The 62260-nt window shown below is 33.8% G+C and overlaps 5 protein-coding genes across 5 annotated transcripts; 4 read left to right on the top strand and 1 right to left on the bottom strand.

Annotated features, from left to right (window-relative positions):
* Positions 1–7211: 7211 nt before the first annotated feature.
* Positions 7212–10993, top strand: LOC126714693 (cytosolic Fe-S cluster assembly factor NBP35-like). The gene is made up of 3 exons (XM_050414956.1): positions 7212–7377; positions 7519–7620; positions 9839–10993. Exons 1-3 carry the CDS (start codon positions 7341–7343, stop codon positions 10765–10767), a joined length of 1068 nt encoding a protein of 355 aa, XP_050270913.1. The 5' UTR covers positions 7212–7340; the 3' UTR covers positions 10768–10993.
* A 1927-nt stretch (positions 10994–12920) lies between these two features.
* On the top strand, positions 12921–17610 carry LOC126714692 (glyceraldehyde-3-phosphate dehydrogenase 2, cytosolic-like). Its single transcript, XM_050414955.1, has 11 exons — positions 12921–13039; positions 13175–13275; positions 14756–14871; positions 14973–15072; positions 15304–15450; positions 15568–15628; positions 15707–15804; positions 16085–16227; positions 16403–16486; positions 16612–16701; positions 17337–17610. Exons 1-11 carry the CDS (start codon positions 13012–13014, stop codon positions 17380–17382), a joined length of 1014 nt encoding a protein of 337 aa, XP_050270912.1. The 5' UTR covers positions 12921–13011; the 3' UTR covers positions 17383–17610.
* Positions 17611–20274: 2664 nt separating this feature from the next.
* Positions 20275–24210, bottom strand: LOC126714691 (prohibitin-3, mitochondrial). The gene is made up of 2 exons (XM_050414954.1): positions 23187–24210; positions 20275–20612 (listed from the first exon to the last, which is right to left on the bottom strand). Exon 1 carries the CDS (start codon positions 24029–24031, stop codon positions 23195–23197), a length of 837 nt encoding a protein of 278 aa, XP_050270911.1. The 5' UTR covers positions 24032–24210; the 3' UTR covers positions 20275–20612; positions 23187–23194.
* Positions 24211–28456: 4246 nt separating this feature from the next.
* LOC126714690 (54S ribosomal protein L37, mitochondrial) lies at positions 28457–31147 on the top strand. The gene is made up of 2 exons (XM_050414953.1): positions 28457–28624; positions 30383–31147. Exon 2 carries the CDS (start codon positions 30392–30394, stop codon positions 30785–30787), a length of 396 nt encoding a protein of 131 aa, XP_050270910.1. The 5' UTR covers positions 28457–28624; positions 30383–30391; the 3' UTR covers positions 30788–31147.
* Positions 31148–35065: 3918 nt separating this feature from the next.
* Positions 35066–38932, top strand: LOC126714689 (uncharacterized). The gene is made up of 2 exons (XM_050414951.1): positions 35066–36313; positions 37298–38932. Exons 1-2 carry the CDS (start codon positions 35606–35608, stop codon positions 38618–38620), a joined length of 2031 nt encoding a protein of 676 aa, XP_050270908.1. The 5' UTR covers positions 35066–35605; the 3' UTR covers positions 38621–38932.
* The last annotated feature ends 23328 nt before the right edge of the window (positions 38933–62260 follow it).

Genomic DNA, 62260 nt, shown 5'->3' with positions numbered 1-62260 from the left:
GAAGTCAAAGATAACAAAAAAAGATACTTTGATCGACAAAAATCGGTTTTCCGAGATACAAATGGTTGTTCTAGGGGAAAATACAAGTTCTTGCTCTCACTATTTCTCTCTCTTGTTCTTCCTTCTCAAATTTTCTGGATCCCCTTTTTTGTTGGTGGTTTACTTCTTTTTATACTCCCCCTCCCTCCTATCTAGTTGTTCCTTTCTTAGTTGGATTTGTGAAGATATTTGTTCCATTAGACTTTCTTGATCATGAAGGCAAACTTTTGGGGCATTCTTACTATTTAAGCCAGTCATCCAGCATTTAATGGGGCTGACATTAGGTAGGGAGAGATTATTAATGCAGAGGTGATTGTTACATTGGGCTTTGCATCTTCTTCTTCACGTTCCTCGAGAAGATAACCAAAGCGATATCCTCAGTGAGTGTTAAGGTACTTTTTTTTTACACCTAATTTTATTTGAGTACCACCTATTTATTTTCAAATACCACTAATAAGTTATTGGGTTTTTCCAAATATTTTTTGCTCTATTATTATGTTAATCACAAATATTTCATATCTCATTATCTAAATTGGGTTATGATATGAACTATCACAAAAAGCCCAAAAACTCATATTTTATCCAATTTTAAGTAAGCACAAAACCGGCCCTATGAACCCAATACACACATTTTATTCTATTTAAAGCCCAAAAGTACTTACGTTTGGAAATATTTGCAAAGCCCATGATTCAAGTCCATGGCAAAACAATTTTATCAATGAAATTCAAATCCATAATCAAAACCCATAATTTAAACACATGGCAATTTATTTATCTAAAACCCAATTCACATTGGCAATATTTAAAGCCTAATTTTTATTGGTAACATCAAAACCCAATTCTCATTGGTAATATCAAAATCCGGTTCTCACTAGCAATATTTAAAGCCCAATTTTCATTGGCAACATCAAAACCCAATTCTTATTGGCAATATCAAAGCCCAGTTTTCATTGGTAATATTTAAAACCCAATTCTTATTGGCAATATCAAAAGCCCAATTTACGTTGACACTATTAAAAACCCAAGCTAACTACTTGGCATTATTTTATCAAAAACTCAAAGCTATTAACACTTGGCAAAATACTATATCATAATTATTTCACTTAAAAGTCTAATAATGAACAATATTTTAAATTCTTAAACCCATTACTATAATATTACAAGCTCATGAAATTTATGAATTATCTACTCTTAAAACCCATGGCAATCATCTTATAAAAACCCATGAAAAGTTATGATTATTAGACCCATGACATTTATTTATTTCATATTATAAACTCATGTTCACTATCTATCTTACACCACAACATTCATAATATTTATTACCAAAACTCATGGTAATTACTCATCCTACATGTCCATTATGATTATCTATAGAGAAACTCATGAGAACATCACATTATTCCATTATAGTGGTTGTTACCATTTTTATTTAAAATATATGGTAAATATTATTCTCAAGAAAAATATTGGAGGTCATTATCATTTACAAGTAATCCATAGCAAAAAATATGAGAAACTATACAAGTTATTATTTAAAGCCCATGGAAATTAATACCCAAAATTTATCACAAATATTTATTAAAGCTCATAGATTCATTTTATTTCCACTAACAACTAAAGCCCACGAGGAGTAAAAAAACCATGGCAAAGCATGTCTTTAATGCCCATTTTGTAGGCCCAAGAATCTCATGGAGTAGGGAACAAGCCCAAGCAAAGAAAGGGCCATGTGGCCCAACTAAAAGTGGTGAAATGGAGCAAAGTTCCAGCCCAAAAAGGTCCCCAACAAGAGGCTTGAAAGTGGGCAACCAGCCCCTATTCATCCCTAACCAAAGTACAACTAGAGACCCCTACAAGAGAACCAAGCCTTTGAGGATAAACTAGGGGTTGTCTCATCAGTTTTCTACCACCCTCTACCTGACATGAACAGTGCCAGAGGGCTGTCATATCAGCTGAAGTCTAAAGGATGATGGAACTCCATTACCTTCCTCAAGACTGTACCTCCAACGGAAGGGGAGCTGAAACCAAATTGTCCAAACCTCAACAAATTGATGCTATAAATGCTAAAAACGTTTAAGACGTGATTCATGTTCCAAGCCCATGAATCGTAAAGGGGAAAAATTGGAAACATGTGGTTTGGAGGACATAAAGGAATCTCCAGCGAAACCCCCTAAAGTGGACTTAGAGCTTGACACCTGGCTTGGGGTGTTAAATCTTACTTCTTGGGGGTCCAAATCTCAGTCGTAGCATTAGGATTCATTCTTGATACACGCTTTAATCACATTGATTAAGCTTAGCCCCAGAAATCCTGGCATTTAATGCAAAGCACTTTAAAATCTCATCATTACCCAAAGAAGCAAGGCAGCCCCTAAAGTAAATCTCCTACTTCTGACCAAAAATCCCAGGAAGATTAACCTTGATTCACTACCTCTGATTAGTCCTACGTTTTTTTGGATTCTTGTAATTAGTACTTCTCTAAAGCTCCATTATAAAAACATAAACACCTCAACCCACTAGGGGACAGCTGCCCTCTCTGAAACTCTTGGTTTGTTTACTACTTTGCTCATGGTTTAGCTTTTCTTAAGCTCACCACTCATCATCTTTAGCTCACATTCATCTAATCTCAAATACTCTTTTCCCCCTTTCACACAACCACAGCTCATAAATGTCTCTCAACTAGTCACAAACAACTCACCACTCACAAAAAGCCTTAATCTCAGTATTAATCCTATCCCACTCACTCAAAACAGCCCACATTACCTCATTCATGCCTTATGCACATATACTCACCAAAATCTGCATTGAGCTGAGATCTCTCTCTCCCTTCATACCATGCCAAAATAACTCCTGTTTCATCACTATGCAGCCACTAATATTTACTTACTATTTTACTATGGGAGGCTATAATGTATTTGAGACTTTTTGGAATTTTTTTCTTCATAGTGTAGCCTCTATCTCTTGCTTGGGCGGGCTTACATGACACCGAAAGCCTTTGGGTTTTATTTCAAGGGCCCATCGTCAAGTTTCGGCTTGGCTACCCCACATCCTATTTGGGAACATCAAAATTTTCCTCTCAACAGTGAGCCAGCTGATTGCTTCTTGGTTGGATCACTTTACCTCAAGACGACTATGTTCCTCGGATTACCTCAGTAACAGGCTTAGAGGGTCTCTCTTCTTCTAGGCTTTGGTTATCCCATGTTTACATATGAGCAAGGCCATTGCCATGGAAAGGGATCTTTAGAATCTTCTTCTTGGCCCAAAATCCACAAGGCAGCCACACCTCGACACCCCCCCCCCCCCCCCAACAATACTCTTTAAAGTTTGGGGTAATTTTAATTTTGCCCCACAAATTTTCAAATTTTGGATCTATAAAATTACATCGTTTTGAGTTGAGGTGGCATTTAATGAATATCACAGTAAATGGATAGAAGGACTTAAATTTGAACAATGTATATGTAACTGTGTAATGTTTGGAGTATGTGTCCAAAACTTGAAATTTTAAGGGGGCAAAATCAAACTTAACCCAAATTTAAAGGGCATAAGTTGTAATTTAGTAATAATAATAAACAAAAGAAACTTTGACAAATACACATCAAAATAACACAACACCAAATAAACTTTCATATATATATGGCAACAACCCTGGCGGCCAATGTATGCAACAAGCCATGGCTGCTCATGCATGTTGCAAGCCAAAGTTGTCTGTTGTTGGCAGAGCCTGTTAACAGTAGCCCTTGATGCTCATACATGTTAGCAGTAATCCATAGCTGCCCATGCATGTAGCAAGCTTTGATTGCTTGATCATGGCATAAGAATAAGTTTGACTTACGCAAATATAAAATATATTATATTTTATATAGACTTGATATTAGATTTTGTAAATTACTAAATAAGTTTTTAATATATCGAATCAGTATTTGCAATGTATTGATAACATAAACAATCTATTTCATAATAAGAATTATATATAATTATTTTGTTTAGAATTGAATTATATATAATTTTTTTTTGAAAAAGAATTATATATAATTTTAACAATACAAGATTGAAAAATATAATTTTTATAAGTTTATAAAAGAAAATCATTCTATAAGTAACCCAAAAACATAATTTCAACAATAATTTATAATCTAATCTAATATATATATAATCAAAGACATATGATTTGTGATTGATCTTATAATATCATGTCACATAAGCTTTTGAAGCCTCATAATTTTACACATCACTATTCTAATATGAATCTTAATTAAATTTAAATTTTATTCTATATTTAAACATTCCATTCCATTAGAATCTTGGTACAATATATTTTCTTTAAATAGTAAAATATATAATTCTATATACATACACAATCATAATAAATGCTTGATGTTAGAACTTAGAATATATACTATATTGTTCCATATATAGTATTGTTTCTAAAAAAAAAAAAAAAATACTATATAGTTCCATAGAAAATTATTGTGTACTCTTGGAGTACCATAATAAATATTTATTTGTGGGGCCAAAGAACTTAGCGACCTCAGCCCACTTTGTATTGGGCCCAAGGCCCGCGCCGAAGAGAGGAAAATGTCTGAGGATGTACAATGAAAGGTCAAATGGCCTAGAGATGTTGTCGAGGACGATCCTGTCCTCGGCATTCCAGAATCTAGAAGGAAAGAACGGTACGCCATCAAAGGCAGCTTCCTAGAGCGCTCCCCGAAAAAAGGATGAGTACAGTAGGACACACACAGGGGTATAGTGTAGGAGCAGTTCAAGGAAAAGCTGTCACCTCCACATTGAATGCGTCCAACTAACGTTCTGGCTGCATTAATAAGGAAAGGACCCCTGAACAATGCGGCCTTGGTTGCCGCAACTCACAGAGGGTTTGGAAAAGTGGCTGATGAGACGAGCACTCGAGTAATGACATGCACAATCAACAGGTGGAGGGTCAAGATCGACTGGAAAGAAGTATATAATGTGAGAGACCCTCCAAGAATGAGGGATGGCGGAAAAAGAGCAGGAGGAGAAAAAAAAAAGAAAACTGTAGCAGTCTGCATGGTCTTGAAAACCACTGTAACCTAGTACTGAAAGTAGAAGAAGAAGAAGAATACTAAGTTTCTCGGACGAAACGCCCGGGGAGAACATTCCATACTTGAACCCATTTCCTTATTGGTCAGTCCGCACCTAACCGTGTCTAGTGATTGTGGTTCAGACTAAGACCTAGTTTTTAAACCTATTCTCTAAAAATTCATTGTATTGAGCCAGTTGGGCTTGAGACCTTTCGTCCAATAGAAAGAGCGCTCAAACCCACTCCCTACACTATTAATTATCATAAAATTTCATATATAGACAAAAAAATAAAAGAGAAAAAAAATCATATTATTTTATAATTTTCCCACTGTTATCAACTAGTTTATTTATTATTTAGCAAAAAAATACTATAATTTATTTATTAATTACTAGCATGGATTAGTAAAGTAATAAAAAAAAAAAAAAAAAACTTTAGTCGATGATGTTTATACGAGAGAATATCAAGTTAATCAAGTTGTTGTGACAAGTTTGAATTATTGGTTCTTCTAACATTTTGCTTTTTTGAATTATTGGACAATAAAATGATATAGATTTTAGATAAGTGTGTATATATATATATATATATATATATATATATATATATATATATATATATATGGGTTGGATTCAAGTTACATCTAATATAACTCTAAACAGTGTTATACCACCTAATAACTTATTATTGAATTCATATTTTGGAAATTTTACTGTTGGATTACATGTTCTATATGTTTTTAACATGCATGCCAATTTTCATACTAATCGGATGTTATTTACCATTTCATCCATAAACACATTTTTTATGTATTATTTTAAATTACAAACACTTGAATTTAAACAATTGATTGATGGCATGACTATTGATATTCGATTATTTTGAAATTTTGCAAATATAGAGAATATACGAAGATAATGTAATCCAATGGTGTATTTGTCAAAATTGGCATCCTATTAAAAAATAATCAGTGGTGTAACATTACTTTTTTTTTTTTTTGAGAAACGTGGTGTAACATTACTTAGAATTACACCATGTGTAATTTGAACCCAATCCTATATATATATCATATGCACTAGCCTATATGTCTCATCACACCCCCTAAGTATTTTTTTTTTTATTGAAAAATATAGCAACTACAAATATGATGACTGAAAATTATTTATTTTTAAAAACAAAATAAGAAAGACTCCCGCACTCATTCCATAATTATCATCCGATTTTGGTAATTCTTTTAATGTGATGATTATTATCAATGTTTTAGTGACTGAAAGATGATAATATAAACGAAGATGATAATATATATTAATATGTGCTAGTTTTTAAGAGAAAAATGTATTAAACGTGGGTGAGATATATAAGATTTGTTGTGAAAATATTGTGGACATATTATTTCTCATATTTAAATAGGAATAATGTTAGAGATACAAACTATTTTACAAAAAATTCTACAAACTGCTGATGTGGCAAGTAATTATTGGTAAATAAAAAAGTGATATTAATGATGGGCATAAATAAAAACTAATAAGAGCTAGCCACATTAACATTTTGTAAAAATGTTGTAAAATAGTTTGTATCTGTAGCATTACTCAATTAAATAGAGGGTGTGCTAATTTTTAGGAAAAAAACTTCTTTTATTATTATTATTTTTTTAATTTTGTTGAATTATAATTTTAACCCTTTTTTTTATATTTTTTAAGAATAAAGATTATTTAATTAGATTAGAGGTATTTTTGACATTTTTTAAATTCATAATTAAAATTTTGAACCCTCTTAATATATATAGAGATATATGTTGGATTTTTTTTTGGATGAAATAATAATTAGTTTTTAGGATTTGGTTTACCTTCAATACTTTTTTAACTGGACATATTTTTTTGTTTTAAATATACAATGATAAGTAATAGTGAATTTTAATCATCACATTTTATTTAATTAGTGAATAATATAACAATCTCTTGTTGAAACAAAATAAGATCTATTTTTAAAAAGTATTAGAGGTAATCCAAAACCCTAATTTTTTGGATAAGCTTCGAAGATATTATTGGGTTTGCTTGGAAAATGGAATACCGTAATTTTGGGGTCAAAAGGTGCGTCAATCCAACGGTGGAAATTGATCCGATTCGACCGCCATAGAGAGTCACAACTCGTATATAAATAAACGCGCTTCTTGTTTAATCTCTCCTTTCTCATATAAAAGGCCATAGCGAAGTAAAAAAGAAAGAGTACAGCAAAAGCAGAAAAGTCGACCATGGCGGACGGTGATATTCCTGAAGATGCCAATGAGCGTAAGATTTTCCCTCTTGAGATTTTTTTTTTTTTTTCATCTCCTTAAACTTTCCAAAGTCACTGGGTTTTGTCAAATGGGGTAGCCTCAAAATTCCATTCTTAATTTTGTTTGTTTTTGTTTTTGTTTTTGTTTGATTCAGATTGCCCTGGTACTCAATCAGAGTCCGCAGGAAAATCTGACGCTTGCGAAGGTTGTCCTAATCAAGAAGCTTGTGCTACTGCCCCAAAAGGCCCTGACCCAGGTTTTCTACCTCTTTCATTTTTTTTTTCCAGCTCTATAAAATTCTTAATTTTGTTTTTGTTTATGTTGTTGTGGTGGTTATTTTATGTTCTACCAGTTGTTCGTGGAGTAATTCTGATTTTTATATGTCATATTGTCTGAAATTTGAGGTTTTGAAAATTTTTAATTTGTTATCTTTATGTGCTGTACAAGATTGGTTTTAGCGTTATTGAGAGTATGGTAACCCACAAACCTATGGTGTGAATTTAGGACAATGTTAAGCTTGTTACTTGTTAGTGTGCGATTGTGTAAGTTGTTGCAAAATGGCATTTTGGGTTTAAAATGAGCAATTGTAAAAAAAGCTATGAGGAGTTGCTGTTGCGAAATGGTGTTTTCGTTTTTAAAAACGGACTCTTGTTGTCTCATGCTAAACTTTGAGTTCTAGAGTAGCAGTGTATACGTGTTATAGCTATAAAACTGGCGAGTTTGTTGTTGCTTGTTAACTTAGAGCACATAGCTAGGAAAGAGCCCTACTTTGGAACAAGTTGTGTAAAAGATTACATGTGAATGGATGAAAGGAGAAAGAGGAAGTTATGGTTTAGAACATCTATTGTTGTGCTTATTTATTATGATTGGTTTCCATTTTTTACAAAACTAGGTGAGCTTATTCCAATAGAGGCTAAAACTGCCATGTTTGGTAGCCTAGAACTATTGAATCAGAATGCTGATTCATTATCATCAACTGTATTGCACTGCAGGGTATATGATTATAGCTTGATAAAAAAAAGGTATAGAGTTTACCCTCCACAATCAAATAAAGATTAGCTCAAAGCAATCCTGTCACCCATCAAATCACAGAAAGCTCATTGTAGCACACAACTTTAACCAGCATTAATCCTTTTTTTGATAGATAATGATAACTTTATTGACAGACTACTTCATGTACAATGATCAGAAAGAAGCCTAAAAAATTACAGCAAAAAAATTATGTACAAAAAGGCAATGATTCACATTAATTCTGGTATCCTCATTCCATGTTTTCCTTCAACAACCACAACAACTCTTATTGGTTTGAAATATTAGAGAGGGAAACTGTCTCTTTCTTAATTAAGAGAATCATTATAGAAACCTTCCTCCATAAAGATTTCAATGAGTGGGTATGGTGAGTGAAACCACCAAATCAGCAAGAACCCACTTCTAAATGACCTTCAAAAAAATGCAAATATATTATATACCCATCAACAACCCCCTATAAAAGTCCCAATAGCACAATCTGTAATGACATTTTCCATTAATTACTAACCCATTTTGTCCCGCCAATGTATCAACTACCATCACTAACTTTTAGTACCTATACATCAAACAACCATGTAAACCAACTACTGATGTCATTTTTATTTAACAATCTTTAAAAGGTATCTTCTTACATTGGTTAAGTTTCACTGCCTATATACCAAACAAGCATATAATTAAACAAGACTATATATTGAGTTGTCTGTTTACTAAGAAGAAGGAGAGGAAATTACTATGATGAATTTGACAACTTCGGACAAAATATTTAGAGGTGTGACAATGACAAGTAACAGTTAAAAGAATCTTGAACTTTTCTGTTAAACACAAAGGAGAAAGATTTATCTTACTTTTTGAAAAGAAAAGGAGGGAGTTGATTAACAGTGAGGATTGTTGTACATATACTCTGTGATGTGCAACTAATCTGAGATAAGTTCTCCTATGTCAAAAAAAAGAAAAAAGAAAAGGAGGAGTTGAGAAGGTACACAGAGTGAGCTCTAATAAAAAAGGTGACTTATTTAAGTTCCTGCATTGTTGGTTTCCTTATCCTGGCAGCTAGGCATGGTTTCAGTTAGCCCTTGATATTACAAGCAATTCATCAACTGTCAGTCAAATTAATATCTTTTTCTTTTTCCTCCTTTTTTCCTGATAAGGTGTTTGCTGATGATGAGCATTAATTTATTTCATTTACTTGTTTGCCTGAACATACCCTTAGACCAAAATTTTCAAAATTAAAACTAAGTGAAAATTCCAAGAAGAGCATCACTCTCTGGGGCTTGCAGCCTGAAATGAATGATAAACGTATGGATTAATTATTCAAGGATGGTGTTTCATTTATGTATAACATGTTTTAAGTGTCACTCTGGTTTAGTTAATATTCTGCAAACATATTTTATGACTTAGAGGTGGTATGCTTATTGTCTTAATGTTCTATACTCTTGTTTCTGCAGACTTGGTTGTTATTGCAGAAAGGATGGCTAATGTTAAGCATAAGATACTTGTTTTATCAGGGAAGGGTGGAGTTGGCAAGAGCACATTCTCTGCCCAACTTTCATTCGCCCTGGCAGCTATGAACCTCCAGATAGGTCTGCTTGACATTGACATTTGTGGCCCGAGCATCCCAAAGATGCTTGGCCTAGAAGGTCAAGAAATCCACCAGAGCAACCTCGGCTGGTCTCCTGTCTATGTTGATGATAATCTTGGGGTCATGTCAATTGGATTCATGCTTCCTGATCCTGATGAAGCTGTTATATGGAGGGGCCCTCGCAAGAATGGGCTCATCAAGAATTTCCTGAAGGAAGTGTACTGGAATGAACTTGATTTTTTGGTTGTTGATGCTCCTCCTGGGACCTCAGATGAGCATATCTCAATTGTTCAATGCCTTGGGGCTACTGGAATAGATGGTGCAATTATTGTCACAACTCCACAGCAAGTCTCCTTGATTGATGTGCGAAAAGAAATCAATTTCTGCAAAAAAGTTGGAGTTAAGGTTCTTGGGGTTGTTGAGAATATGAGCGGCTTGTGCCAGCCACTAATGGATTTCAAGTTTATGAGGACGACAGAGACCGGTGAACATATAGATGTTTCAGAGCGGGTTAGGGAATATCTTAAAGAGAAAGAACCAGAACTTCAAAATTTGATTGCTTGCAGTGAAGTGTTTGATAGTAGCAGTGGTGGTGCAGAAAAAATGTGTAGGGAAATGGAAGTGCCTTTTCTTGGGAAGGTGCCATTGGATCCGCAGCTTTGTAAGGCTGCTGAAGAAGGTAGATCCTGCTTCATTGATAAGAAATGCCAGGTGAGCGCTCCTGCACTGAAGATCGTCATAGAAAAAATGATTGAAAAGAATGGATTCTCAAGTATGTTGGTAGATAGTGCATAGGCTGTTAGCTTCAGCTTGTGGTCCTTATGTGGATCAAAATTTTGTGTTTCTTTTTATGTTTAATAATAGCATGGATTCTTAAGCTTGTGGCTTTTGAATTACTCGACTTATATGTATTTATTCGTAACATAGCTGCTATTTGAATGTAATGATATTTAACCTCTGGAGTTTTGTGGCCATGCTTTGTGCATAGTCCTTTGATATATCTTAAAGTGATTAGGGATAATCTGGCTCTGATGCATACACCAAAAGCATTTGTTCTCACTTCAAAGGTTCTTCTAAAATGCCAGCAGCAATCATTGTTAATCATCCTTAATCAAAGAATTAACCCCTGTATCAGCCACGATGATAGTTCCATGCCATATTCAAATGGACATTAGCTACTAAATTTAGTGGCCCACAATGATTAAAAGAGCTGTGTTATGATGTTTGACTATTGGGAATATTACACAAAGTAATAATGGAAGACCAAGTTTAACGCAAAAGACGAACGGAAAATAAATAATTTTGAGGCACAAAATTGTTATCTTTAGACAATATTTGCCCCTACACTATTGTTGCTATAAGGTTATCACAAACTTGTCTCCAAGATATAATTAAGTTGTTGGATTCTATAGATAACAATTCCGGAGAATATTCATAGAATTTCTTATGTTTCTTAGAAACTAACTTTTAGAAGAAAAAGAAGCTATCAAGTGAACATAAACCACTATTTATACTCATAGGGTTCTATTTCACCAAAAAACACGTATGAAGAGTTAAAACGTTTCATAAAACTATTCACAAGGTTTGAAAGTTTTTCAAACCTTCAAAATGTTTATCAAAAAATTCTGCAAAAAATTCAGTTTAACAAGTCTTGACCGATTTAGAGGAATCAAGAATCGATCAAAGGCTCTTTTTGATTGATTGAATAAGAATCAAATAGTAATCGAGTTAGGCAGGAGCTCCAGGGTTATTTTTCTCATCATTTCGATCAATCAAGCAAAAGTTTTGACCGATTGAACATATTGAATTTCAAATTTTCATTTAGAAAATTCCTGGACTTGAATTTTTACTTTATCAACTTTATGAAACAATATTCTCCAAAAATCAATGTATTACCAATATCGTCTTCTCCCATAATGCCAACTGTTTTATCAGTTTATCTTGTTGTGCATTAAAATTTCATCAACTTAATTTTGATACAATTGGCCGCTGAATCACATGTATCATGACGCTAATAAGAAGCATATGATATGCAGTTGTTATATAAATTCTGTTGACTCGAGGGGTGGCACAATGGATTGAGGATCACCCCTCATGAAGCACTCTTTTGCTCCTTCGTTTATAAAAAATTAATTGAAAAAGAAAATTATTACATTCTTCGATACGACAAAGGCATTTATAGTTCGGTTACATTTATGGTTTGTTAGGATCACCCCAATCATAGTTGTCAAAACATTAATCGCATCATGAATTAAATTTGATTTTACGTGTATAATAAGAAAGAAATAATGATTTATCTTGTATCTTTCGGTCCTATCAACTAATTTCGGTGATGTTCTGGGAGGAGTTAAGTTTGTGTAAAAAATGAATTGCTTCATTGACAATTACGTCACATTCTTTACCCGATGCATGTAACAGTCCTCTCACAATATGTGGATCCCACTGACTGGTGGTACCCATCTGCTGCACGCACACACAGAGGATGTACTTTCTAGTTTCTCCTATAAAAGAGCACAGACTTGGTGTGATCTCCATATTTCAACCTTGGAGGAGAAGTTAACTTAAGCTATTAATGACAGTCAAGACTTTAATTTTATAGAAGCATCCAGAATATCACCAAAAATACACTGCTGATCTCTAAACTCTAATTAGTAATTATCATTACTGATGGAAACCAAACTAAAAATAGTAAAATTTCCATTCAGTTTTACTGATTCTAACCTGCAGATCCGTGAAAAATTCACGAGAATTATTTTATTTTTTTTAAATAAAAAAAAGAAAGAGAAATCCCATGATTCCCATGTGTTCTCTCGAAATCAACGGTGATAATGAGCAATTAGTGGTCCCCACTCTTTCCCTCCCTCGACAAATCCGCGTCTTCCTATTTTTTCACGTATATATATGAAGAGATGAACTTGCTCTCTCTACTGTAAAAGTCTCGTTTTCATTCACAAAGACTTTCTCCTTCTAACGTTATATATATATATATATATATATATATATATATTTTTTTTTTTTTTTTCACTTTCTCTGAGGAACATGGGGAAGATTAAGATTGGGATCAATGGTGTGTATTTTACTATTTTCAACTCCATTCGTGTGTGTGTGTGTTTTTGTCCATTCATGCATGCATGTGTGTCTGTGTTTTTTAGAAAATGATGATTTTTTTTTTTGTTTTGGGTTGTGTTTGAAACTGGTGAAGGATTTGGAAGAATCGGGCGTTTGGTGGCTAGGGTAGCACTAGAGAGAGATGATGTTGAACTCGTCGCTGTTAATGATCCTTTCATCACCACTGATTACATGGTAACTCTTTTTTCTAATTAATATCAACACTATATATGATAAGTGATAACACGCTTTTAAACCTTACCTTAGGCACCATTTGTCTAATCAAAATTTGTGTTGAAAAATCAACATTTGAATTTGTTTTTATGATGTTTGATATTCCAGATATAACATGAAAAGCTTTGCTTAATTATTCCAAATGATTAAAAGTGTTCAGTTCTTAATTATTACAAATGATTTTTTTTTTTTAATTTGTATTTGCAGCATCATATATCTAGTTTTGCTTTGTAGAGCTGTGCACTCAATGGTAAAACCAGGATTTTGATTTGGGGGACAAGATTAGAATAAAAAAATTGGAGACAAATTTAATTCTAAACATGTATATTAATATAAGAAAACATATATATTACTTTATTTAATCAAACAAAAATATTGGTTAAAGAAGAAAATATGATGTAAATGTAAAGGGAAGTTATTATTTATTTATTTTTGGTTCTTGGTTCCAATTTCTTTTTTAGAGCCTAGTATTAGTTAGAGTTAGTATAATCATTGTTATGTGTAAACTACTTATTCAAAATTTAAGGTGACTATAAGTCTATAATTCAAACAAGTAAAAAAAAAAAAAAAATCAGTATATAGTTATTAATATATGAAATGAAAGATTAATCAAAACATAAGATATTCAAACAAATCATTTGAATACTTAAAATTAAAATGAAAAAATAAAATAAATTAACTTAGAAGTATTAAAAATATCATCATGTACTTGAGAATTTTGTAGAAGATGTTGAATGTTGTTTTTATTTTTGAATTAACTTAAAGGTATCAATGTTTATTCTTTCTTTGTTAGATTACATTTGAACTATCAAATGGTGGGTTGATTGTAAAAGACCTTAAGAACTATATAAAATTGTAATTTTTTTTAATTTTTAAGGCAATGTATAAAATTTGGAACATTGTCTGGAGATATTGCAATAAAATGTTCTAATTTTAAGACTATGTTTAAGAAATTTTTTTTCCTCAATAATATTTGGAGAGTTAAAAGTTATTTTCATAATGAAGTTTTGATCTTTCTTTTTTTTTTGGGGGGGTGGGGGAGTTTAGAAAAAAGAAGTTTTGATTTTGAAATATTATTAAAAAAACCATTTTTTAAAAGAACGTCAAGGGGGTTCGGGTAGTGTCATGGGGCAACTGCTCCTCTGTCACCGCCCGTGTTAGCACCCATCAGTTCTTCATTATTTCATGGAGATTACTTCTTGCTGTTAATAATTTTGCAGTTTATATTAAAGAAAAAAAAAAGGTAAAAAAAAAATGGGGATTTTTTAAAATATTATTTTGATATTGCAGAATTAACATTAAAAGCTTTGCTTATTTATGCCAAATGATTGAAAGTGCTTTCGTATGCTAAACTTCCTTTGTAGCCAAATATTGGGTATTTAAAAGCTTTTTAGTTGTCTAGTTTTGCTTAGTACTATAATTTTGATATTGTGCTGCACAGACCTACATGTTTAAGTATGACACTGTTCACGGCCAATGGAAGCACCATGAACTCAAGGTTAAGGACTCTAAGACTCTTCTTTTTGGTGACAGGCCAGTTGCTACTTTTGGTATCAGGTATTTTCAACTTTTATTATTTAGTTCTTTGTTCATTTTCTAGAGGGAAATTAGATTTTATTAGTACTTGTATAATATATATAGTTGTTTCTGATATTTAGGAACCCTGAAGAGATCCCATGGGGTGAGGCTGGAGCCGAATTTGTTGTTGAGTCTACTGGAGTTTTCACTGACAAGGAAAAAGCTGCTGCCCACTTGAAGGTTTGTGATTAAGTGCTTGAATGCTGGTTTTGTGTTTGATTTGATTATGGTATATATATTGCTCCTAGTTTGTGATAGTGATATTAGTATTATGAAGAGGAACTATAGGAAAACAAGGGAAAGAAAATAAATAAAGATATTATCGTGTTTTGTGAATCAAATTTTCTGTTTACTTCCATTATGTAGGTTTCTCAATTCTTTTACCTATTCTCATGTTTGGGTGTATGTCAGGCTGGTGCAAAGAAGGTAATTATTTCTGCACCGAGTAAGGATGCTCCCATGTTCGTTGTGGGTGTCAATGAGAACGACTACAAGCCAGAACTTGACATTGTCTCTAATGCTAGCTGCACCACCAACTGTCTTGCTCCATTGGCTAAGGTAATTTTAAAACTTTTCTGGTTACTCTAGTGTTGTGCAAAACTGTGCCTTTAAGAATTGAGAAAGTATAAAGATTTAAGTGCAAATCGTATGATTTTTGAATATATCTCTTTGCAGGTAATTCATGACCGATTTGGTATTGTTGAAGGTCTTATGACTACTGTCCACTCCATTACTGGTGAGTCTATGTTGGAATACACTCTTTTCATTTACATGGGATATGACTATAGATTGACATGACTTCTATGTCATATAGCCACCCAAAAGACTGTAGATGGACCATCAATGAAGGATTGGAGAGGTGGCAGAGCTGCTTCCTTCAACATAATTCCTAGCAGTACTGGAGCTGCTAAGGTATTAAATTCTTGCATCTATGGTTTGATCTGCATAAATGTGTCATTTTTAGCAAGCTTTGCATTTATCTTGCTGGATGTATCATAGGTGAAATAAGAAAAAAAAATCCTTCTGGAATTCATGATTAACTAAGCCCCCTCATTTTCTTTCTTTTTACTCCATACCATTATTATTACAAAGTATCTTCTCTCTTTGGCATGTACTGAATTTTAGTAGTACCAAACTTCGGTCTTCATTAGCTCACTGGTTAATCTGTGTGTTTTACTCTTTAACTATGCAGGCTGTTGGTAAAGTTCTGCCTTCATTGAATGGGAAGTTGACAGGGATGGCTTTCCGTGTTCCTACGGTTAATGTTTCAGTCGTTGACCTCACGGTGAGACTTGAGAAGGCGGCCAGTTATGAGGGGATAAAAGCTGCTATCAAGTAAGGATTAGGAATGCTTTCCTTTTGAATTTTTTGTTTAGGGAATAAAATGGTTCATGGGTATAGTGTAAAGCTTCTACTATTTACTAATCACTAGGGAATTGTAAAGTAAAAGTATATAATGTTCCAATCACTACCTTTCCTTCGTCTCCTTATTTGTTTTATTGTTGTGTAGGGAGGAGTCTGAAGGTAAACTAAAAGGAATTCTTGGTTACACAGAGGAGGATGTGGTGTCATCTGATTTTGTGGGTGACAGCAGGTGCTGTGGTTTTGCTAATTTTCCCCCCTAAATGAACTTAATTGCTTTGATATTTCATTGTCTTTTTCTAGCTGTTGCTACAAGTTAATATTCAATCGAAGCTTTGTGTTTGACTCTTACTTCAGGTCAAGCATTTTCGATGCCAAGGCCGGGATTGCATTGAATGACAATTTTGTGAAGCTTGTCTCTTGGTATGACAATGAATGGGGTTACAGGTAACATATCTATGTCTTAATATTAATCTTACAATTGACAGGGAGTTAAAAAACGTTGTCATTGTGGTCTTTCTTGTTTGTAAAATGTGGATGCTTACATTAGTGGCTTTTGGCTAGTAAAATTGGTCTTGACAACACTATATTTACCTGCACTTAATGTTGTGGCGATTGTTCCAATTTTCCAATTACAACCTTGAATTGAAAGCCACGTTTCTATCTTGATGATATTGATCCTAGGCAAGCCAACTAATGTCCAACTTATGAAGAAGCTGATTTGTTTTCAAAGCCACTTTTTTTATGGCCAACTGCATTGCAGGGAAAACATACTTTTTAGGTATAGATGATTCAGAACATTCTTTACAACTAACAAATTGTATTATTAACAATGGTAGTTGTGATAATTATAATGGAATCCTTAAAAGTATGTAAATGGTTATTGGCCCCATTGTCTTTAGTAGATTTAATTTTGTAAATGGCAACATTTACTTGTCAATGCATGCTTTATTTTTCTCTCCAGTGTTAGTTCTTAGTTGTACACTATCTTGCTTGCCCCAACCAGTTCTGGCAGATAAATTTCCAGCTATCTTTGGTTTACTTTTGGGATTACTTTCTGAAGTGGTTTTGTTTTGTTGCAGCTCACGTGTTATTGATTTGATCCGACACATTGCCTCCGTTCAATGAGTAGTGTTGGAGTCTAGACGATCACCATGTTTTACCCTTTCACTTCCCTTTCCTTTGGCATAGTTTGCAGCTTAATTTTTTTAAGGTACACAAATGTTTTGGAATAATTGATATGAGGATGGTTATATACCATGTGTCTCTTTTAAATTTGGTGTCATTGTATCGCCCCTTTCTTTCTTGACTGGTGTTTTCCCATAAGATATGATTATTAATTATCTTATTTCCTAATTTTGTGGCTTTCTTGGATGGTTTTTCTGCCTTGAAAATTTTAACAGATTCTGCCGTGATTTATTTGCTTTGGTTCTCTTGTTGTATGCTATATACGGAAAAAAAAAATCATCACGATTGCTAAGCTCATCAGTCCACACATTTTCAAGAGTGAAAAGATATACTTTCCATTTTTATGGTCTTACAAAAGAAAAAAGAAATATAACACAGCAAAAGAAAAGAAATGAAAAAAGTGTTTTCATTTTTATGGTCTTACAAAAGAAAAAGAAATATAACACAATAAAAGAAAAGAAATGAAAGAGTGTTTAATGAATAAGTATACTTATTCAATTTCAAATGAGAACAAAGAAGCCTGCAAAGCAGGTCAACTAATACAAGCAGCAAAACTGCCCACAAAAGAAGAGACCAACCCCTTTACAGACAACACAACATTACTCATATTGGAACCCTACAAAACAAACCACTTTAACAAACTAAAACACCATATCAAAAGACTTTTAGAAATATAATCTGCTACAAAACCATACCAAAAACAGCGCAACCAAGCAACTCAATAAAGCAAGCACCAAGTAAGGAATCTTCCATATGCAGCACAAGGAGCAATACAATATTGAACTCTTCAATTTGGATCTTGCAGGGATTTTAGTTCTACCCCTCACATCAACAGCAATACAGTTCAGGATTTGTTCTTCTCATCACATCCTACAATTATGAATCCTTTCATTCCTTTCCCTCCAAACATGGTAGATAGATGCTTTCCCAGGCCAATTTTCACACAACCTGTGCCTTAAAAGTTCAAACCAGTACCCTTCAACCTATTGATCCCCCAATTCAACTCATGTTCCCAATTTGGCCATCAAAAACACACAACAACAAGATTTACTTCCACAATCTATGAGTGACAGAACACTCAAAATAAAGGTGGTCTCTTAATTTAATCTTGCTTCTATAGAAAACACCAGTGGTATCACCTTTATAACCTCATACGAGTATTCTATCTCTTATAATCAATCTGTATTTGACTGTTAACCAGGTTTATGAAAGCATGTCTAGGGATAAAACCAGAAAACCGTACACTTCTCTACTAATTTACCACAAGCTGTTTGTGCCTAATAGCACCCCAAGGATCTCATGAATTGTAATTACCATGCGTAGTTCAAAGGACCATCTTCATTCCCATTAATTTGAACCTCAAAACACTTACCTTCGACAGCAACCAGCCATTCAAACCCGGCAAGAGGTCAATCCCACCTGCTAATTTTAATAACAAAAATTCTAAAACTACATAAAATGTCACAATTTGTGTCACAACTGTCCACATGACAAACTGTGAGTGGTGGAGAAAAAAGTGATAGGTCCATATGAAAGTGATAGACAACCAATCATAGTGTAACACGTAGTATAATTGTGACATTTTATGTTGTACTAAAACTTCTCTTTTAATAAAGCTAGATTACTTGGCAGTTCAATGGCCCCTTAGGGTGCCAACTCTCGTGCCAAAGATGAATAGAAGCTCCATCCCCAACCCCTAAATTGTGTTGGAGGCCTTGTTAACCTTCTTAACAAAGAACAACTTATGAGGAACTTGGAAGGATGTGGATATTCCAGAAGCAACCCCCTTTAAGTAAGTACAATCTAATCCAAGCAATCCAAATTGAACCTGATTGAGTAAAAAAGTGTTCTTCCTCTTCTCATAACATGTCCCAAGAAACTGACTCCAGCTGCTTTTTCAGCTTTACTAGCCCATAAAAAAGCATTTAGCTTTCGCTCAATCATCTTGAGAATAACTTTCTTAAGCAACACAAAAGTACCGTGCTACAAAACTTGGATGCTAAATAACACTGATAAGCGCTTAGTGGGTTGCTAAATAACACCTATTACCATATTTAAGTAAATTGTGTGATTTAAAGTATAAATAGATAATCTTTTGAGTTGGCGGCTTATTGCATAGTAGGTTGGAGAAACTTTTCTTCGAACTAGTTTGGATGAAAATTGTCCATTTTCTTTTACACCGCCCAAATGGTAAATGACCAGAACTGGTTTAAACTTTATGAGCACACTTACTGAGAGAGCACAGGGCTGGCCCCGGTGCTAGATTGTTGAGAGCACTAGAGCAGTGCTTTATATTCTGACCTATATTTCTGTTGCGGCTTACCAGACCACACAAAACCTGTCTGAAAAATAATTTTTGCATAGGCTTTCATTCACAAAAACAGAAATGCAAGCACATTGGCATCCCTCTTGCTATCCTATTAAAAACGAACCAAAAAATAAAAACAGACTATAGGAAAGAGTGAATTTAGGGGTTCCAACTACGATAGAATAAATGAGCCTGTTCATGAGCTTAAAGTTTTGTTCTTAGATACATAAAGCTCACATCGAGCTCAGGTTGAGCATGGGTAAGTGGGTATCATAACTCAACTGGAGATCAAACCACTGTATTTTTTAACAAACCCAAGCTTGAGCTTATTTGCAGGCTTGCAACCCTATCCGATGGCAGTAAATGCACATCTGTACTAGATAAACAGATACTATTCTGCACTTACTAGGTATTATATGAAGATAACCACCAGAAGCTACATAACAGCTATATACATTACCAAGTGCATACATGATTGAATTCATCACATCGTTAAGTTCCACAATCTATAAAACACAGAGAACTTAATGACAGCGTTTAGATCATCTTGTATTGTCTCAAAGGGAAATCAATCAATAAACCAGAACCATCAATGATGGCCATAAAGTAAATTGGGGAAAGGAAAATGCATTTGGCAACATATCCAATTTTATCATGTAAGTTATAAACATTGTCATACTTCTAGGACAGGGAAAAAAACCCATGCTCTTCAACAAAACATCCAAAACAGTTTCCTGACTGGATCTTAAGAAAGTTCAAATGATATGATCTTAGATACATAAAGAAACAACTTCAGAGCAATAAACCAACAATTTGTCCAAATCCATGACCTCGTCAAGCTGTTATGCCATGTCATGAGACCCTGCAAACAAAAAAGCCAAAAAATGAAAATTTATGATTGGATGTTTTATGATAATATTTGATCTGTCACACTGACAGTTTTGTGGGTTTTTTTGGCACAGCCTCCTAAAGATGAATCCAATTCACAGTGTTTCTCATGATATGTAATGAAAAACATTGAAACAATTGCCAATGTAACCCATAATTTTTACATGTGAATCAGAACGAAGCACGCAAGCTAATTAAAATTTCTATTCAAGTATTAGGAATTCATTCAAGAGTCATATATACAAAAGCAACAACAAAGGTTGAATACATTTATAGAGGATAGTCTTAATTTTCTGATGTCAAGTCAGGACTGCAACAAGAAAATGTGATTCCTCCACAGCCAAATTGAATAGTCTCAGCACATTTTATTAAGCTATAATAAACAAATATCACTAAGGGCACGTTTGGTACACTGTAATGATTATTACATGGGAATAGGAATAAGTATTACAAGGAATACATTAAGTTGGAATGTAATAAGTATTACTATTCATTAGTTTGGTGACTATTTAGAAATAGAATTTTGAATATGCATCCACAATTTAGTAAAGTATAAAAAGAAGGTGTAATTAAATCATTTTAAGTCAATTTTCTAAAATACACTTATTTTAAGGTGTCCAAAATAGAGCTAATAATTAACAACAAGGAAAATTTATTTTCTTTCCTTTTGAAGAAGTGGCAACTAATGGCTTTTTAGGAAAAAATTTTAAAAAGTTATTACATAAGATGAATGAATAGATATTCAGTACTTTTGATAAGGAATAGTTATTCCTCATTTTGAAGAATAGCTATTCATAAGGAATAATTATTCATTGTAATAAAAACATAACCAAACAACCGAATAGTTATGCCATAGGAATATCTATTACATTACAGTGTCTATTACAGTCTATCAAACGTACCCTAAGTTTTTAATTATCAAAAGAATGTACTTGGGAGCAAAAGTGGCAACCCCCAGATCAGAATTTTTACAAGTTAAATTTTGCAAAAGGCAAACACATGGTTGATAACCAGTGGGGGAATAGGTGCTGTTATTAGAGATGGAGAAGGCGTACTTCTAGCTGCCGTTTGAGACAAATTGAAGTCATCAATACAACAAAATCTCATGCAACTCCTAGCTGCCCATAAGACTCATATTTTAAGCATTGAGGCTGGCTTTTGGAAGCTGCAAGTTGAATGTGAAGATCCAAAAATTTTTGGGGCTCTTACAATAGACAGATATGATCTCTCAGAGTTTGGTTTGCTTCTTGATGATATTAAAGACGCACTGAGCAGACTCCTAGTTGTCTCTCTTATTCCTATTAATAAATCAGTCAACCATGCATCTCCTGTTTTAGCTAAGCATGCTCAAGACACTGAGGGACCTCTCCTTTGGATTGAGGATTTCCTCCTTGCGTTTAGAACATTGTATATTCTGATTCTCATTAATAAAATTCTTCCTGCCATTTTCAACTCAGAAAAGAAAAGAAAAAAAGAATGTCCTACTTTTGTGTTGTTGTTTTATCCTAACTGATTGTCCTTAATACCATTTTAAACAACGCAAAAGTTTCACACATATAAAACAGAAACAGGTCAACCCCATAGTTAAACACAGATTCACTCTTTTTTTGGATAGATAATAAGAGTTTTATTGATGAAAAGGAACAATGTGTTTACGATTGTAAACTCACTGCTCTTGAAACAAATACAATCAGGCTAAATAACTTAAAAACAGGTTAAATTTTATGCATTGTAAAAAATCAGGCTAAATAACTTAAAAACAGGTCAACCAACAGAAACTTATGCATTGTAAAAATCAGGCTAAATTTTTTCTTGATATCTTTTCAAGCAATGATTTAAAGCAAGTCTATTTCAAGACTATGATGTATTAAAAAATACTTCCAAAGAATAAATAAATTACATTATTAAAAAAAATTATAACTAAGGCTACTGCTAACCTCCAACAAAAAGAAGGAAATGAGCAATGATAAAGTGGAAGAACCATTCCATCTAGAGGGAGAAGTGACTTCAATAATAGCCACAGAATCATCATAACCAAAAAAAATCACATAATTTTGGGATCATTCATAGGGATATTACTAACTAACTGTCTTGCCTCATGTGGGGTGGTGTTCCCAAATGCATACACATATACTGGCCTAATTATGTTTAAGTATATTTATTAATCAATAGAACCCTAGACTTAATGTATAGAAGCTCAAAACTCAAAGCCCTAGGGTCTAGGCACTTCACAAAGCTCATTTCTTGATCTTGAAGGAAATGACATGCACCATTGATTTATCATACAAACACATTATTCTTATGGTGATATACTACACAAGCAATTTTTTGCTTACATGTCATGCAATTCTAAATTATCATGAGAAAATGCTAAGATTACAACTATTTTTACTACTTACAAACTGAAACGACAACGAATGTAATAATCAGCAATTATTACATACGAATTTCTTGTGTTTAAAAGTTAAATACATCAGTTTGTATGGCTTATTACATTAGCAATTATAGTAAACCAATGAAAACATGATAATGATAAGAATGAATATACCTTTACTCTCAACGGTTGGCATTGAGAGCCATCAGAATCTGCTGGCCACCGGGCAAGTAAGCGACATTCGGGGACTTAGCGAGAGTCGCGGCATTCTCCCTCATGGCCTCAATCTTCCTGAGCTCAATGAGTCCCGTTCCAGCCTTCTCAGTAGCCTCCGAAATCATCTTCGCCGACTCGCTCTCTCCTTCGGCCCTAATGATCGCCGCACGCCTCTCCTGCTCCGCCTTCGCCACCACAAACTTCGACCTCTCCGCCTCCTGCTGCGCCACCTGCTTCTGCTCAACGGCGCGAGAGAACTCAGCGCCGTAAGACAAGTGCGTGATCGCCACGTCATCGAGCACGATGTTGAAGTTCTTGGCGCGCTCGGTGAGTCCGTTCCGTACAAGCGCCGAGACCTGCGGACGCTCGGTGAGTAGCTGATCGGCGTTGAACTGAGCCACCACGGCCTTCAACACCTCGTTTCCGATCGAAGGGAGGACCTTCTCGTCGTACTCGAGACCTAGGGTTTGGACGATCTCAGGGAGGCGCGTGACCTCAGGACGCGAGAGAACGCGTAGGGTTAAGTTGACCATCTGGAGATCCTTAGTACCGGAGACCGAAGAGAAAGTGTGTGGCTTTGTGCGAATGTCGAAAATGAAAGGCTTCTGGAGCCATGGGACGAGGAAGTGAGTACCTTCACCGACGGTCTCGTTGAGAATTCCACGGACACGGTCGAAGATGACGGCGCGCTGGCCACCGTCGACGGTGTAGAGAGATGAGCTGAGAGCGGTGGCGCCGGCGCCGAGTCCCAAAGCGGCGCGTGCGATGTTGGTCAGGAAAGAAACGGCTTGGTTACTACCCATGGTTGAGTGAGTGAGTGTGGGTTTGTTAGGGTTTTTGGTAATGGGACAGTGAGACTTTTTGAGCGGCTGAAGGTGAAGAAGGGTTTAGGAAATGGGTGGGGTTTTGGAGGTTGGGTTTATGTATTCAATGCTTTTTGCTTGGGAAAAGGGAAAAGAGCGAAACGCTTCACTTCGACTACTTGAGCAAGTTATGGACTTGGGCTGTAATGAAATTTAATTATTTGGGCCAGTTCGTATTTTCTCTGTTAATTTTTTTTTTTTTTTTGGGAATACTTTTTTTTGTTATTCTTTAATAATCAATAAATTAGAAGGTGTTTGGATTGGCCTGTTTTGAGTTATATAACTCAAAACTCAAAATCTGTGAGACCCACCAGTTGAAATATTGTTTGGTTTAGTTTCCAGTATTTGTTTCCAGTTCTCATATATCAAATTTTTGAGTTTTGAGAATGAGAAATTAGAACTCCTCCGAAGCTGTTTTCAGTTTTTGAAATATGAGTTTTGTGGCATTTTTTGTAAATAATTGCAAACGTGTGGGACCCTCTTTAATGTATGGTCACATCATCCTCAGAGCCATTGGAAGCTTTTGCTATGCCAAATGCTCTAGCTTCAGTTCGGCCTCTGTTTTCCTCTCTTCTCTTTACTCCGCTGACTCTCCATTTACTCCATTTACAATTTTACTCCATTTACTGCTTCTCCATTAACACCTCTCACTCACCTCTACCAACATACCATTATTTCAAACTTTTGCCTTTCTTTTATTACTTAGACCTCTCACTTGTTCCATTTTTTCACAAGCCACTCTTAACCCAGCACAAAGCGAGAGGAAGAAGAAGGAGTCTCAGCCAGAAACAAGCACACCCCGACATATCCGATACCAGCACCGACTCTAGTTTGAGAATCCAACCTCTGCCTAGGTGACTGCATTTTCTCTCTCTCCCTCTGTAAACCCACCTTGTTCTGTTTTGTGTTCCTCTAAATTTCAATGTTTGTATTTCAAAGTTTTTGTTCAGGTGCTTTGTTTTGATTTTGTTTGTGTTTGGTTGTTTTTTTCAATTTCTCTAAACATTGATGGGTTTTGTAAAATAATGAAATTTGTGTCTATTACATTGTTAAAATGGATAACCCACTGGTTGATTTTCGGGTTCTTTGGGGCCAGAGTAAGAAGGGGAAATCAGACACAATAGAGGCCTAGAGTTAAAAGGGAAAGGACAAACCCATGGGGTTTAGGCACAACAGTGGGTACGACTAGGCTAGAAGACACGGAGAAAGGGGTTTGATGGTGTTGAGGGCCATTTGTGGAAGCCCAGGTAGACAGAAAAGCCCAATAATGAGGGCTACAAAGAATTGACAAGATAAATAGCAAAAAACACATTAGGCCCAAGCGGCATGAATAATGGATCATAGGCCCAACAAACAAATAAATGGGTCTTGAAGAGGCAAGCGGGCTCAAAGAAGCCAGGAAAGAAAGAAATAGCATCCCATGAGCAGAGTATGAGGTAGAAAAGTGAGAAAGGGCCGTCGCAGGCCCAAAACAATGCAAACTAAAAGAGTAAGGGGTTTATGGCAGGCCCATGAACCCCAAAGATAAGGATAAGGTTATTGGGCCAGGAAAGTCCAATGAAGTTAGTAAAAAGCCCATGGGAGTGTGGAATTAGCAAACGGGCCGAGGAAGCCCAAAGAAAGCAATCGGGCCATGGATGCCCAAAGAAAGGCCTAAAGGGACATAGGAGTCCATGAATAAAAGCAAAACAGTGCCCATGACAGGCCACTGAGAAAAGGGATAAACGGCTGGCCCAAAAAGAGGTCCAGCAGGATTAAGTTATTGCGGCAGGAATAATAGTTCAACGTAGCAGGTAATAAAGAAAAACAAAAGTGGGCCAAAGAAATGTAAGGCCCATCATCATACGAAGCCCAACTCCTGAATGGAGTAAGAAACCAAAGAAAAGCCCACATGAAGGGTCATGAAACGCAGACGGAGAGTCTCCAGGTCACAGCAGACGCATGAGCAGCAGGCAGACTCTTAGAAAAATCTGAAAGGGAAGCACGCGCAAGGCCCAAGCACCACCAGCCTGTACCCAGCCAATATAGGACATGGTGGGGCCATGGGCCAGAGGTAAGAGGTAAAGGGGGTATAGTTTGATGGTGGGGAAAGGGGAAAAGGTCTATTTTGTGGTTCCTGCTCAAGCCTTTTTGGAAGGTACGTCCTACTGGGATGATAGACCACCCAAAAGAGGCAAGTTTGAGGGAGAACCGTTGGGTGCATACCTTGAGAGTAGATAGAGAAAGCATTAATACCGTGGCAGGAAGAAATATTACGGTATACAGAAGAACAAAACAAACCTGCCTCTGTCTAGCAAGGGTGGATGTCTCACAGTCCTGATGGTCGGCAAGTACGCCCAGACCAGACAAAGGCGGTTAAGGGGCAAAACGGTAAAACACTAGCCATGGCAGACGCTATAAAAAGGCTCTTGCCGTGCCCTGAAGGAAGGATGGAAAAACAGAGCATTTTAGAGAGTGAAAAGAAAAAACAGAGCAAGAAGAAAAGAAAACAGAGAAGAAAAGAAAGGAAACTAAGGAAAAAGGAGAGTTAGTTCAATGGGCATGCACCAATAGATCGGTTTCCCTCTCTCCCCCTTTAAATCTTACTTTCTTCCAAAACGTAAATAAGGTCTCTTTCTTTTTGGGCAATAACCATTCAGGTCCGACTTCCTCAAAGCCATTAATCCCCACCGCAGGATCTTTTTCCTGGGGGATTATTTGCATTGAGAAGAGGCGTTCTCTCCTCTTTGGTTTTGCTGCGGCAGACTAAGCTTAAAACTTGATTTATGCCCATTTGATTAGCTAGTATTATTTTCTTCACTTTTCCCTGTGATTGATATCATTATGATTGTAATCACGTTTTATTAGTAGGGAATACATAGTCATTTATTTAAATAGTCAGAATACTCTGTTTTGATTGTTATTATATCTGTCTGCCGTAACTCGTCTATAGCAGTTCTGCTTGCCGTAAGTTCACTCCTGGCAGGTAAGGCATAAGTTTGTGCACAAACCGGCCCAAGTTGAGTTACAATTAGACCGGCCCCAACTCCCTTACTCAGAAAATTCGGGCCCATCACCGCAGGAGGCAGTCCAGCTCATTACCGCAGGAGGTAGCCCAATACACCATACACAAAAAAGGCCCCTACAGATAGAGATGGGTTTCAACCAAAATTTGGGGATTTAGGGGTTCTTTCGGGACAGAAATAAAACAGAGAAAGAAAAGGAACTCACCAGTTGGCTGTTTGCAGGCGATGGGTCTTCAGGATATGGAGGTAGAAGAATAGAGAAGGAAAAAGAAAAGAAAAAAGCTCAGACCTTTCTCTTAGGTTCTGCGTGTGTGTGTCTGTGGAGATAGGAAGACAAAACAATATTGGGTGAAAGGAGAGAGAAGAGGACACGCGCGAGAGAAAACCAACCTTCTGACTTGTGCAGGCTGTGGGCTCCACCAAAAAGTGAAAAAATTGAGGATTGAGATGTGGGGTACGGTTTTGAGATATTGGAGACAAACAATTTTTTTCAGTTTTGGGTTTTGAGTGAGATAGAGTTTTGAGAAATGAGTTATGTGTTTTGAGTTATAAGTTTTGAGTTTTGAGATACTTCCAATCCAAACACCCCCTTAGTTCCTAAAAACGTAAAAATGTTGTGTGGGTATTTTATTATTTTTTATTAAAAGAAATAAGATTTTATTGGTAGAGTTTTAGTGCACAAAAACATTGAACCCAATTCAATTCCTTATTATTTGTGAGAAAAAAAAAATCGCCATATAATGAATTATTTCCAAAAATGATGGTGATTCTTTCACTATGTGCTCATCGCGTGGCTGCGTAAAAATGATGGTGATTCTTGATTTTAAATGATATGACACATCATGCATCTTTAAATTGATAAAATAGTGAATATATACTTTGCTTTTTTTTTTCCCAAAAAAAAAATTACTATTTTAAAAACAAATAAAGACATGCATCTTTAGATTGATAAAAAGGATAATATAACCTCTGCTAAAAAAATCTTGATTTTTAAACGACACGACACAACATGCATCTTTAAATTGATAAAAAAAAAATGAGAATATACACTTTGCTATTCTTGTTTCTCAAGAAAAAAAAATTTGTTATTTTAAAAACAAATAAAGACGTGTTTATTTTCAGTCAACTCTACTCTACTCCTGGCCATAAATGGATAAAAAGGTGAATATTCAATTTACAATTTTTATTTCTAAAAAAAAAAAAAACTTTGCAATTTTAAAAACAAATAAAGAAATAAAGCCCACTAGTGGATTTCGGCCCAATTGTAAGAATGATGAAGATGGCCCAACATTAAGACAAAGAACTTAGTTTTAGAGTTGGGCTTTTAGCAATGGTTTAAAGCTATTATGGCCCAAAAAATAGTAAGAGCAGAACTTTCTTGTCCCTCTGTCCCCATTTCTCCTTCAACAAATTGCAGTGCCTGCCATTTTTGGTTTTGGGTCTCAGAGAAACCCTATCGCAGAAGAAGCTTCTTATCAAAAAGCAGGGGCCACCATATTGAATTCGAATCTTCGAAATCTCGAACCAGGTATTTTTGGATATTGAAATTTTCTGAATTCCCTCACCGTTTGAGAAGTGGTAGAGTAGATCTAAAATTACAAGCTTCTCAAATTTGTTTGTTTTTCCTCTGATTTCTCCAGCTAACCAAACAGTGCGCTAAAGCTGCAGTAGTGTTAGAGTGTCATTTTCTTAGTTTAGGGTTCTTCAGGAGTTCACAATCACAAGTACTAATGGTATTCATTGGATACTAGAAGTTGTACTTAGGTTGCGTTTGTATAAACTATTGCAAAACAGTGTTTTGAGTTTAAAATGAGCGTTTACGAAGAGTTTTGGGTTTTAAAAATGCTCTTTTAGGCTACCAAAAACGACTAACCAAACGGACCCTTACAGTCATACTAAACTCATGCTTAATTCCTAGTTATCTAACGTTTTAATCTAAATTTTGTTTTTGTTTGCTTTGCGATTGACATTTGCTATGAATGGCATTTGCTATTAATGATCAGTGAGGTAAAAGAAGAGCTTAAATAACATAAAAAAGGACATATTTGTTAATTAAGGATGTTTCAAGGTGACAAAGAGTATATGATTTTGGATACAATAGGATTGAATGGCAAAGAAAAAATACTAGTGGTGGACCTGATTAATCTATTGAGAATCCATAGCCAACCCAAAATGTTTTGGGACTAAAGCTTTGTTTTTATCGTTATCTGGTAGTTGTTGGAGATAGATAAGAATTTTTTAGGTTTTTTATAATCCTGTTTTTTTTTTGGGTAAGTTGTTGAATGAGGAAACTGAATTGGTGCTATTCTAATTCCTTATTTTCTTGAGTCGGTTATGTTACACTCAAGCTGTTTGATGATTTTAATACAAGGAACTACCAGGAGGTTTTAGTTTGGCTCGTGATCCTTTAGCAATATAGAGGGTAAAGTTGAGTTTGAATGTGTTTGGGAATTTTGAATTGAGGTTTAATGCTGAACAAGTTGAGTACTTTAGAAAGTTAGGAGTTGCAAAAGATTAGTAGAAGAGAAGCTTTGTGATGTACAGTTCCATTTTATGATTGTGATTATTGATTTGAGGGATTATTCTAGATACGTGAGAATTAAGAATTACTGACAATCTGTTCATGTTCTTGTTCTTGTTTTAACAAAGCATTTGATGTTACTTGCCAAAAATTAATTCTAACTCTGGATGTTGGGACTCAAATGATTTTGCTTCATTTGGTAGTCTACAAGCTTAGTTTTGTTGAATGGGCACTGGCATTTTAATTTTTAGATATAACCCTGTAAGAGAAAGTTTTTTTTTTTTTTGGGGCGGGGTGGGGGGTATAAATAATGGAATTTTATTGAGGAAAAGGAACTACCTTTTGTACAAAGGAAATACACAAAGTAGTCCTAGAGAGATGCAATAAATGGAAGTTAAAGTCTAAAAGAAAGAGAAATAGTTAATACTACATTAGAACGTATCTTACTTATCAAAAAAACAATAGCATGTATCTCATTATGGCCCAAACATGGGACCATTCAGAAAATTATTGGTCAAATATTGTCTATCTGTCAAATGGTTGAATGAATTGCTCTAAAATGTAAGCATTCCTGGTCTGTGCTTAGCTTCCCTTGAAAATTAACTTTAGAAGGATATAATCTGTTGACCAACATACATTCATGCAGGAGATGGAGGAACTTGGAAACTAGTAAATCCATTTTAAATTGATAGTGTTAGGGTATAAATCCCAGGTTTCCTGTTAAGAAACAATTCCTTCCTATATTCATTTACATTGATGACACAGGTTAAAGTTATGGCAATGAACCATGTCAGATTGATTAGAAGCATTGCCATTACCAGGGAGGCAATGGGGTTGGTAAGCCGACGAACATATTCTAGTGGTAAAGCAAAGAAGGGATCTAAAGGGAGTGCAGCCAGTGATGCACCAAAAGAATCAATTCTTAGCAAAGAAGTCAAGTCTACTACAGTGGTTGGTGCTAATATCCTCAAGGATGGGGCAGATCCCAAGATCCTACCTGATTCTGAATACCCCGATTGGCTATGGCATTTGATCGATAAAAAAACAGCATTGAGTGAATTAAGGAGGAAGAAAACTGAAACCCTCCCTTATGAAGATCTCAAACGCTTTGTTAAGCTGGACAACCGAGCAAGGATCAAGGAAAACAACTCCCTTAAGGCCAAGAACTAAATTAAAATCTGTTAGAGGCATCATTTATTTGTCAAGTCTGGTTCATTTTCATCTTCTGGGATTCTTTTGGGTGATTGATTTGCATGTGTGGAAATGATCAAATGGGATTGGAACAGAGAAGAAATGATTTAGAATTTCTCTGTAGCTTTGAACACTTTTTCTTCACTTTTTAGATTTATCATGTTTAATGATGCAGAAAAGATTTGATATGTTGTCACTAGCATTGTGGCATAGCCCTACCATGGCATTATCTTTTGCTTAACATTATAATTGGACTAGGTTGTACAGTCACTTTGTACTTTTTTTTTTTTTGACCCTGAGTTCCTATTAATTTCCCTCATTGTAGGGATTTGTTGTTCATTACTGCTTTGACTGTTTGACGAAATGATGTTATTATGGTAACAATCTTCCAGATGTGCAATATAGGGGGGAATGGCTCAAATCGTTAATAGGACCTCCAACATGATATTTTAGTTTTACAACATTATGCATTATAGACTTGTGGCTGGGGGTTGTGGAGCTGGACCCCATTTAGACAGGTGATTCTTTACTTTGAGAGGTGTCACTATGTGAAACCTAGTTGTGGGAATTAACTATTAAGATGGATTTTCTATAGGGTCCATTAGATGTTGGTTCATGGTTCCTCTCTGGTTGCAATGCAAAGGATGTATTATCCTACTTTTCAATTTACATTGCATCTTGTGGGTATTTTTCCCCAAAGTTAAGATGCATTTTCTATAGGGTCCATTAGATGTTGGATCCCCAACTGCTTGAGGCAAGGATGTTCCAATATAAGGTGCCGACATTGAGTGCGCTCAAGGCGTTATTGGATTTTATACATGGAAGATATTGGGTTCAATACAGACTATTATATGTACAATTTATTGCATCACTCTGTTGGGAGTTGGGACCTGAGAGTTTTGGTATTGCAATTAAACTTCATAGGTGGAAGCCACATCCTCTTGTCCCCTCTTAGCAATGGTGGGGGATTGGAGTTTATCCTAAGAGATCTCTTTCTTTTTTCACTTTTCCTCGTATCATTGAGTTGGAGCCTTGGTGGTCCAGCCCTTCCTATCAAGTAAACTTGATGAACCTATCTGTCCATATTGCATGAACTAAGGACATATGGACACATTGACATTACATTTGTCGATTGTTATCATCTTATAATCGATATGAATTGGTTTTGGTGGTCCAGATTTCTTGCCTTCTTGGTACTCCTATGAACTATTGTAGTGCAGCATGGCTTACACGTTACAACCTGACCCTCTAGCCCACCATGATGGTGTTGTGTTGGGACTGAACTATGTGCTACAATAGAGATTGTCATGCCTTTCTTCGAGCCATGTGAACATTAGGCTTTATGACTCCCATTAAAGTGGGAAAGAGACTAGTGGAAGCAGAAGAAAAGAAAAGCAAGAAAATGATAGAAGCAGGGAACCAACACATGCATTATTATTGTTAAAGCAGGTATCCCACCCTCTATTATGGCTTTTGATGCAGGTACTGCAAAAAGTAAAGCTGCCTCTCACGTGTCATCCTTTTCTTTTCTTTTTTGGTCAAAAAAATTTATTTTAGAGTTTGTACCTTCTAGTTACAGGGCTTTTAAAGAGCCAAAATAGCACCGCTCATCAATCTGCAAGGTACAAGCCCCCAATATAAAAGCTCGAACAGAGTAGCAAATCCAGCTAGCTTCCTCATTGAGTATGTCATACTTGATTTGCAGAGGTTTGGAAGCATTAGTGGACGACATATGCCAAACATGGGGTTAATATGCTACCTAACATCTTTAGTTCCGAAAGGGGTATATGAGCTAACTAATTGGACAAATTCTTATAGTTGGGTCCCATAACATGCTAATTAGTTGAGCTATAAAACTCGCTACAAAACTCATTACACTTTAAGAGTTAAACGTAAATAACATTTAAAATTAATTAGAGAGCCCAAAAAAATAAAAAATAAATAAGAGAGGGCAAGCATGTTGTTTTTCTCTACTTGATATATTTTTTGGGGGGATGAATTATACACGTATGTAGATCTTAAAACTCATGATGTTGCCCTTCATCTACTTCTTAAGGGAGAAGAATTGTTCTTGGAGACAAAGTTTGGCAAATTTTTTGCGAAGATTTGGTGCTACAATCAAAGCCATGGATAGGGTGTCCTTGAAAAGCTTATCTGACCACATGGCTTCCTTTTTTCCAGATTTGAAGCACCACGATGCAAATTGCATCGTTCATGCGTATCAGCTTTAATGCATCTCTCATGTATTGTTTTTCAATTTTATATTTTCTACTCACATGCACATTTTAATTAACAATTTTGCTATGGACACAACTTATTTCATAATTTGTTGAGATGGAAACTTGTGAATGGTAGACAAATCACTTTCACAAGAATCACCATCGACACTACTTTTATTTTGACATCGTTCTCAATTAACCATTTCAACAAGTTGTAAAAAAAGTTGATGAATAAGTTTTGTCGATGGACTTATTCTTTAACCAATTATGCTGTTTTTGGGGGTGGGGCAAGGATTTTACTCTGGATTGGACGTGATATGGATTGAATCTTAATACGCAATGCTGCAGGAATGGTTGTGTTTCCTTATAAGAAGGAATAATTGGAAAGACTAAAGTGTTCTTTGGTGGGTGCTTGAGAGAACTCATTTCATCTTGAAGTGGCCCTGGTTTGTCTTGGTAAATATTTAGTACCTATGAAAAGAACTAACTACCAAATGAAAATCTCAATATATCAACTTCTGAAAATAGGGGGAGAAAAGTTGATTGAACCAACAAAACTATCATTTAATGTGACAGTCTAAAGGTGCTTTGCACCACCCACTACTTGTGCTACATTATTACCATATCAATGAAAAGAGTTGCACTTTCTGTGGCCTAATCTTGCAGCATCCCAGCCACATTAACACACAAAAATTGGGTAGTTTGTGCTGAAAATATATTTGTTTGAAGTGATAAATGGTTTGAAAAAAAATTCTGGATAGCAGCTAGAAGGATTGCACAACCTTGGACTCTAGTTCTTGCTCCAGCATGAAAGTTCCATTTCAGGGAAGGACGACTAAGGCTCTAAGCTGTTGTGAGGTTCAGCGCTTTACTGTTTATAAATGTGAAGCAATACTTGGGTTAAGTCACTGCTCATATCTTAAGTTATAATTTTTTTAGGTCCAAAAGCTGTTAGTTAAAAAAGAAATCTGAGAATTATAATAATGATGTTTCAGATCAAATTCAGATTGAAAGAGAAACACTTTTTTGGTTGAGTACTTGAATGGGCCAAGCTCCAGCATGTGGACCTAGGAGTTCAACCATCACTTTAACCACGCGTGGCAAATTATCCAAAGGCTAAAAATTAATTAAGAAAGTTGTAAGGGTCATTAAGCATTTGATAATATGATAAGCTGGGTTAAAATTTCTCTAAACCTTAGAGGCATTGTGCTAAGCTTTCCTATAATTACTCCAAAATCCTTTTTTCTTTTTCTTTCTGAAAGTTGTACTACAACATCTTCATGTTTCTGCACAGTGAAAGTTTCAATCAACTGGCTCAGCTTGCGACCTCTATCATCACTACAACCAACCAATATAAGTGAAAACTATCCTCTCTCCCTCTTGTGTATATATATATTCTTTATTAAATTATCTTTTTGGATGACCATCATTGTCTGTGTCTCTCTAAACTGCACTTTCACTGTTCAAAAGGAATCTCACCTTAGGATATTATATATAACTTTCACTATTCAATTCAGTCCTCCAACTATCACTAATCTTGCAGCTTCTCAGTTTTGACACCAATACAAGGTCTGAATTGAATAAAGTTATAAGTTAGTAGACTGAATTCAACTTTAGACAAAGTTGAAGGGTGAAATTGGTAATTTAGTATTTTTTTTTTAATAAGTTTAGGATCACAATATGTTTCCACTTTGACATGACCAATTGTAATTGGTGTATAATAAAAGTTGTGTCATTGATGGACTAGGTGAAAGTGATATTATTTTATTTCGATCATAATAAGTTATACCAACAATTATGAAAAAGGTTGTGACCCTAGCATTACCCTCTCATTTTCTCTTAAAAAAAAGAAAAAGTTTTAGTATTTGCACTCCATTATGGAAATAATTAGTGTTTGACCTTGTAACTATATTGTCATTCTCCACCTTTAAGGGCCTATTTCTTTTTCTCTGGTTGCTTTGTGTGAGCAATGATGGCTGTTTCCTTTCACATATCATCTAGTTGATATTATTAATTCCAACTAACTAACCTGGCATCAAAACACACAAGGCATTATTTATTTTCACAAACTGTGCCCTCTATTATCCTTCATTTCCTTTGCCAGAGTTGTAATTGGTTTTACTAAAGGTAGTTCAACAGCTTACACTACATTAATACCACAAGTGGTCCTCTTCTGTTGTCTCCTTGTGTAAGCTTTAGTAAAGTTCTTTAATTCTCCGTGTGTCTTTCTCGGTTTTCCTAGGCTTGACTCTTTACTTATCTTGTTGTTAGTTGTCATATTTTGCTTCTTCTCGTTTTGTTTGTTCTAACTTTATTCTGGTCCCTTCCCGCTCTTTTGCATAGAAGTGGTCTTTCTCAAATTTCTTTCTGATTACTTTGATCTTTTCCTTTTGTCTAGTTCTACTCTGCTCATTCACCCTGTATTTGCAATTTCTAAAAGTTCAATATGCTTGGTGAATATTGCCTGTCTTGTTGAATTGATTTGAGTTTTTTTTCTCAAAAGAATTTGATTTTGCTCACATATAAGCTTTGATCTTTATCATCATATTCCACTAGTCTCTAGTTTCTCATCTTACCAATGCCTCCAGCATATTTTCCTCTTCGGTGGGAGAGCACTGGAGACCAATGGTGGTATGCTTCTCCAATTGATTGGGCAGCTGCTAATGGCCACTATGACTTGGTCCGGGAGCTGCTTCGCATTGATGGCAATCACCTTATCAAGCTTACCTCTTTACGCCGAATTCGAAGACTTGAAACTGTCTGGGATGATGAAGTACAGTTTGACGATGTGGCCAAGTGTCGTTCTAAGGTTGCAAGAAGGCTTCTTGTTGAGTGTGAATCCAAGAGAGGGAAAAATTCTCTCATTGGAGCTGGGTATGGAGGATGGCTTATGTACACTGCTGCCTCAGCTGGAGACTTGGGTTTTGTTCAAGAACTTCTTGAAAGGAACCCTTTACTTGTTTTTGGAGAAGGAGAATATGGTGTAACTGATATACTCTATGCAGCAGCCAGGAGTAAGAATTCTGAGGTTTTCAGGCTTCTTTTTGATTTTGCAGTCTCCCCAAGGTTTTTGACAGGTAAAGGTGGAGAAATGGTGGAGCACATTGGGGAAATCCCTTCAGTTTACAAGTGGGAGATGATGAACAGGGCTGTTCATGCTGCTGCTAGAGGAGGAAATTTGAATGTTTTAAAGGAGCTTCTTGCTGATTGCTCTGATATTTTGGCTTATAGAGATGTTCAGGGCTCAACTATCCTACATGCTGCAGCTGGGAGAGGGCAAGTTGAGGTGAGACTCTAACTACTATAAGCTCATGGAAAACTGACCCTTTGGTTTTGTTGCTCATACTTTACCATTACATAGAACTAAAATTTTAATTTTTTTCGTCTCCACCCCCCCCAAAAGAAAAAAAAAAAAAATCATTGGAAATAACTGAGTCACAATTGCGAAATCCTTTAATTAATTTACTTTAGCAGTGATTCATTCACTTTAAATTAATGATTGTTCATTTACAATACCAATTTAAAGATTTTTTTTTTTATTGAACCAATTTAAAGATGTGTAATCATGGAAGTGAAGCTTGAGCAACAGGGTATTAAATGCTTGAAAATAATCATATAAACTCTAAGCCCCCTTTCTCAGGCTTCTGCTCATCCAAATTTTGTTAAACCAGTAGGTCACCAATCATACTAGATGAGGTCAAGTCCTCATCTCATTGAAAGCCATACTCGTCAGTTTTGGCCTAAAAGTGGTTTAAGATGCATGCCCCTTTTGTTGGATAAGAAAGGCTGCCCGAATCAGTTAACTTGTACAAAAATAGACAATGACACAATACCATCTATAAAATGTTCACCGTGATCTGCATGGACCTTTTTATCTTAAAGTTAATTTGCTCCATAAAGTTATATCTTAGGTTGAAAACGAATCAGAAAAGAGTAAACTTGCAAATACTGATATCTCTTTTTTCAGAGGCTCTTATGAACTAATGGTTCTAAAGACCTGCTGCCTGACTCTTAATTAGTTTTCTATTAATATTTTATTGCTGTATGAAATAACCCTTGTAAACTTATTGATATCCAAAAACCTCTGATTTAAATTTACAATATTTCTCAAATATTGTTATTAAGGCCCATATGGGGTTTTCACTTACATGGTGCAACTGTAGGATTTTTATTTTTATTTTAAATCCAAGTACTTGATAAATAAAAATTTTGACACCTTATTTAGCAAAAATAGAAGAAAAAAAAAATTGACATCTTGTTGTTAATGCAGGTAGTTAAGTATCTAATAGCATCCTATGATATCATCAACTCCACTGATCATCAGGGCAATACAGCATTTCATGTAGCAGCAAATAGGGGCCAATTAGCCGCAGTTGAAGTTCTAATTTCTGCGTCTCCTTCATCCATCTCTCTGAAAAACAATTCTGGAGAAACATTTCTCCATAAGGCTGTCTCTGGTTTCCAGACAGCTGCGTTTCGAAGACTGGACCGGCAAATTGAGCTTATGAAGAAGTTGGTATACGGGAAGGTTTTCAATATGGAAGATGTCATCAATGCCAAAAATAATGATGGAAGGACTGCTTTTCACATGGCCATCATTGGGAATGTTCACTCTGACCTCGTGCAGCTTCTGATGACTTCTCCTTCAATCAATGTGAATGTCCATGATGTAGATGGCCTGACACCACTTGATTACCTTAGACAACAGCCACGTTCTGCATCATCCGATATGCTGATTAGGCAGTTAATTTCAGCTGGGGGAATATTTGGCTCTCAGGATTATACTGCAAGAAGAGCCATTGCTTCTCGCATAAAGATGCAAGGTAATGGTGGCAGTCCGGGAACTTCGTTTAGAATCTCTGACACAGAAATATTCTTGTATACGGGCCTTGAGAATTCATCAGATGCAACTGCTGATCAAGGTAGTGCAGTAATGAGTTCATCTACAAGTGAACTTGGTCCATATGACTCAACCAATGAGAACAATAAGGGACTAACTAGCAAGAAACCAGGCTCCATGAATAGTGCAGCACAACGATTAAAAGCTGTCCTTCCATGGCCCCGGATGAAAGAAAAGAAAACTGAGAGATCCAAAAAATCAATTGATGAGGGTTCTGTTGAATCATATAAGAAATGCAACAGTTCAGATGAAGCTCCAACTCCTCTTCGAGAGAGATTTTCAAAGCCTTCATCACTTCCGAACAACAAACGGACACTTTCTGTCAGGAGCAACCAATCAAGTCCATCTGCGAAGAAAAGATTTGCTTCAGGGCTAGTACATGGTGTTATGCAGGCCGTGCCTCATATTTCTGTGCCACACCGTTCTCGTTCAAGTTCATTTTCAAAATCATCACTTTCTTCACCTAATTCAGTAGATAAACAAAAAGGTATTTTTATTGAAGATGATGTGGCAGGACCATCTTCCTCCAATCAACTATTTGATGATGAAACACCAAATTTGACCAAACAAGGCTCCAGTCATAGAAGGTCGAGGAGCCAATATTTCTGTTTTGGTGCATCAGGTCTATCTGTGAAAACCCCAATAAGCAGGCAGCGACATGGTCAGAGTTGTCCTGTAGTTTCAGTAGCTTGATTCACTTGATGTGAACACTTGGGTATTGAAATGATACAGGCCCCTCAAATGCAGAAAGGAAGTAACAACTACTTGAAACCATGCCAACAAAAAAGAAATGCACTGACTTAGAAGAAGGATCAGACCAGTCCTCTAGCTGGTTCCTGAAGTTTAGAAATTATTAGCATGTTTCCTTTGTTTATGTCATTGTAGCATGTTTGCTTGTTCAATATGTAGAAGTTATGTACTTGTTCTTCAATACTGGCTCCAGAATTATGCTTCATGCTGTATTGGAGCTGATTAGCAGAATAAAAAATGTAATATTCTGTATTAGCATGTATTTATCTGTTATCCTTATCTTTTAGTCGAGTAAAAGGGAAATGGAAGAGGGAGGCAGGGAATTAGAAAGGCACAATGTGATATGCTTTTACAGTATGTAAAGGCTTGTGATTCTATGGATAGATAAACGTTCAATGTGCATCAGCTTAAAATAAAATCTAGGGAACCAAGTTTGTCAATGCCTTTAGACAATGTTTAATCTAGCAGCTGAAGGCAAAAAGTTGGGGGGAAGGGAGTGGAGTCAGAGCTGTGTGATTACAGACAGATTTATGAGAATTAAAGAGCTTCTAAAGGAGCAAATACGGCCAAAAATAATTCTTACAAAGGAGGCTCACATTCTTACTATTGATTTTTTGTTTGTGAAGTTCAACCTATCTTCTATCAAACAAGTAATCTTTGATGGTTCTAGGATAGTTCATGCACTTGTATGCTTGTCTCATACTTTATAGCATAGTACAAGGCTTACAAGCTCAAAGAGAGAAACCATGGTGAATTGGAGCTGATTTATCCAACCATATTTGAAATAAAATTTCATTTGGCCAAAATGATCTAAATATAATCCATAAAAAGTAGTAACTTCTGGTAGCTAAGCAAACACATTGTTCAGAGAAACATGGATCGGCTTACTTACATAGTTACATGTCTAAATTAATTTACATTATGCAGTTACTTGAGTAAAAGGACATGGAATTTTGAAGGCCTCTAAAAACCTTACCATGTAAATCAATGTGATAATGTGATGCTTTTGATGCTCATCCAGCCAAAGCTATTCTTAAAATTCCCCAAAAAATAGCCGCAGTTTGCATTTCATATAAACAAACAAAAATTTTATTATACAAGACAATGTAACTTAGAATGTGCAATTAGCAAGTAAGAATGTAAGAACTTATCACTATTGCTGGCTCTCAATTTCGTAGTTTTGAATTAATAAAATCATAAGCGTATTTGTTTAAGCTTATAAGCTGATGAACTTATATTTTTATCCAATTTATTTAACAATCTAAATGAGCTAGTAAAAAAAAAAAGTTAGCAATTAAAAAAAAAAAAAATGAAAACTACTTGAAATGGCATGAAACAATAATGTTATATGATCATTAACATATTTCAATTAATTAAAAATGGATCAGAGGCTGTTGAAACTAACACAAAGGAAGTAAAAAATAAAATTTGTTTACATGTAAATAAGGTGTTTTTGTTTTTGTGTTTCATTTTTAAACTGATTGTTTTCATTTTTTGTTGTCCTAGGCAGGCCCATTGGGTCAAAATTTGCAATTATTTTATTTCTTTTAAAATGGTTTTCCCTATCCTAGTTCCAATTCATTTCACAACGGTAGACACCCAAATTAGTTTTAGACTCGCGAGCCCAACCGGTTTGCTACATACTAATTTGAACTTGCCGTGAAAATACATTCGGCCCAAGTCCCAACCTACAAAACATTGAGGCAGATTTTGATTTTTAAAAGAAGAGAATATCAAAGGCCCATCAATCTTTGCCCTTGGGTCAGTGGACAGCCCATTAAATGTACCTTTGATCTTAGTCGCTTGACTTACCCTCTTATCGGCTTCACCTAATTATGCAGTTATTATATATATAGTCCGACCAAAAAACAGTGCCCAAAAAAATGTTATTTGGTGTCAGAAGCACGCCCACAGCCACAGGCATGCCGTGGTCTCAGAAGCGTGCCCAAAAAAGGTTATTTGGCCCAGCGTAGACATAAGCATGTCATGGCCTTGCCAGGGTGCCCACCGGTATGCCATGGCTCAGGCAAGAGAGAGTAAATATAATAAAATATTATAACATTTTTACAATACTTTTTTTTAGTCGTAATAGGTTTTATTTTAATATTTTATTTTATTTTGACCTATGAGTTATTGACGCTCCATTTGTTGTGAAAATGTTGTATCAATTTGTTGTGTTTGTAAAAATCTCAAGTAATATATAACAAACACAATATTTTTTTAAAGGAATAAACATTGATATTTTTAATATCAAGAAATAATGTGAGCATCAAAGTAAATACTACAAAGTTTTTATGGCAGAAAAAGGGATGTCATGTCGTATATCAAATATATATAACCACCCTTTCATGTAGTTGGGTATTCAACACATGTAATCAACCTTTTACATTTACCCCATATGTGAGGATGGTTACATGTTTCGGATACATGATATACAAACTCTCATGGCTGAAGCTGGAGTTGAAGATTCTTCTAACTAAAGTACCTCTTCAACAACATTTCTAGCAAACTTTAGCAAGGGACTAGTAACAAACCCAGTTTAATATGCAAATGATATGAAATTAAAATCAATTTATGAGCTCTTCTAAGAGAAGCATATTAATTAGTGGCCCGTTTATACTAGAATTTTCAAAGTTACTGAATCAACAAATTTGAGTACTCCTACCTTTTTTAATCTCAAAATAATGTTTGGTTAACCTACAGAACATGAAATAAAAACTAAAAATTGATAGAGTTATAATAAAATGGAATTTTTTTTTTTAAAAAAAGCAAGGTATAATAATCAAACATGTTATTCATTCCTTATATTTTTTTTCCATGATCTTTAATACAAAATTTACAAGGGAACTTGAAATTTTTTTTTTTAGTACTCTTTTAATTGATCATTCAACAATATAACTATATATTTTGTTAAGAATCAACCATTCAATAATCAATACCAGTGGCTTGGATTTTCTCAAGTTTCTAAAACCATCAACCTCATTGTAGACATTGTAATTGGTGGAAACCAGGACCACAACAGTCTCATTTTGAAGTACCATTTGAATGTGATAAATGATAGTACATTAATAACCAAAAAAAAAAACCTCAATTGGGTTAGCTTAATCTAACAAATGAGTATTCAAGATTCTCTTTCTTCTTATCCACTAGGTAGCCCCAATTCTTGTTTAGATGCTCTAAATGGAAGAGAAGATAATGAGGGATTAAGAATTAAGATACAATATAGGATAAGCCTCTTTCTTTTTCCAAGCGATTAAGATACAAAGATGAGTAAATAAAGCTTCACAAGGATAACCCATAGACCGAATTTACTTGTTTAGTACATTTCTTGTAATGATCCCAATTTACTCTTCAACAAGAAAAGAGATTAAAACGGAAAAAAAGAGGGTGTGGTGGTAAATGAATTCTTGGTATATTAGTGTACATAATGAGGCAATTAGCTGCATTTGAATACTACTGAATATTTTTGCTTAATGCTTAAGGGTTTTAGCGGGTCCAACTCAAACCGTCCAAGCCCTTATTTTATATGGTGGTAAGTAAAACTTTAACTTCTTATCCGAATATAACCAACAAATCCATAGAAAAATATAGACTTTCTTGCAACCATCTACCAGAATGTCATAACTTGGTACTAACTTTCTGTAACGTTTCCGTGCAAATTCTCCTTTTTAAAAACACAGTTATTAGTTGCGTTGAATTGTATATTAGTTGCGTTTTTTTTTTTTTTTTTTTTTTTTTTTTTGAGAAACATATATTAGTTGCGTTGGATTGTATACATGCTATTCGAAAAGGACGGTGGAGATTTTTCCTATACTTATCCGGGCTTTCAAATTTTATATTAAAAAAATATACGAGGCCTCCCTTTTTTTTCTTTTTTTTTTTATGCCCGTGCATATATTATCCACCAATTTAACCTTTTAATTTATTATAAACAATTTCAAATCTATAAGTGGATAACATTTTCTTCTTTATCTTTCATGCTTGCAAAATTTTTAGAAAAGAAAAAAATATTAATAGCTATGTCATCAATTAAATATTTAAATTTCAAGTTTTTGTAATCTAAAACTATGTATAAAAAAATAAGTTTATAAATCAAATAATAAATAACATTCTATTGGCATGAAATTGGATATACATGTTAAGAACATAAAGAACATGTAATCTAACAATTAAAATTTTAAATTATGTAGTTATGTTAATTTTTTTTAGAGATAATTATAGTCATTGACTATAATCAAGTTTGTAATAAAAAAATCTCCATTTCAAACTTGGATATAATAGAAGTTTGGGATAAGATTTATTTTTAAATTTTATTTATCATGTCGCTTTTTTATTCCTTTCACCTGTCATCACCAACCGTGAATTTTTTTTCATACTTAAAAGGTATCATCATCCGTCTTTAGCTAGAACTCAGAACTAAGGATAATGAGTAATCTCTTATTATTTGCATTCTTGTTTTGGGCTAATTATTTGCATTCTTTATTCCATTATCCCTATATTTCTTTGCTTTCGCTTTCCATACTGTGTCAACTGTCAAACAATTACTAGGAGTTATTCAAACCCAAGTGTCACGGTGACTCTAATTGTCTAACTCTCAATAGTCAATAATGCAAAATTTCCAACATATGATGTCATTCGTTTAGAAACATATATAACTAAATAGTAATAAATAAAAAACTTCCAAAAAAATAAAATAAAAATTTCACGAGTAATTCTAGTACTACATAAAATTCCACAATTATTATCATAACTATTCTTCGTGTATATAAAATTTCACAATTATTATCATAACTATTCTTCGTGTCAGACTGTGACTGATTATCTGTCACTTTTATATAAATCCATTATTTTTGCTCTACTATTTACCGTTTACGACATAGACAATTATGGCATAATTTGTGACATTTTATATGGTCTAGAATTTTAGATATTACAACTCAAAAACTTAAGCCAATAGTGTGACTAAGGTTGCACTTATTAAATTATTCCGTGTTAACATCAGCTTTAAAATCCAAGCACAATCTTCCATACTCGCAGTCCATTCAAATATATCGACATTTTTTGTATTTAGAGGTGTGGACACAGATTTCCATATATTCGGATAACTCTTCTATTTCTAACACAAATAATTGTACTAACCGTGTGCGGGTACAATAGCCTGTTCACATTAAGCGTCAATAGAAAATTTCTTTTGAATTTCTTGGAAGGTGTTGAATAAATTTCCCTGAACGGTTTCGATTATTTACCTCTGCCATTTATTAATTAATTATAAATTGACTATGACAAAATAGTGGGTAGCTGCTTGGTTCACAACCAATAGATTGAATAGCTCATTCTCAAAAAAAAAAAACAAAAAAAAAAAACAGAAAAAAAAAAAAAAAAAATAAAAAGATTGAATAGCTGAATGTAAACCACATGTATATGGAGGACTTTTTTTTTTTTTTTCAGGGTGGATATATATGGACACAAGCAAGTAGCGTTTAATCCTAATAAACTAGCTTGGCTTGTAAGATCAAAGCTTGAGAATACTGACCAATTGGATCAAGATTGAATTTTATTTAATCCTACATTTTAATGGATTGTGAAATGAAAAACTGTATTTTGAATTTAGAATGAGTGTTCGTGAAAAACAAAAAAAAGTTATGAAGAGTTGTGGTTACAAAAATAGAGTTTTAGATTTTTAAAAAGATATTTTAAACTCTCAAAATGTTTAGCCAAACAGACTCATAGTAAAGCTAAACAATAAATATAAGTGAACAAAATTTTTAAAGGTTGATGCTGCCTATTATGATTGATACATAAAAATATTATTATTAATAAATCATTGTAAAAGTGACGTTATTCAAATTTTAGCTTATCAACACTTATAAGTGGTGAAAAAAAATTACATCCACAATATTTTTTACTAAACTAAGCCCTTGCAGGATAAACCAATTACTTGGTTAGTTTATTGTTTTTTGTCAATTGATTTGCTTTATTTATTTTTCACATTAGACATATTTCTTGTCTTCAAGTTTGGAAATATTTTCCTTGTATCCACAACTTTTTAAAGAAATGATGGAAATACCATACAAGCATATATTTTTTGTCTTTTTGATTTTTGATTTTTTTTAAGAATCAATTTTGCCTTTTTGGTTAGATATGAACAACTGGAATACAGGAAAAAATTTGTAATTAAAAAAAAAAAAAAAACTGTAGTCATACTTAAAACATTTTCAAGAAATAATAATTGGCATTAAAAAAATTGAGTGAAACGTGTGAGCCAACTTTGAATCAGCTAGCAGCCGTGCCGTGAGGAGCCATACCAGCCGTAAAAACATGTGCAAATTAATTAAGAAATTCAGGTCAATTTTGTGCAAAAACATGGTGAGCGCATATATCGCCATCCACATGGTCGACTAAATTCAAAAAGAGGCGAGTGTACCACAATAGCACTTTGTGTTGTGTTGACTTTTATACCTCCTTAGTCCAAGTCTTCGTGTGAAGTTTTTCTGAATCTTCCAAGTTCTATCCTTGTGGTGTGGTGTAGCATGATTTCTTATGTTGATGAAAATGAAAGGCTTTGAGTGGGTGGGTAGGTTTGAAAATAGTCCCCCCCACTCGGTGAAGTAACTTGCACATTTCTGAAACAAGTGACGGTTAAGTTATAGAGCAATAATTCGAAGAACACACTAAAAACAAAAACAAAAAAAAGAAAAAAACACTCTTCTTTTATCTACGATTGACTGTGAGTGATAGAAAAAAAGATAGTGAGCTTATATGGAAATAATAGACAACCAATTATAGACTACTACATAAAATAATTGTGAAAAAGTATGCGATTAAAATTGTTATCCTAAAATATCTCAAGTTAAGAGTCCCCCACACTCAATGACAATTCGGGTGGGAAATGAACATGGAGGGAAGGTTCAATATGAACGCGAGTTATGGCCATGCGCGACCGTTGACAATCAATATTCAATATTGTCAATACGTGTACCTTTGATTGAAATTAAAATATTATAATTATATGTCGGCTCCATTTGGCTGACAGCCTTATGTTAGTACAAAATGAAATAATTAGATTCTTTTAAAGAAGTGAGATTCTAAATAGTTTTTTGATTCACAAAAAAAGAAAAAAAAATCTTAACAATTAACAATTAATTTAACACAATTTTTTTTTTTTCATAAACAGCTTTTATAATTTTTTTTTAAAAGAATATTGTGATTGGTGTACAATAAAATCATATCAATGTATAGTCAAATAAAAGTAATATTATTAAGGTGGTAAATAAACTGAGCTGAGCCGAATATTAAAAGTTCATACTTACTTATTTAATTTTATTTCAAACACAAGTCCAGCTTGAATTCATCACCAAATAAGATTACATATTCAAATTTGATTCATTTACTTGTAAAGCAAGTTCGAACTTGCTCACAAACTACTTGATTAACTTATTATTTTTCTATTTATAATATAATCATAACTACATGTATTTATATATATATATATATATATTTAATTCTAGCATTCATGTTCACAAACTTGCTTACGAACACATTATTATGTTTGAGCTTGGCTCGTTTAATAATTAAGGGTAAAGTTGGGCTTAAGCTTGACTTGTTTACTAAACAAACTAACATAAACAAGTTTTTTTTTTTTCTTCTTCAAACTATTCATAAACAGTTTGGTTCATTTACGGTCCTAAATATTATAACAATCATAACTTATTATCTTAAAAATTGTGAAAAGAAAAATTGTCCAAAAAGAATATAAAAAGAAGTCAACATGATCATTGATAGCTGACTGGAATTCGGGGCATTACACGTGGAATCAAAGTTGGACAGCTAGAGGAAAAAGAAAGAAATTATTATGAGAAAATTGGCAACATTAAAGTGCAACACATTTGAGATGGCTGGTGAATGAAAGTTTTATTAGCCTTTTGTGGGCTTCTCCTTTGAAATTTCATTGGTTTAAGATGAAAAAATCTTTGTGATTTCAACATCGATCATTTGGTACTGATCCGTATCACATTTGGACACACATGCACCAATGAGTCCGTATGCTAAATTGAGAATTGACAACTTGGAACACCAAGTTGAATCAAAGGCTGCATGATGTTTGCATTGACTATCATTTCTAATTAATTTTCTCTAACGTGATTATTCCAGCATTGCGTCTAGGTTTCTTAGTATTATTATTTTTTAAATGAATCAGGGGTACTGTATTGTTCCTGAATCACGTTATGATTTTAATAAGAGATTGCACTTATTGTTGAAAATAATTATAAAAGTCTGATGATTATTTCTATGATTTGAAATGGAAGTAGTACAAGTAATCTACTCAACAATATCAGCAAAAAAATCAAAGAAAAGAAAAATTGCAAGCATGTTATGCTTTTGAGTTGTATAAGAATTCCCACTAATTGTATATCTTATAAGGTGTAAATCTTATCATTTTTGTTGAATATTAGGTACTATTGCGGACTTTGGAAGAATGAAAAACTCAGTTTACCTTTCTACTTTATGTTTCGTGCTTTTGAGTTATGTGAAAATCACTTTTCCTGAGGTACAAAATGCAGTCAATGTTATGGAAATTTCAAGTGCTTTGGTAGGAATCTAAAGCCTCCAACCTTTTCTTTTTGCAGCAGCTCACACCAAGCAATACAAGTCAACTCTCCAACGGCTACAAAACAAGCAATTATATTTAATAATGCTTCTTAATCTCATCAACTTGTGGGTTCTATTAATATAATTCATGATAAAATTTACTTTTGACCAAAAAAAAAAAAAATGATAAAATTTACTATTTATGAGAGAGTAGAAAAGTAAACATCACTGTCCTGAGCATTGAATGATTTTACGTGATAAAATAGAGTAAAAGTGCGAATTGAATTAGTGAAATCCTATTTTAGTTTTACTCGACTCTAATATCTAAGAAAAATATTTTGTTGTTTTCTTTCTTAGTTTCTTTCCAGTGAGAAAATTCTCAACTTTGCGGCGGGAAAGGGATAACACAAAAAGAGTGATAGGAAAATTCTTTGGGAGAAAAAAGTTAAGAAGCATGTGTCATGTCTCTGTAAAAGTGTAATATATAATTGGAAAACTGTAAATCAACATGGTAAAGAAGCATGTGTCATGTTTCTTCCCACTAGTCGCTTTTATGTTCTATTATCAATTGAACAAGTAGAAAATTGATAGGATAATTGGATTTATGAGCATGTACAATGAGATTCTCTTAAGCCATTTAAATTGCTAAATTTGTTTTTAATCGCTAGATCTAGGTTGCTTCTGTCATCACTGCTTCAGTCATTCTGTAGGCTCATCCTAATTTATTCCATTTCCTGGACAACATCAAGGTTCTTTCTCTCACCATTATTATTGCTACCCAATTTGTAGGCTTATTGTGATTTATTCCCTACCTGCTACTGTGGACAACATCTTGACAATTTCAAAGGCCGCTTTTTCATATCTAATATATTATGACAAGACAATCGATCTTGGTAATTTCAACTAAATTCAATAGGCACATGCATCTTTCTTCTACACCTAATTCATGGTTAACCTGATTAGACCGCCTGGTCTAGTCCAGGCTTCACAACCTTTGTGTAGACATTTAAAATTGAACCATGTTGATTCATTGTGCTCTCTCTCTCTATTTAATTTTTCATATTTTCTCATTATATCATAACTAATCTTCAATTTTTTTAACATGTTTTCATTGTTATTTCTCAACTATTCTATAACATATATATATAAAAGTTCTATAAAAACCTGATTACTATCTTTGGTGTAGCCTTGTAGGTAGTCCATGTACCCCAAAACAAAGGTTGTATTTTACCTTCTTTTTTTTTTTTTTTTTTTTTAACACGACCAAAAGTTCATGTAAATAATGTGAAAAATCTATTACAAAGAAAATTAATACATGATCTGATTTTGTGTAGTTGATACGCATAGATCGAACATCATCATCTTGCCTGCGTGTACGGGTCCTTCTTGATTATTCATTTCAATTATTATAATATATCAACCATTCATATATAAAAATATTTCAGAAAAAAATTAAGAATAATCAAAATTATTAAAATATCATACCCAGAAATTTATAGAAGTGGCATAGCATTATCTTGCTGGCACATAACTGTTGTTGCATCTGATGAATTGCCGCTTACGAAGCAAAGAAGAATAATAAATTCAACAAATTAATAAGATTCCGAATGGTTCTGATTTAGATCCTATGTATCATATAGGACATCCAGTTGCTTCAAGAATTAGGCATTTTTGGATATACATCACTATTAATTTCTTTAAAATCTTCTTCCCTCTCTCCTTGTATGTATGTGTTAAAATACTAAATATTTTCAAAAAAAAAAAAAAATTGTTCCAATTATCAGAAAGATGTGTTCATCCCTAATTCCATGTTACATATCTGTGTAGGTTAACAAATTACTTGATTTTCAAAGAAAAAAAAAAAACAAATTACTTGTCTATTTCATTCTCTCTCTCTCTCTCTCTCTCTCTCTCTCTCTCTCTATATATATATATATATTTCTTTTCTATTTCTTTTTTGGCTAAAAATAGCATCTCATTAAACTACTCACAATCAAACGATTCGAACCATTTAAATATTGATGTCACGTGGGTTCCAGTTAACTCAACTGGTAAAGTCTCTGATGATTGTATAAGAGATCTGGGGTTCAACCCCCGCCTACACCAAAAACTGATTGGTTTCTTGGTCTGATGATTGTTCTTTATCATCACATGGGATTCGAAAATAACAAATACTCCATCATGCTAAGCATTTCTAGAGTGACAAAATTTAGAACAAATACTCCATCCTGCTAAGCATTTCTAGAGTGGCAAAAATTAGATAAATTTTTTATTTACAATTTATTAAAATTTTAAATTAAATTCAAACACATAATTATATTGATCAATAAAGTACAAACAATATTGTTTGTTTTAAGGACAATTAAATTTAATGCAATTATGTGTTTAAATTTAATTGAATAATATAATACACTATAGCTAAGATACTGCACTTAAAAACAATATCTAAATATTATTTTTCTAGACATCTTTTTTATTTAGATGCAATAGAATTTCAACTTATACTTTTTATCATTAAACTAATATATCAATTAATTTTTGGTGTAAACATTATTCAAATTTCAGATTTCTTATTTAGATAAATTGAGCTAAGAAAACATTTCTCTTTTTTTTTTTTTTTTTTTTTTTTTTTTTTTTTTTTTGAGAAGATGGATGTTAACCTAAGAAAAAATAATGGAAAATCATTAATAGGGCTAGTGCGTTATGATACACGGTTTAAATTTAACAATGGGGAAAAATAGGTAATTGGGTAAGCTAAAGGTTAATGCCAATACTATAAATCATAATGAAACTAAGAATTCCACAAAAAGAGCACGTGGTGGGCACGGTGGAAAAAATGGCCACTATCAATATATTATATACTGAGATAAGAGTAATTATGCAGTTTCATTGTGGGAACAGAGGTTGATCACTGTCATGTTAAATGGAAGGCAAAGAAAATTGGGAAACCAACGAATATGGATGAAGATTAATGGGTTATGTTCAAAGTATTCCATAATCAGTTCAACTATATATGGTTGCAACTGTTGAGACTTGAGAGTTACAATTATAACTAGTTTTTGAACGCTTTATTTGTTTCAATGTTAATGTTTTCTAAAAAAATTAGTCATTTTTTAGAAAATACTTTCTATAAAACTTTTTCATTTTCTTATATTTAGTAGCAACTTTAAAGAAGTTGAAAAACAATTTCATAACTTTTCTTATTTTGCTTATCATGAGATAGACTTATTTTCTTAAAAAAAAAATTGAAAAACAATCTTTAAAAAATAAGTCATATTTTTTTTATTGACTAAAAATAAATTTTTTTTTATACTACTAAATACTGAAAAATATGAAAAATTATATTTACACAAATTTTTTCATTCGAAAGTAACAAATGGAGCTGCATAATTCAACACCATAATAACTTCTCAGCATTTACAACACCGTAATAACTTCTCAGCATGTAGTAAAAGCTTGGATCAATGAGATGAGAAGATCATTTAAGTGCCTTGTAAATTGATATATCCCACTTCTTCTTTATGATCATTCATATTCTTAAGAGCATCGATTCTCTTTAAGGGTCCGTTTGGTTGGAGGAGTGGAAAAGTGAGAATATGGAAAATTAGTGGGAGTATAGAAAAGATTTGGTTTTCCCTCATGTGTGTTTGGTTAGAGAGGTGGAAAAGTGGAAGGGTGGAAAACTTTTTTGTTTGGTTGGAGAAAAAAATGGGAGGATGAAAAATGTAGTTTATATAAATTGATTATTATGTCCTTTGTTATATAATAATGGGAAAGTGAGAGGGGTAGGTGAGTGTAATAAAGTGGAGTTATTTGTGTAAAATGCATTTCTCATTAGTTTTCCCTCCTCATTTTCCTCCAAATTTGGGAGGATAAAAAAAGTTGGCCCAGGAGGGAAAACTTTCTCCCCTATTTTCTGTTTCTCCTATTTTCTTTTCTCAACCAAATAGTGGAAAACATCATTTTCCACCCTATTTTCCTCTTCCTATTTTCCATCCTCCTTGTTTTCACCCCAACCAAACACACCCTAAAAGTAATTGCCAAAATTGTTGGAAATGTGAGCTGAGTACTAAACTTATTATCATCTAGAAGCAAAAGAATAACGAAAGGAAGAAAAAGACGGATCAAGATCAGTACTTTGATGTGGATGGATGCGTATTGTAACACAAAGAGAGTTTAATAGATTTCTTAAGCAATCCAAATTGTGAAGGATTTGGATCCTCACCATCTCCAATATTGTCCCCATCGTCATCTTTGCTGCCACCAGTTCACCACCACATTTACACAAAATATTACTCCCTCCATCCCACTTTTTTTATCCTCTATTCCATTTTGAGATATCCCAAAATATTGTCCTGTTTCTAAAAATAAAAGTCATTAATTTACTAATGTTCCTATTATACCCCTATTAATTTACTAATTCAATTTTTTGATAAATTTTTTTAAGGGTAGTTTTGGAAACTTATACATTTTTAAAAGGTAGACAAGATAATAAATAATGTTCCCTTAAAAAGTTTGATTTTTCAAACAGGACAAAAAAAGTGGGACGGAAGGAGTAATAATTGTTCATTTCAACCAAACAACTTTAAATATGTTGGACTATGAGCTGTACTACTCAACCTCAAAACCAATTGGCAATTCAAAAAAAAAAAAAAAAACTAAACTCAAGACTTTTATGGAGTTCAACATCACACTTCGCAGACATGGTTTTAGAGCGATCTCTCCTGTGACTTGAACCCATGACTATAGTCCTAATACCATTTGTCAGATTGTGACCTGTGTCACCTCGCCTCAAAACCTATTAGTGATGAGAACATACTCAAGGTTTTTTTTTTTTTTTTTTTTAATGACATTCGATGTTGTGCCTTTGGCCTATTTTTATTTTTTAATTAATGCGATCATAGAAATTCAAATTATAATCTCCCCCAACAAAATATTTTTTTGGAAAATTATATTTTAAACCAAATAGTTTAAAGGTGTAACATATTAAACTTTGTAGCTTCAAAAAAAAAAAAAATCTTAAAGCTTCAAAAAGTAACAACTTAAATCCTATAATTTCAAGAATAACAAAGTAAATCATGAGATTTCAAAAGTAACAAATTAAACCTAACCCCACAACACAATCCATTAAAAATTGTAGTTCTAAACCGGTTTTATTAGAAAAGCTGTGGTAAAAACTAATTCTCATTAATTAGAAAACAAATACAAAGTTTTGTATATATATGTACAAAGAAGAAAAAAACTACCAAAAACAATCTAACTAACTTTCACACGTGTTGTACAATATCTATAACTAACATATACACGTGCTAACTACTAACAGTAACTATACACTAGCTACAAGTCGTTTCGCTGCTTTAAGCTACAGTTACTGTCGTTCAGCTTCAAGTCTATTCTACAGTTGACCTTCCAACCTTGATCCTCTTCTGTCAAGCCCATCTGCCCTTGCTTGTGTTTATTGCCTTCATTCTGATACTCCCCCCTCAAAGGAAACTGCTGAATGTATATTGATCATTCCCATTTTGCAAATAAGACTTGAAAATTGATTAAAATTCAATGCCTTGGTCAACAAATCTGCAAGTTGGCAATGAGTCCTAACATGATTCAATTTAATGACCTTTTCCAACACTTTGTCTCTAACTACATGACAATCTATCTCAATATGTTTGGTCCTTTCATGAAACACTGGATTTGATCCAATGTGCAAGGCTGCCTCACTATCACAGAACAACAAGGCTTTCCTTTTGTGTTCAACACCAATGTCTTTAAGAAAATACAGTATCCACACTATCTCACAAGTAGCCATTGCCATTGCCCTATACTCTACTTCTGCTAAGGATCTAGATACTCTGGATTGTTTCTGTGATTTCCATAAGACCAAGGAATCCCCAATGAAAATGTTATAGCCTGTGACAAACCTCCTAGTGTCAGGACAAGCAGCCCAGTTAGAATCTGTGAAACCCTTTACATGTAACTCTGTCCTAGCTGAAAACAAGATGCTTTTCCCTGGTTCATTCTTCAAATACTGTAAAATTCTATGCACTGGATCCAGATGTGGCTTCCTTGGCTTGGCCATGTATTAACTCAACCCATAAACAATATAGGTGATGTCTGGCCTGGTGGTCAAGTACAACAGCCTCCCAATAAGCCTTCTATAAGCACTTGGGTGTTTGAGCTCTTCCCCTTCATACTTACTCAACCTTATATTTTGTTCCATTGGTGTTTTAGATGGTTTACATCCTAACAAACCAGCATCATTCAACACTTCAAGAGTGTCTTTTCTTAGACAAAGTGATATACCCTTATCTGACCTTGCAATCTCCAAACCAAGGAAGTACCTCAAGTCACCTAAATCCTTCAACTTAAACTTCTGATCCAGCAACACCTTGAACTGATCTACCTCCTTTTTATCATTACATGCTATCAAAACAGCATCCACATAGATCAATAAAATCATGAAACAATGACCCTTTTGTCTAGTAAAAAGGGAATAGTTTGCCTTGGATTACTTAAAGCCCAACTGAACCAAGGTGTTAGAAAATTTCGCAAACCATTGCCTAGAAGCCTGCTTAAACCCATAAAGAGACTTATTCAACTTACAAACCATCTCCCCCTAGCTCTGAAACCCCGATGGAAGAGATGTATAAACCTCCTCAGACAAATCCCCATGTAGAAAAGCACTATTGACATCAAGCTGACCAAGATACCAACACTTCATAATAGCCACAGCCAAAAGGCACTTAATAGAAACCATTTTGGCAACAGGTGAAAAGGTTTCATTGTAATCAACTCCTTCATTTTGTGTGAAACCTTTGGCCACCAACCGAGCCTTATACTCTCTATGGAACCATTAGACTTGTACTTGATTTTATAAACCCATTTACAACCAATGGGCTTCTTATTGGTAGTCAAGGGTATCAAAGTCCAAGTGTGATTGGCTTCTTGAGCTGCTATTTTAGCTGCCATGGCCTCTTGCCATTTAGGATTAGAAATAGCTTGGCAATAGTATGAAGGTTCGACAACAAAAGAGATAGAACAACAAAAATGCTTATAAGAAGGAGAAAGAGAGTGATAAGAAAGATGAGAAGATAAAGGATGGGAAGTACCAGACTGGAGAGCAACAGCAGTGGGAATTGAGGGTACCTGATTACAGTGATAGGCTTGGAGGTAAGAAGGTTGTCTATGAATCCTAATAGATCTTCTAAGGGGAATTGGATCAACCAAAGGCTCAGGTGGTTCAGCAAGGACATCTTGTAAGAATTCATCATCAAGATCAGTGTGAACTTGGATAATGGGATCAGCAATAGGATCAGATGATAGAGGAGCAAAAGGTAAAGTGGAAGAAGGAAGAATTGGATCAAAAGATTCAGAAGAAACAGAAGGAGAGCAAGGTAGAGGAATGGAACGAGCAGGTAAAGAAGAGCAAGGATCAAATTGATAAGGAAACACAGACTCATGAAATACAACAACTCTGGAGATGAAGACAAAATGAGATTGAAGATCAAACAACTTATAACCCTTCACATTAAAAGGATAACCAAGAAAAACACTTCTCTTTGCTCTACGAGAAAACTTAGTCCTAGTTTGAGCAACAGTAGAGGCATAACATTCACAACCAAACACTTTCAAATGATCATAGCAAGGAGGTTGTTTAAAAAGAAGCTCATAAGGAGTTTTATTATTCAATAAGAAAGATGGTAATCTATAAGGATGCAATCATCCCAAAATTGAATGGGAAAATTTTAGACTGAAAATGTAGAGCTCTAGCTATGGACGGAGATGTTGATGTTTTCTCTCCACAATAGAGCTTTGTTGTGGAGTGTAAACACAACTATGATGATGCACAATGCCATTAGAACTATAGAAATTTGGCATGTTAAATTCCATAGCATTATCAGTTCTAACAGATTTGATTTTGCATCCAAATTGTGTAAGAACCATAGAATAGAAAGAAGAAATGAGGGGTCCAACTTCAGATTTGGATTTCATTAAGTATACCCAAGTTGCTCTGGTTGCATCATCAACCACAGTTAGGAAATACTTAAAACCATTCAAAATAGAAGTAGCATAAGGTCCCCAAACATCTAGGTGAATCAAATCAAAAGCACAAAAACTGAGTTTATTATTGAAAGGAAAAGGCAAACGTTTATGTTTAGCTAAAGGACAGACCTTACAAAGATCATTACATGGTGTTTGCAAAAAAGGAAAAATATGACCTAAAACTTGAAGCTTAGCATCTAATGGATGGCCTAATCTTGCATGCTAGAGAGAAGAAAGGGAGCTTGATGACATTGCAGAAGAGAAAGGATGAAAAGCATCACCCAATTTGTGATTGGCTAGGAAATCTGAAAATGCAGTAGAAGAAGGTTGTTGAAAAGTGCCACAATGTAATAGGTACAGTCCATCAACTGCATGTCCCACTCCAATCTTTCTTCAAAAGGTAAGGTCCTGTATGAAGCAAAAGGTAGACAAAAGAACAAGACAATATGGTTGAGATTTAGTAAAAGAACTGACAAAGAAAAGATTGAAGGAAAAGGAAGGTACACATAGGACATTGTGGAGGATAAGAGAGGATGATAAAATAACAGTGCCAACATGTGTTACTAATGTTGTTTCTCCATTAGGCAATTGAACCATGGACTGAGTAATAGCAGTAACAGTGGTCAAAAGATGGACAGAACTCACTATGTGATCAGTGGCACCAGTGTCAATGACCCAAGTATTGGAATCATATGCCCTTTTATTAACCACTTGTGTAGAAAAAACTGAGTGACTAAAATCCATACGTACCTGCCATTGCAGAAGCATTAGAAGATACCACATTAGCCATGGCAGTAGTGAGTGTGTCTTTCCCTTGAACAAATGGAACTAATGGAGAACTAGGAGTGCCAATAAGAGCAAGTAGCTGTTGATATTGGTCTAGAGTGAAACCAGGTGTCACAAGTCCCAAAGAAGCCAGAAAAGAGAGATCTTGGGGTTGTGAAAGAGACACTTGATGTGCCATTGGATTTTTGCCTTTGAACTTGTAACCAAAAGGGAATCTAGGCAACTTATAGCACTTATCTATGGTGTGACCAAATTTACCACAATGGGTGTAAATTGGCTTATCGTTTCCTTTGTTCCCATTGTTACCAACATAATTGACCCCAGAATTGACATTGAAATTTTGTGATTTAGCAATCAAGGCAGCTGATTCAACCCTTGTATTGGAACAATGAGTAACAGACCTTTGTGTTTCTTCTTGAATCATCAAGGAATACACTTTATTGACAGATGGAAAAAGGATCCATAAGCAAAATTTGTGTCCTTGTAAAAAAGAGTCATTTAGCCCCATCAAAAACTTCATAACAAATTCTCTAGATTGCAAGTCATTAAGTCTCTTATTCACATTACATGTACATTTCCCACAAGTGCAAGAAGGAAAAGGACTATTGTTCTGCTATTGATCCCAAAGAACATTCAATAGAGTGAAAAAATTAGTAATGGAAGTCTCACCTTGATGGAGTTCTGCAGTCTCCTTCTGAAGGTTGTAAATCTTAGAACCATTCTTTTGAGCAAATTGATCTCTCAAATCATTCCAGATTTCCAAGGCAGTGTCTTCATAGATGATATTGGCTTGAAGCTTAGGAGAAACTGAGTTTGTCAACCAAGTTCCCACCATATTATCACACCTGATCCAAGCTTGAACAGCTGAAGGTGTGGACACCAATGAAGATGACAAAGTGAGTGTGCCATTGATGAAGCCTAACTTGTTCTTGGTGAGCAGAGCTTTCCTTACTGCTCGTGCCCAAGCTGAGTAATCTCACTCACTATCAAAGGCTGAGTCACAAGCATAATGCTTGGATCCTCTCCATGGTGCAAAAACAGGGGATTGTCCATTGGAGAATCCTGAGCAAATGGAGGAGCATTCTTTGAAGTGGGAGTAGATGAAGAAGCAGCAGAAGCCATTGATGATAAGAAAAATCTTAGGCAAGTTGAGAGAAAGAGAAAATTTGAGAGAAAAATCGAAAAGAAAAACCAAACCCTAGATTGGAATTTGGGAAAATATCTAGAAACTTAGAGAAAATTCTAGAGAGAAAACTCTGATACCATAACAGAAAAGCTCTAGTAAAAACTAATTCTCATTAATTAGAAAACAAATACAGAGTTTCACATATATATATATATATATATGTACAAAGAAGAAAGAAACTACCAAAAACAAACTAACTTTCACACGTGCTGTACAATATCAATAACTAACATATACACGTGCTAACTACTAACAATAACTATACTCTAGCTACAAGTCGTTTTGTTGCTTTAAGCTACAGCTACTGTCATTCAGCTTCAAGTCTGTTCTGTAGTTGACCTTGCAACCTTGATCCTCTTCTGTCAAGCCCATCTACCCTTGCTTGTGTTTATTGCCCTCATTCTAATAGGTTTTTGTTTGGAACTAAACTTTTTCCTAGACTATAACATCCATATTCTCTTGACGTTTTATCTCTTTCACTTCTATACATACAGACAATTTTCGTTACTTCATCAAAAATATTAAACTAACTACATCAGCAGTACATATAATTAAGTAATTAACTCATATTTGGTTGTCATAAGTTGATGTGAAAGTTTGTCATAAGTTTAATCTTATAGGTTTAGTCCACAAGTTGTTTGTTTGTCATCTATATATATAGCCAAAATTAAGAGAAAATCTAATTAAATAAATTGGAGTCTAATTTTGTACCATGTGTTTCATTTAATTTTTAAATTTGTGTGTCAAGTGTAAGGGTGACAATTCGTGTTCGTGTGTCGTGTCAACTCATGAGTATCCAACTATATGGGTTAACACTAACCCGACATGTTTATTAAACGAGTCAAGATTCCTCAACCCTAATACAACCCATTTATTAAATAGGTCAATCGTGTCAACTTGTTTATCAGATTTTATCAAAATGAAAATAATATTTATAAAAAAACAAGCAAATAAATATTTTTAATATAAAATTCAAAACTAACGAGTAACTGCATCATAAATAATCATTCAAAACTAAAGCATATCTCAATATCACAAATAATCAATCACAATATGTTAAAGAAAATAAATCACAACAACTAATAAGTTTATATACTTAGGATTTGAAGGGTATATTGATAAAATGTCATTTAATTAAACAGGTCAAATAGGTTAAATGGATTCCATATGTTGAACACTAACTCAACCCGTTTATTAAACGAGTTAGGCATGTCAACCCGAATATGACATGAACCCATTAAGTCTCAACCTATAACCTGCTAATTTCGTGTCATGTTGTGTCAGGTTCGTGGGTCGTGTCCAATTTTGCCACCTCTAGTCAAGTGAGTTATTAGGTACAAAAATCAAAGAGTCTAAATTTGATTAAATTCTAAATTGAATTTTTATTGGAGTTCAATTTTACGCTATGTGTCCCATCTAATTTTTTAATTTTTATGATAAGTGAATTATTGGGTGCGAAAACCAAAGAGTCTAAATCCAATTAAATTCTAAATCATATATATATATAATAGGTAAGGTAAAGAGAAAATCCAATTAAATTTCAAATTGGAATTAGTGTCTAATTTTATGCCACTTGTCTCATCTAATCTAAATTTTAGAATTTTGTGTTAAGTGAGTTAATTTAGGTAAAAATTGAATTTCAATTAGAGTTTAATTTTACGCAATGTGTCCCATCTAATCTAAATTTTTAAATTTTTATGCCAAATTAGTTAATTTAATGTAGAAAACGAGGAGTCCATTATAATAAACCATAAAAAACATAATCATATAACTAGAAAAATTCAAATTTATAAGTCATATATACATAAATATATATATATATATATATTAATAGTTAAAGCAAAGAGAAAATTTAATTAAATACTAAATTGGAGTCTAATTTTGTGTCACGCGTCATATAATTTTTAAATTTTTGTGTCAAGTGAATTATTAAGTGCAAAAATCAAAAGGTCTAAATTCAATTAGATTTTAGATTGAATTTTAATTGGAGTTCAATTTTGCGTCATGTGTCCCATCTAATTTATTAATTTTCGTGGCAAGTAAATTATTGGGTGCAAAAACTGAAGAGTCTAGATGTGTGTGTATATATATATATTATATGTAATTGTGATTGTTTTTAAATGTATCTGTGCATATGCACGAGGTTACACACTAATATATATTAATAGGCAAAACTAAGAAAAAGTTCAATTAGAATTTGAAATTAGAATTTAATTTTACGCCATTTGTCTAAATTTATATGGAAACCACACCATAATTATCCACTTAAGTTTGTAACATGCGTCCACTTAAATGTTTTTTTAATCTTTGTGTCAAGTGAATTAATGAGTGCAAAATACTAAGAATATAATATTAATGAATTATAAAAATAAATAAAATAAACAATCACATATACTCTATAAAATTATTATACGTTCTATCTTATTAAAAATTAGAAAAAAAATAATCATAAGTAGTATTAAATTTAGGTAAGAATTTTAATATGTGACTAATTAGATTTACTTAAAAATACAAAATTTGACTAATTATTTATATTTTTATGATAAAAATTGTATTTAATTTTAAATGTATCCATATTTATGCATTTGTTACATGCTATTTTTTAAAAAATAATTTGACTAATTATTTATAGTTTTATAATAAAAAGTGTGTTTAATTTTAAATGCATCCATGCGTTTACATGGGTTACGTGCTAGTTTATATATATTAATAGGAAAAATTTAGAGAAAGTTCAATTAGAATTTGAAATTAGAATCCAATTTTGCACAAAGTGTCTAAATTTATTTGGGGACCATACCATAATTATCCACTTAAGTTTGTGCCATGTGTCCATTTAATTTTTTTAATCTTTATGCCCAATGAGTTAATGAGTTCAAAATACTAAGAATCTAATATTAATAAATTATAAAATTAAAAAAAAAAACCAATTATATATACTCAATGAAAATCACCATACAACAAAAATCATCACATACACTATCTTATTAAAAATTAGAAGAAAAAAATTTAATCATAAATAGTATTAAATTTAAGTAAAAATTTTAATATGTGATTAACTATATTTACCTTAAAAAAATAATTTGACTAATTATTTATATTTTTATGATAAAAATTGTGTTTAATTCTAAATATATCTACATGTATACATGTGTTACATGATATTTTTTTAATATTTTGATTAACTATTTATATTTTTATAATAAAAATTATATTTAATTTTAATTATATTCATACGTTTGCATGAGTAACATGTTAGTTACGTGGGAGATTCTGGCATTTTACCCTTAATTTTTTTAAAAAATTGGCAATATGCCCATGTTTTGATACTCGATTTGTAGAAAATCGAGTTATGCCTGATCAAACTTAAAAAAAATATTTTAAAAAAAAAAAATTTCCATGGAACTCGAGTTTCAAGAAATCGAGTTCCATACAAAAAAAAATTTTATAAGTGCGATTGCCCCATATTCAGGGAGCCCTATAGTGGCGTTTCTAAGCTCTATAGTGATGTTTTAAAGCCATATAGCGACGTTTTCCTGCAATTTTTTATAAGTGTAATTGGCCCATATTCAGGGTGCCCTATAGTGGCGTTTTTAAGCCCTATAGTGACGTTTGAAGACCCTATAGCGGCGTTTTCCTGCAAAAATTTTTAATTAGTAATCGGCCTGTTCTGGGTGCCCTATAGTGACGTTTTAGAGCCCTATAGCGGCGTTTTCATGCAAAAAACTTTATACGTCCCATACCAGCTTCAAGGGGTCCTATAGTGGCGTTTTTAAGCCCTATAGCGGCATTTTAAAGCCCTATAGCGGCGTTTTGGAACTCGACTTCCCTAAAATCGAGTTCCATTTTTTTTTTTTTTTTATAGTTTTATTCGGTATAACTCGATTTTCTACGAATCGAGTATTTCATTGAAACTCGATTTTAAGGTAATCGAGTGTCGAAACAGGGGCATATCCCTATATGTTTTCGAAATAGAGGCATATTGCTAAATTTTTTAAAAATTAAGGGTAAAAGGCTAGAATCTCCTAGTTACGTGTATAAACGCAGCACAGCTATTCCATTGTCAAAATTTTCGAAGCCTCCCCGTAATCATGACGTTGTAATTAAAATTACTCTAATTATTTTTTACTTTTTAGAGCTGTGCAACAATGCGTTTTACTTGCCGCTCTGGCATATTCTGAATGGGTTTGAGTATAAAATAGAAAATTACCATTTATGAATTACGAAAACCTATTTTTATCTTATACTTTTACTTATAGGACTGATTGCGGGTCAAAACTCAAAAGACTCGAAACCAATTGGCCAAATCTTTTTATATTTTTGTTTGTGTAGATTTATAGGTTGACAATTAGTCATTTTTTAAGCAAACCATTTGACAATAATGATGTGTAAGTAACAGTAATACTGTGGTTTTTTTTTTTTTTTTGGTTAATAAAATGTATAGTCATGGAAAGTATCACGTCGGTTCCTTCCTATTATAATAAGACATAATCAAAATTTACCACATCGTTTTACCCAGTAGCCAGATGTTAAATTTGGACGTGGCATAAAAAAAAAATCGATTATCACTATGTTTTTTTTTTTTTTGTTTTGGTAAATGATTATCACTATGTTACAACTTGCAAATGCAACTTATTTGATAATTTGATAATTCAAGATGCTTTTAAAATAAAAAATAAAAGAATTGATACATTTTTTACCGTTATCCATTTTTATAATTGGATATATATTTTATGGATGTTATTTATATAAAAAAGTTACTGTCCTGCCGGAGTGGTGGGCCGCCGGCTGAGGATTGTGTTTCATGGAAATTCCTGGATTGCATGTAAACATGTTATCTATATATTATAAAAAATTTTAAAACCACATGAAATGTTTCAACTGTTCACATTATAGGTTTATAAGTAGTAAAAAAAAGTTGTGAACATGAAAGTGAGAGTCAATCAGTTACAATGTAGTGCATTGAATATATAGTTGTAACATTT

Source organism: Quercus robur, chromosome 2 (assembly GCF_932294415.1).
Source record: "Quercus robur chromosome 2, dhQueRobu3.1, whole genome shotgun sequence".
NCBI lineage: Eukaryota > Viridiplantae > Streptophyta > Magnoliopsida > Fagales > Fagaceae > Quercus > Quercus robur.
This window is presented reverse-complemented; position numbering and strand designations above follow the sequence as displayed.

Excerpts from the sequence above, each read along its gene's own strand:
- LOC126714693 (XM_050414956.1), top strand. The coding sequence starts at position 7,341 with ATGGCGGACGGTGATATTCCTGAAGATGCCAATGAGC. Across the intron at positions 7,378-7,518 it reads TCCTGAAGATGCCAATGAGC|ATTGCCCTGGTACTCAATCA; the intron begins GTAAGATTTTCC and ends TGTTTGATTCAG. Across the intron at positions 7,621-9,838 it reads CCCAAAAGGCCCTGACCCAG|ACTTGGTTGTTATTGCAGAA; the intron begins GTTTTCTACCTC and ends TTGTTTCTGCAG.
- LOC126714692 (XM_050414955.1), top strand. The coding sequence starts at position 13,012 with ATGGGGAAGATTAAGATTGGGATCAATG. Across the intron at positions 15,073-15,303 it reads AAGCTGCTGCCCACTTGAAG|GCTGGTGCAAAGAAGGTAAT; the intron begins GTTTGTGATTAA and ends GGTGTATGTCAG. Across the intron at positions 16,228-16,402 it reads GGGATAAAAGCTGCTATCAA|GGAGGAGTCTGAAGGTAAAC; the intron begins GTAAGGATTAGG and ends ATTGTTGTGTAG.
- LOC126714691 (XM_050414954.1), bottom strand. The coding sequence starts at position 24,031 with ATGGGTAGTAACCAAGCCGTTTCTTTCCTGACCAACATCGCACGCGCC.
- LOC126714690 (XM_050414953.1), top strand. The coding sequence starts at position 30,392 with ATGGCAATGAACCATGTCAGATTGATTAGAAGCATTGCCATTACCAGG.
- LOC126714689 (XM_050414951.1), top strand. The coding sequence starts at position 35,606 with ATGCCTCCAGCATATTTTCCTCTTCGGTGGGAGAGCACTGGAGACCAA. Across the intron at positions 36,314-37,297 it reads CTGGGAGAGGGCAAGTTGAG|GTAGTTAAGTATCTAATAGC; the intron begins GTGAGACTCTAA and ends TTGTTAATGCAG.